This window comes from Cupressus sempervirens, chromosome 5, assembly GCF_028749045.1.
Source record: "Cupressus sempervirens isolate cs-2001-9-10 chromosome 5, ASM2874904v1, whole genome shotgun sequence".
Classification (NCBI taxonomy): domain Eukaryota; kingdom Viridiplantae; phylum Streptophyta; class Pinopsida; order Cupressales; family Cupressaceae; genus Cupressus; species Cupressus sempervirens.
In genome coordinates this window covers 634,065,471-634,137,559 of record NC_143122.1, presented here as the reverse complement: position 1 = coordinate 634,137,559, position 72,089 = coordinate 634,065,471, and the positions used below count along the sequence as shown (strand labels likewise).

The following is a 72,089-nucleotide window of genomic DNA, read 5'->3' as shown; positions in this document are numbered from 1 at the left end:
CCTAAATCGACTATAACCTTGCAAACTTTGCCTTGAATCTTGCACCTGACTCTAAAAAGAGCCCTCCTCTACTTAGGTTCACTCGGATTGGGCTGCCTTATGAGTACCTTTCTAATCATCAAGTTCTCACCCATTTCTAATTCTAGTTTGTTGATTTCATTAGTGCTTGAGCTACCACCATCTTCTTGAATATAAGCCACTCTCTTCTCATTACTAGGGGTTGATGATTTATTAGGACACCTATAGGAAGGATGCCCAAGCTGTCCACATTGGTAACACTTCATGGTGGAAAAGTAGGAGCTGCTCCTTCCTACTCCTCTTCCTCTATTTCCTTGAGATCCTCTTCCTCCACCAAACAATCCCCTTGTGCTGATTTCAGAACTTTGTTCCAAGAGTCTACTTTCCCCTTGATTTCTTGATTCACCACCTCTACTAGAACCACCTCTTTGACCACCTCTAGAACCTCTACCTCTTCCTTTGTTCTTGGAAGTACGATCTTGCTTTCTTTTTACTTTCTCTTCCACCTTTAGGGACATTTGATAACACTGATGAGATGTTCTAGAAGTTACAAGGCTCATTTCTTCTTGAATAGACCATTTGAGTACATTTAAATATCTTGCCAACTTGATACTTTCATCTTCCACCACTTTAGACCTCAAGCATGGCTTTTGGAATTCTTCAGTATATGAATACACATCCATGTCTTTTTGCCTCAGATTTTGTCTCCTCTTATGCAGCTGTATTTCATAGTCTTCAAGAATGTAGGCTTGTTTGATTTTAGCCACCATTCCTTTCCAGGAAATGCTAGGACCTTTTGCTTCTTTTTCCCTCTTTGTTTGCACAAATTTCCACCAGGTGAGAGTAGTGCCTCTCAACCTTGACTTTGCCACCTTAACCTTTCATGCATTAGAGACACCATCACATTCAATATGGTTCTCCATTCCTTCAATCCATTCCATGATGAGAGTAGGATCCATCTTACCACTAAATAGAGGAATGCCTTCCAAGGCTTTATTGTTTATTGCTTTGATTGCCTTTAAAATCAATGTCTTTCTCTTTAGCCTCCTCTTCTTTTTTCTTCATCTTGTCCTTGACTTTATCTGTAGTGTCGTAGACCTCACTCAAAAACTATTCCATGTTGGGCCCATTTACCGTTGCACCAAAAGCCATGACTATTAGTGAACATGGAACACCACATAATTAACCACCTGTGGGTAGGGAAGCACATTGCATCACCCAACAATCTCCCCCTCGACGTGCATACCAGGTGCTTACGCGGGTCAGGAAGGCACCGGGGAGATTTGAACCCATGACTAGGCTAAAACTAGGCTTTAATACCAATTTTTGGGCCCATTTACCATTGCACCAAAAGCCATGACTATTAGTGAACATGGAACACCACATAATTAACCACCTGTGGTTAGGGGAGCGCATCACATCACCCAACATTCCAGTTGTGCCAATCTTTCTCTCAAAGACTTGTTGTCTTCTTCTTGCTCTTCTACCTTCTTAGCCAATTCAACATTGGTTACCATTGTGTTACAATCACTAGATTCACTAGGTGATTACATTCACCTTTCTTTGCACTTGCTTTGTCCCACACCTTTGTAGGCTCTGATACCAATCTGATGGGGAGAGTTTAGGGTAGACTACCCAATCTATGCCACTAATCCACACTAGGATCTTGGTGTTCTCCTAACACCTAACTTGGTCTATAGGATTTCCTACAACTAAGAACATCCCCTGACCTGCCCTAACCTTCCCAATAGGTGAAATGATCAAATCTTGTTCCATGACCCACTTATCCTCCTAGGAGTGCAATTCTTCCAAAATGCTTATGTGGGTCTACCAGGGTTCCAAAATAATCCCTAGTTCAACCAAGGTTTTTATGAATTTTAAGGTTCCATTAGAACACTTTTAGTATTCTTGAGTGGATGGTAACAATGGGTTCATACCCAATTTCTTGGTTTCTTCACAAAAGGGCTACTAGAAGAGCCCCTAATTAGGCCTCCACCCAGATTTATAGGGATAATAATTGATTACCCTTAGAGATTCATCAGACCTAGCCTTACTAAATTTTTTTCACACAGTCCATACTCAAATATTCTTGAGGTTTTAGGCCATCAAAAGGTCATACAACAATAATGAAAAAAATGAGGGTTTTGGAAGGTATTGAGGGCTGCCTGCTATCTTCAACTTTCAAAAATCTTATTTAACTCACAAAAAATTATCCTCTTCAAAAAATACCTTCTTATATCCTTCTTGAATCTCTCCAAAGGGCAAGTCTTCAATCCTCATATTTTTCTCTTGAGAACTACTTCTTTGTTGATTGTTCCTAGTCGGGCATTGCCTAGCTTGTCTAGGGCTTTGTCAAAAAAATGCTTGCACACAGTTTCTAGGACCTTTCTTGCAATATGTTACACATTAGGGTCCATAGTATTAGAATCCAAAAATCCATGGAAATCCTGCAGTGGAAACAAGAGCTATAGCCTGTTCATTGTTGAGAACTCAAAACTGGACAACAAACTGTTACTTTTAAAGAAACTTACAAGAACTTTCTAAAATGTGATTATAGATCTAATATAATGCATGGACAATGGATAATATACAAGATAAAAACTACAACATGCAAAAAAATGACAGTAACAACATGATTTTCTTCCAAACAACACCAAAAACCAGTAAAAATGTATAAAATTCAATCACAATCTGTTGTAGCAGTACAATGTCATACAAAACAATGACTTCGAACCCTTGGTTCAGGTTCTTCCAACCTTAAATAGGCTATCCCATGGTATTAAGATATGTTTTAGGGCTTTTTCAAAGTCACATTACAAAAATAGGTCTTTTAGCAACAAAATGGAAGAAGTTGAAAATTTGCTAGGAATTTTAAAGCAATTTTTCTTTTCTTGGGTAGAATTACTTGTTTCCACCTTCTAAGACCATGCGAGACCTTCCCAAAAAATCCTTGGGAGTATTAACTTGCTTTACTCAAGACCTCCAAACTCTTGAAAACAACTATTCCATATGGTGACAAGTATTACATAAAATTGCATTGTTTAAGCATTAAGGTCTTCCAAGCTAATAGTCCACCTTGGAAGCTTTTCTAGAGCACACATATGATCAAAATGAAATAAAGACTCATAACTTAACCTTTCACCAACATGAGAAGACAAAGAAATCAAAATGATGCCAACCCCAAGATACCATTCTCAACAAAGACCAAAGATGAAACTTTTAAAACCTATCTGAGCTTAGATACACAAGCATGAGCTATATGCTCTTATTGTGTTCACATGCTTCTTAAAAGAAGTTCATCACACCAAAAATGAAATGGTGGGAGCCTTAAAAGGGTGCTCCTACACCAAACCTTGTGTAGAGGAGTGGTATGTTGTTAGTTCCCAGATGGGATTTGGAGCAAGCATTTATGTTTGATCAGATAAAGAGATAGGAGAATTCCATCTCATATGAGGCATTTGGTGCTGATGGACTGCAAAGAGGAACATGATTCAATGTAGATACCAAATCTCTAGTAGTTTGGAGCATAGCTCCATCATCAAATAAACCAAATTTGATGGATTTGTAGAGCATAGAACAAGGTAACATGATTGTGTGGACTTTGGAGGGCACCTCTAGTACAAAAATCTCAAAGGCCATGAAGCATTTCTCATTTATGAATGAGGCCAAGGTAGAGGAGATTGAGACCAAAACTTTTAAGTCCATACATGATTAGATTGATGTAAGAAAGCTCTATGAGGATGAGATTAGAAAAATCCATGTATATAAGGAGAAGATTATAGAGCTTGAGGCTAAGGTCCAAGAATTAGAGGTTGAGATTGCATCTCTCAGAAATAAACTTGTAAATGTAGAGTAGGTAGTTGTCACAGAACATAGACAAGAGAAGAAAGACCAGGAGCAACCAGCTAGGGATACAATTGGAACCCATTATTAACATATAATTTGGGGATAGAGGATACAAAAAAACCAAAGAGAATGAGCATTGATGCTTCACCTACTCATCAAGGAGATGAGATAAGGACAGTTGTAAGAGCTTGATGAGCCATAGGTTTGAAACTCTGAAGAGTATATCACAATAGGCTCACAATTTTTATCTTACTTTACAAAGCGTTGAGAAATTTTTCAATGAGGCACTTTCATGGCTATCACCCACATTCAATCTATGGGGGCCATATGCATAGTTCTTAGAGAGACTCATTGTATTGATGGCTAAAGAGCCAAATTTGCCTGATAAGATAATCATAATAAAAGAGGGCCTAGAGGTAGTCAAAGAATTAATTGGCTTCTTCATTGGTAAATTTAAATTTATGCAAGATAAGTTGAAATTTTTATCTTAGGGAATACAACCCTTCATACCATCTATTTTGGATGCCACTAGTACAGTGAGAGATTGGCAGGAATGGTCTAATTCTTTTGCTGCCATTTTGACTCAAGAGGCCACTATGACAATTTTTGAAGACACCTGTGACGTCCCTTATAATAAATTAACTAATTCCCTATTCAAACAAAAAATAGACTTGAACAATTTTTTTATTGAGTCTAAAGCCATTACAGATGCCAGGTGGACTAAAGCTACATAGGACCTAGAAGATGTTAGAACTACAGAGTGACCCACCAAAAGGGAGATTTACATTTGGGAAGAGGTGGGAGAGGTCAAGGACGTACCGGTAGGAGGTAGCTAAGATATTACTTGATGAGGATAGTAAAAGACAAAGGGGGGTAAAGTCAAAGAGAATGACATAAATTTTTACTTGCTGACTTAACTACTTCCTCTTTCTAATCAAACATTGAAGAATGTTTTATATATCTTTTTGTCTCTATCTTTCCACCTTTTGTATCCATTCTTGTTTTGACATGTGTCATCCTCCCATCTGTAGCTTGTTGCAATCCTATATATAGATTTCCAAGATGTTGAGTTGAGGTCAGCTTTCTATAGAATTTTCTTATTCTTGTGTCTTTTTTATAGCCCATCCATTGTTTTTTTAAGCTATATGAATGTAATCAATTTTTGTATACTTGAATATATATAGTGAACACCTAGTATCAGTGGCCAATTTTTGAGTTATTTTTTGAGTCTCTATTAGTATTGTGAGAATTTTCAAAGGAAATCAATACAAGAAGGAAATTCTCTATATATCTTTGTCTTTGAGTTATGTCTCCTTTCTTATATATCTATAATCTTGAGATTGAAATGAACAAGTTTCATTTACTTTAATGCAATTCACACAAATCGTATATATTTTACTAATTGTTGTTGATTCAAAGAATTAGATAATCACTCTCTATAAATGATAGGGTTTAGGGTTTATAAGAAGGATATGGTAAAAATGAAATTTAGAGCTCACTGTTGACAAATTTAATTACAAGTTGATTAAATAGGTCTAGGTTTTCTAGTTTTGACTCTATGTATCAATGGATAATACACTGGTCAATTAAAGTTCAAGAACAAGTTGATGATTTACCTAATTGTAGAAAATACATAACAAACAAACAAATGAATTTACCATTTTATGTAATGATGAACTAGAAGTGCTACTCGTTACTTATTTGGTTTTACCCTCTATGTGGTTATAGTTAGCTACTATGATAAGGAAGTTTATCAACAAATTATAGAAGAACATTGACCATTTCTACTATAGGGGATAGTCTTGAAAAGAAGAATACCAATTTGATAAGATCAATCCCTAAGGTTTGCCCACCTTGGCCCTATAGAGCCTAAAGTGAAGTGAGTCCTCATGACTCTGTTAATGTTGGCTCATAACCAAGATTTAGCCCTATTGAATATAAGATTTAACTCATCCTTAGGCTTGTTCATGTCTTATTCTTCTTGGTATTAGGTTTATACATACTTGGTATGTTCCTGTAGACACTTAAAATTGTCCTAAACACTATATTAATTGATTTAATATTTCCTTTGACACTATAATTGATTATTTATTAATTAATTATATTTGTTGTATTCTTCTACTTATTTAATTAAATTTATTTATTTAAATAGGTTCATTTCCCTAATGTATTTAAATTTAATTTAAATACTTCCCCTCTAATGTATTAAATTCATTTAATGCATAGTGATCCATAAATCCCCTTTTAAATAATTATAATTTATTTAATTCTCTCCACTTTATTAAATTTTGTAATCCTATCAATAAGTTAAATCCTATTTAATTTAATCCTAATCTCATCCTAAAACCTAGTCTACACCCATCACTCTCATCCTTCTAAGCCTATCCATTAATTAATCCCACTTTATTATCCTAAACCTCTCTTAAATCACCTCTTTAGCAACTAAATGGTTGCTCACACATATGTGAGCAACACAAGGCTCAAGGAGCCTCCTCTCATTAAACTCTCCAAAAAGTTACTCTTACACCTTTGTCCCCCACTCCTTTCCCAAGGTTGCTCACACATGTGTGAGCTTACTTTGAGCCTCTCAACCATAAAGGCTCCTTTTGACTTTTGCATGGCTTTTCCTTTAGCCCATGTGTCTCCCTTGTGGCACCTATGCGGATGCCACATAGATGCCACCTCTTCAAGCCCTCTCTCAAACCTATAAATAGAGCCCTTGTCTCAAGCATTTTACATCTTCGTCATTTGCATTGTTATCATGCTAGTTTAGAGTTAGAGATTTCTTAGAAGTTTTCATATTGCTACTAACCCTTTGGTAGTTGTTTACTTCTTGTATTTCTTTGCTTACTCATGAGAGTATTACACACTTAAATTTGTTTTATACATCCACTTCCATTATCTATTGAGTGCTCTTAAGAATGGTTGCTTCCATAGCCATCTCTTGAAGCATTCTTCATCATTTACCTTAGTTACATGATTCATTATTGCATCTTTTATATCATTGGGATTCATAGTTGTATTTGGGAGAGCACATCTACATCCCTCACACTTACGCACACCAACAAGGCCTCTTATGGGTGCCCTTGTTGAGCTTCTTTGAGGTTGTGTGGGGACAATTTCTTATCGGTTGCATTAGTATTAAAACACAACACTAGTTAGTAGTTTTCTTAGTTTCAATATAGTTTTATGCACATGCTACTAATTTTTTATTATTTACGTGTTCTTCCGACAGGTTAGGTTTTCATGCACACATTTTGGCATGCCTTGTGGGACCCACATCCCTTTTCCATATTTAAAATTGATCAAAAACTCAGATTTTTTCATAGAAACTACACACTGTCATCTCCATTAGGATGCAATTTCATCTATGATGATGCTTCATATCTCTGCAAATCCACATCTCTATGGTTTGGCATCTCCACTTGTAACAATTTTTTTTTTAAAAATTGCTTCATACTGCAAATTTTCTAATCAATATAACACCCTTTTAGTTGCAGGATTGGACATCCCTTACCACCAAAGTACTATACTGATTTTCATTAAATGTCAATCCAGGAGCGTGAACTTGAGATGATGTCTACAAAGTATATGCTCTAGTTTTCACTAAAAGTCACTACTACTTTGAATGCAATAACCATTGAGGAGATCTATTTTATCCAAAGGCAAGACGACTATCAAATACTTGGAAGGAAATTCTAATTATTTAGCCATACATCTATGCACCTATTGCTGTAGGAACAATGACTGGTTCTGTTTCCAGTGGTTGTAGGAACAACATTTCTAACTCTAACTTAGAAAACTGAGTCTAACTCCTACTTACTAAAGTAAAACTCCACTTCCATGTGGGCCTCCATAGAAGAATGAAGGAAAGACAAACTCAGATAAAAGTGTAGAAACTCAACAAAGGCATGTATTCATCAAATGTGCAGTATTACAACAACTTAGGAAAAATAGTAAGATGTCTATCAACTTCGTCTGTCTATTCACTACTTAACCTCATAGATACAGATGGGGTCTTATTTATAGGGAAGAACAACAAACTCCTAGAACTATGACTTCCTCATGAAGGAAAGTCAGTTACAACTTTAAGACTGCAAACATGCAATTGGAAAGACATTAATTCTCCCTTGAATTCCCCACAAATATAGAGATCATAGCAAATGCTAGATTTGCTCATTTATCTTTCTTCAAACAGCTTTCCAGGAATCCAGGTATCATGCTTTGCATGTTTAACTGATTGCTTTGATGCTTACTTCCCTGCTCGGTCGCTTTATCAGGTCTTGCTTGGTTATTCATCAAAACAGGTCCCCTCTAACTTTGCCGCCAAGTCTTCTAGCTGCAACAGTGTCATAACGCTTCTTCTTAATTGTCATTAATGCCTTAGTGCTATTCCTTTGTAGTTTGTTTAACTCCCGCTCAGCTTGTATCCTACGATCAACATTTAATACACACAAGACTTCTCGCAAACATTTATTTTCATTTATTAGTTTATAAAGAAAAGGCATTAATTATTCAACTAACAGTTTTTGCAATCTCTTCAGCTGCAGGAAGATCTACCCATATCAAACATTCATGAATAGAGATTTTTACCACAAAATGAACCCCTTTTTAAATATAATTTTGATTATCATTTTATGCCCTCTGTCCATACTTTATACATCAAAAGTTCAAAACATTTATACTAAAGGATGATAAAGTTTAGTATATTATAGACAAATGTTCACAAAAAGGGCTAATAAAACTTTTATTTCTTCATGTCATCATTTTTCCCCCCAACTGTCCTGAGGCTGGTCTCTTCAACATCTATAGGTTTCTGATCCTCATCCGCAGTCTGAGGTCATTGGTGATTTTCTCCCCTGATTCATGAGCTCTGTAATTGAAATATCCATGATTTTGTTTCAATCTTTCCGATTTTTGTTCTTCAGCAGTCATGTTATATTCAGCAAACAAATCATATTTTCCAACCATAGGATGCAAAAGTATTGGCGGTTGGAAATGAAGAGGTACCCAATAATTTTTCTAATTTCTTCCCAACGTCAGATACTTGGGCATCCTGCTGATGGCTAATTCCAAATTATGGGGAGAGTGCAACTCCCTGGTTTTCAGGTTTTCTGGCAATCGAATCCATCTTTGAAGAGAAGCTTGTATAGCATCAGGGGCATTTTCAGAACAATGTTGCTCCCAATCCAGAAATGCCTATTCGTAAACAGGGTGGATTTTGGCAGCAGCGCTTTGATTATTGCTAACAGAAAGCCAATCGAAGAATACTCTGTAACTGTCATGTATTTCTAGCTAAATGTACAATGGTTCAAACATTTCCTTTTCCCTGTAAGGAGCAGCTTGGTTCTCTCGACTAATCTCATTTTGCATCCATGACATAACAGCCATAAACTATACATCTCCCACATATAACAATGAATTCCAATCTTTATCATCTAGTACATCAAGATTATGAACATATAATTCACAGAGGAGATTCTTCAGAGTCATTGGAACTAAATTGAATGTTGCATAAAATTCTTGAGGATTATGTAAAGAAGGGTTCAACCTCTGAGTAATTCGAGACAACTGAAAATTAATCATTTGCTGCTTTAGGAATAGTGTATAAACTGGAGATGGGGACCTACAATTTATAAGCTCTGGAATGAGTTCTGTGATCTTTGTGACACGTTTCTGCAGGATCTTAATTTCATTATCCTTTTCTTCAATTTGTTGTGCTTGTTCCCTGATAGTTTTGAGCATTTGTTTCTTCTTTAAAACCTAATTTTCTTTCTCCCATTGAAATTGTTGGTACAAATTAAAGCTGGTTGTTAACAGAGTGGAAATGTCCATTGGTGTATGATGACAGACAATAGGTCTATAATCTTCAAGGCAGTACTCAAGATGATGGTGGTTAGCAGCTCTATCATTCTAAGAATTTTGACTTTTAACTTTATTTGGACAGGCAACAATGTTATCAACTTTTTCTAAAGGGCCAATGGCTGTAGGATGGGGTGCAATAGTCATTTGATCTTGAAATTTCTCAACAATTTCTTGAGCCATTTCTTGTGCAACAGATGGATATTCTTCTAATGGTAGATTATCAGTTTCCCCCATTGATTGTTCAAATCCTGACACTATTTCCTCTGAGGACTCAATGTCACTATCAACATTAATAGGACTATTCGGTTTTGCGAAAATTTCCTTAGGATTATTTTTATGTTCAGGAGTAGGTGTTGTATGCTCTGGTGATTGTGTAGGTGTAGGTATTGGAGTTTCAATATCAATAGGTGGTATAAGAGGCTCAGCAGGTGGTGCAGGAGGTTCAGTTCTTATATTTACCCTAGACATTATGGTGACTCGCCATGGGGTAGAAATTGGTTTCTTGCCCTTATCAACAGATTTCCCTTTATTCAGGTTAAGTGCAAGTTCTTGTGATACTGGAGGTACTTCTTCTGAACCTTCCTCTACAGCAACTGTGCGTGATTTTCTTTTCCTAGGAGTTGAGGCTTCTATGGTTGAAATTTTCCTTTTTGTAGTTTTAGACATATAAGCAAAAGCCGAAGCTCCTTGAGCCATTCTATATACCACTTTCTTGACTCCTACAACAATTTTCTCTCTTGTCCCTACTCCTTGCCCTTTAGGTCCACCCCTTCTAGGTCCCTCTGATCTTAGCTTTACAAAATCATCCCATGTTCCCAAGTGTTGCCTAGTCAACTCCTTTTCAATTATAGCCCTGATCAAGCAATGGTGGGATATCAATTGGGTTTTGCCTTGCTATACATAGGTAGCTTGCCTTTTGATGATATTATAAAGGAAACTTGGAAGATTTATAGGACAATCCCCATGCCACAAACCACTCAAAATTTTGAAATGAATAGCATGCAAATAGTAATATCTTCCTTCACAAGTAAAATATCTTATGATAAATTCAGTAGGGTGGATGAATTGTAGAGGGAGAGATAACCGTAATGTACCTTGCTTTTTGTTTTCCTCTAGCCAAGGATCTCCTGGTACTGAGAATTGCTCTTTTGCTTGTCGTGCATCCATATCCTCTGTCCAATGTTCTCCAATTGTGGGTAACCAAGAAACTTTTGCCACTATTTCTTTGGTGAATTCTACCCGAATGCCCTTAACAGTTGCATATCCATCCCTCAATGTATTATGAAATTGGAGCGCAATTTCTTGATCAAACTGCTTCAAACTGAGACAATAAGCCAACCATCCTCGTTGCTAAAACAAACTACATGTTGTTGGATTCACCAGTAAGACTCTATGATCTGCTAGTTCATGCCACTAAGGTTCTCCACCCATATTTTTGAAAAAAAATGCTAGTACAGGAGATTTCACTGCAAGTGATTTTGAAATTATGGGTGGTGATAGCTACAGGGGTTTCAATAAAGGGAAATTGCAATACTTCAATATTTTTCAAACATCACATCCTTCAGTACTTCATGACGACATTTTAATCACCAAAGCATAAGGGGAATAAAGATCGTACTCAAAAACATATGCCATATTAATGAGGAGTTATACAAAATCATGATTTAATATTATTTCACACATTTTGGAAGTACAAAGGGTTTCCAACTCATTACTAAAATCAGCCTTCCCCGTACATCCTATATGCTAACTTAAGATTTCCTTGATTTTGTATTCATGATTTCGATTTCCCCTCCCCCTAACCTAGCAGAGACTGGGTCCCACCAGACCGTAAAGATTGCAAATTCTGAAAATTGAAATATCATGCTTTCCTAAATAAATAATAAAGTAAATAAATGCAATGGGGGTCGAGTGTGACTGACTTGAGGTGCGATAGGAAGGATGAACCGAGAAGTGCCTTATTAGAGAAAGAAAGTGAGATGAAATGATGATGGAAAGACAAGAAGATGGGATGGAATGAGGTGGAAAAGGAATGAATTTTTGCATGAGCGCAAAATTTTTATTATGAAGGCCTTGAAAATAAATTCAAGGGGTTGCAGGCATCTGAGTGGAAACCTCCGACAAAGTGGCTGCAGGAAGAGATGTTTCTATTGTTGTGAACTATTGAAGAAATTCTTCTCTAGTTCCTGATTTATGATATAACTTTAGGTGGTGCCCATTAACCAGGAGTTGAATTTAATTGGATCAATTGTTCACAGTTGAACTGCTCCATTGTTAAAAATTTTAATGATTTCATAGGGACCAAGCCATCGAGTTTGAAATTTGCCTTAGTGATGCTGATATCGTGAATCATACAGGAGTGCCCAATCACCAACAGAGAATTCTTTGTCTTTAATGAATTTGTCATGCCATTGCTTCCTTTGACTTTGAATTAATTCTGTGCTATGAAGAGTTGATTTTTTCCATTCATCCAACTCATTCAGATGTAGAATGCGATCCTGTTGTGCTGCAAGAAGGGTAATATTGAGTTCCAAAGCTGTCCGCAGAGTTTTATGTTCAAATTCAATAGGCATAACATCTGTCTTCCCATATAGGAGTTGGAAAGGTGTAAACCTAGTAGTGGATTTCCATGTTGTTCTGTATGCCCATAAGGCTTCAGGGAGTTTAGTTGCCCAATCTCTATGATGCAAAGATACTGTTTTAGTGAGAATATGTTCCAGCTCTCTATTTGTTACTTCTACTTGTCCATTGGCTTGTGGATGATATAGAGATGATTTGTCATGCCGAATTTTATATTCCTCCATGAGTGCTGCTATCAGGTTAGATGTGAACTAAGGCCCTTGATCTAATTGTAATTCTCTTGGAACACAAACTCTGGTAAAGATACATTCATACAAAAACTTTGCAACATTATTGTCAGGGGGATGCTCCATGGGTTTTTCTTTAGCCCACTTAGTAACATAATCAGTACAAACCAATATGTAACTTTTCCCTTCTGATGGTGGTTCAATAGGGCCAACAAAATCAATTCCCCATTTATCAAATGGTTCTACTACGATCTATGGTTGCAGGGGCATTTCACCTGTTTTTGTCGGTCTACCCATTCTTTGACATTTATCACATTTTTTTGTATACTGAGCCGCATCTTTGTGAAGTGTAGGCCAATAATAACCTGTATTCAGAATCTTTAATGCAGTCCATTTATTAGCAAAGTGTCCATCACAAGGCTCGTCATGACAAGCACGAAGAACATCATATGTTTCATCTTCTCTGAGACACCGACGTGTTACCTGATCTGGTCCAGTATAAAACATGAATCCTGAGATCCATGAGAAATTAAAACTCTTTTCTGCTAGCAATCATTTTTCTTTTGCAGAAAAATGTGAAGGAGTTTTGCCAGTAGTTAGATAGTTGGCAATGTCAGCATACCAAGGATTTTGCATTGACAAAAGGAAGAGATGTTCATCAGGAAAGCTATCTTCTATGGCTGTAGGATCATCAAGTGTTTGAAGATGAGACAAGAAATCAGCCACAACATTTGCTTTACCTAGCTTGTCAATAATGGTGATGTCAAATTCTTGCATTAGTAACAACCATCGAGCCAATCATCCAGAGATTGCTGGCTTATTCATCAGATATTTGATAGTAGAGTGATCTGTATGTATAAATATTTGGTATCCTATAATGTAATGTCTGAATTTATTTAGAGCATAAATTATAGAAAGCAGTTCTTTCTCTATTACTGTGTAGTTATACTCGGCTCCTTGAAGATTTTTGTTAATATAGTAAATTGCATGTTCTACTAAATCTGTCTTTTGGCCAAGTACCGCTCCAATGGCATGATCTGAAACATCTGTGTGTATATGAAAAGGTAACTCCCAATTTGGTCCTCAAAGCACTGGTGCTATTGAGAGGACTTCCTTAAGCTACAGGAAAGCTTTTGTACACTCTAAATCCCATACAAACTCTGCATCTTTTCGAAGCAATTTGTATAAGGGTGTTGCAATTTGACTAAAATCTTTGATAAAACACCGATAATATCCTACATGTCCTAAAAAACTCCTTACTTCTTTCAATTTGGCTAGTATAGCTAATGTATGTATGACTTCTATTTTTGCTGGATCTACTTCAATTCCTTTAGGAGAAATAAAGTGTCCCAAGACTACTCCTTCTTGCATCATCATAAAGCACTTTTCACTGTTTAATGACAAATTGTAGTCTTTGCATCTTTGTAAAACCTTGTCCAAGTTATCCTTGGCTTCTTCAAATGTTTGCCCATATGTGGTGAAGTCATCCATATATACTTCCAAACAATCTATAGATATGTCAGAAAAAATGCTAATAACAACTCTTTGGAAGGTTGCGGGTGCATTGCACAAACCAAATGGTAGGACAAAATAAGAAAATGTTCCCCATGGACATGTGAATGTTGTCTTGTCCTGATATTTTGGTGCTATCTGGATTTGATTGTAACCACTGAACCCATCTAAGAATGAAAAGTATTTCTTTCCTGCAAGATTGTCAAGCACTTGATCGACAAAAGGTAATGGAAAATGATCCTTCTTGGTAGCCAAATTAAGTTCTCTATAATCGATGTAGACTCACCATTTTCCCCCCTTTTTGGGAACAATAACTAATGGTGACACCCATTGGCTATCGGAAATAAGATATATGAAGCTAGCATTGAGTAACTTTTGTAATTCATTTTTGACAACATCCCTTAATGCTGGGTTTATCCTCGCTAAGGTTGTCTCACAGGTTTATAATCTGGACTGATATAAATTCTATGGGTACAGAGTGCAGGATCCAAACCTTTCATATCTGTATACTCCCAAGCAAAAGCATCCTGATGCTTTTGTAACAGCTGTAGGGTATCATGATGTTTTGCCTAAGATAAGGACTTGCTTATACTTAATTCTCTTCCTGGAATGATTGTTGTTTTGACTACTTTTTCAGCCATTGAAATTTGCACAATTGGTTGTGAATCTATCTCATGTGGTAGGAGTGAATGTAGTTCATCAGATAAAGGCAGAATGCTTTCTAAGACATACTCTTGTGTAGAAGATGTCTCAAGTTGTGTTCCATACTCATTTAGTATAATAGAAGAAATGACATCATCTTCTTCTTTAATGTTTACAAATGAGTCCCATGAGATCATCATCAATTGTTGAATGGAATCTATGTCCATATCAGAGTCATCCATATTTGGCCAAACAACTTGATTATCCTACAGCAAAGGCTGAGTAGGAGAATACAAGGTCAAATTTTTAGTGTTTGTTCCATCTAAAATAGTCATTTTCCTAATTGGCATGCAATATAAGCATCTTCTATTGCTAACCATGGTCATCCTAAAATGATAGGGTAGCCTCCAGTACTTATTTTTGGACAGAGTACAACAAAATCAATTGGATACTCCCATGAATGTAATATGACAGTGACATCTTCTAGCATACCATCAGGAATGATGGTAGAACTATTTGCTAATTGCAAGATTGTTGGGGTCTGCCTAAGACCAATGATGCTTAATTTGGACACTAGTTCCTTGGTCATTACATTGATGGATGCTCCTAGGTCTATTAAGACATTTTACACTTGTACCCCTTGAATGGTAAGGGTTACTACTGGGCTGCCAGGGTCAACATACTTAGACATTTTGCAGTTATCAAGCATAAGATTAGAAAGCTATCCAAGGACATGGATAGTCTTTGGGTCTTTCTTTTTCCTTCCTGGTTTTTTAACACAGGCTTCTCTAATGGCTTTTGAATATATAGGTACTTCCTTGATTGCATCAAGTAAGGGAATCTTTACCGTCATTTTCTTAAGTTGCTCAAGCAAACCTAGTGCAGCTTGATTTTCACTTGGCAATATTTGCTCTGTTAACCTACTAGGAAATGGTGGTTTTTTGGCTGCAGAAGAAACATTGGTGGCAGGTTCTTGAACCGACTCAACATTTGTATCATCTATTTCTATTTTAATGGGCTGCTGAGGTGAGGTAAGCATTATTCTAGATCTTAGATGGATATCATTCAGGGTGCTGGAATAACTTTGTTGCTGGGCTGAAGGTTTTGCACTATTGGGGTTAGGTGCAGGTTGTGTAGGTAACTATGGCTATTTTGGAAGGGTTGTATTGGCTACAAGAGGCATTAAGGCTTGCTATTGAGGAGGTTGAGTCAAAGCCGGCTACTGCTAATGCTGCTGCCAATTCTGGGTTTGTTGCCAACTCTGCTGAGGTTGATGCCAACCTTGGTTAGGTTGCTGCCACCCTTGGTTGGTCTACAGCCAACCTTTGTTAGGTTGCTGCCACCCTTGGTTAGTCTGCGGCCACCCTTGGTTAGGTTGCTACCAACCTTGGTAAGGTTGCTACCAATGATTTTAATTACCATGCTGTTGTTGCCATTGACTATTACTACCGTAATTATGGAGTGGGTCTTGAGGAATACCTGATCTTGGAGCCCATGGCCTTCGTTGAGCAACATAAAAGACTTCCCCGTCTTCATCAATTGCCTTGAACTTAGTAGGCATATGCTGTGATTCCATGCTAGCAATAGGCTTACATCAGCAGTTGCATTTCTTTTCTCTGCAATGGGGGCAATATTCTGCCAACATACTATCAGCATCTTCCTTCTTCCTGCGTGCTTGCATGGTATCCAATTGTGTAGCAACATCATTAATGATGTCTTGCTTGAAATCTGACAAAAGGTTTGACAATTATGTCTTAGATACTCCTGTCCCAGGAGTCTTTTGGAGTAAATCCCTCAAACCTCATCCTTTTTTTGTTGTTGCTCTGGAATAGTTTAAACAAATATTCTAGATTTCAGCCCACGTCTTCTGTGTAATGTCACCTCCAGCCATTAAGTCTAAAGCTTCCATACTCCTGTCATGTACTCCTTTCAGAAAGAGATGCTTTTGAGACTCCTCATTTAGCTGATGTTATGGGTTGCACTGTAGGTTAAACATGAATTGGGCAACATAGTCCTCCAAAGTCTCATCCTCCTTTTGTGTCATTTTAAAAATGTCATCTCCTTTCAAATCATGGCCTCTGCAATATTCCTTATATTTATTAAGGAATAGATTACTCATAGTTGGCCAATCTATCATAGCATTGGAACCTAAACTCATGAACCATCTCAAAGCGGCTTCTTTGAGAGTTGATGGAAATAATTTCAGCTTATGGGCATTAGTTGTGTAGTCATAACTTCAAAAAAGGATGTCGAACTCAAAGAGAAAAGTTTCTAGATCTTCAGTAATAAGGCCATAGAATTTAGGCAAGGCAACTGAGGGTATATTTTTCAAAATTTGATTACCCTGTTGAGGAGGAATTGGAAAGGGAAAGGTAGGTTGAGCTGCTGCCATTTGTAGATGTCCTAGTGGTGGCTGATAAATGACTAGAGCTAATGGATTATCTTGATATTCTGGCTCAGCAAAAAGATTATTTAAATGAAAAGATTCTTCAAATGTGGTTGGTGATTGTACTTGTTCTGGTACTTCTGCAAATACATTCTCAAACAATTCTTCTTCTCTCTCTTCTCTTTCTTCAGAGTCAGGATAAAAAGGATCTTCTTGATTGAAGTTGGGAAGAAATCTTCCAAGGTGATCTCTTCTTCTATGCATGCAAGAATGCTAAAAATGAAACTAAATGACTCAATAGTAAATAATAGACTGACACCATCCCCGAAAACGGCACAAAAAATATGTCTAATCATTATAACACCCTTTTAGTTGTAGGATTGGACATCCCTTACCCCCAAAGTACTATGTTGATTTTCATTAAATGTCAATCCGAGAGCATGAACTTGAGATGAGGTCTGCAAAGTATATGGTCTAGTTTTCACTAAAAGTCACTACTACTTTGAATGCAATAACCATTGAGGAAATCTATTTTATCCAAAGGAAAGATGACTATCAAATACTTGGAAGGAAATTCTAATTATTTAGCCATTCATCTATGCACCTACTACTGCAGGAACAGTGACTGGTTCTATTTCTAGTGGCTGTAGGAACAACAGTTCTAACTGTAACTTAGAAAACTGAGTCTAACTCCTACTTACTAAAGTAAAACTCCACCTTCTGCATGGGCCTCCACAAAAGAATGAAGGAAAGACAAAATCAGATAAAAGTGTAGAAACTCAACAAAGGCATGTATTCATCAAATGTGCAGTATTACAATAAATTAGGAAAAATAATAAAATGTCTATCAACTCTATCTGTCTATTCACTACTTAACCTCATAGATATAGATGAGGTCTTATTTATAGGGAAGAACAACAGACTCCTAAAACTATGACTTCCTCATGAAGGAAAGTCAGTTACAACTTTAAGACTGCAAACATGCAATTGGAAAGACATTAATTCTCCCTTAAATTTCCCACAAATATAGAGATCATAGCAAATGCTAGATTTGCTCATTTATCTGTCTTCAAATAGCTTTCCAAGAATCTAGGTATCGTGCTTTGCATGTTTAACTGATTGCTTTGATGCTTACTTCCTTGCTCAGCCGCTTTATCAAGTCCTGCTTGGTATTCATTAAAACAAGTCCCCTCTAACTTTGCCACCAAGTCTTCTAGCTGCAACGATGTCATAACGCTTCTCCTTAATTTTCATTAATGCCTTAGCACTAGTCCTTCATAGTTTGTTTAACTCCTACTCAGATTGTATCCTGTGATCAACATTTAATACACACAAGACTTCCCGCAAACTTTTATTTTCATTTCTTAGTTTATAAAGAAAAGGCATTAATTATTCAACTAACAGTTTTTGCAATCTCTTCAGCTATAGGAAGATCTACCCATATCAAACATTCATGAAGAAATATTTTTACCACAAAATGAACCCCTTTTTAAATATAATTTTGATTATCATTTTATGCCCTATGTCCATACTTTATACATCAAAAGTTCAAAACATTTATACTAAAGGATGATAAAGTTCAGTATGTTATAGACAAATGTTCACAAAAAGGGCTAATAAAACTTCTATTTCTTCATGTCATCACAAATCATAGCTCTTTTGTTGTCTCCGTTCTGCTCCATCATCTCTGTTCCATTCTATCGTCTTCATATTTTATATTGTCATCTGTGCTATTTAACCTGTTCTATTGTCTGCATTGTGGGCGGCAAAAAATATATAATATTTGTTAACTTTCATCTCTGAGATTTGACGTTCTGTTGTATGCATAGTTTGGTGTCTTTGATCTATATTTTATCATCTACAATCTAAAAGTGTAAGTATCAGGTATATTATTATTGGTGTAAATAATTATTTACTATTTACACTTACTTAAGTTTACTTAGGTTAGTGCATTATTTTAATATTTATTTATTAGTCACCTAGGAGTATGCATACTCTTGTGAGTTGTCCTGTTGACAACATAGGATTTAGAACACTAATTAAGCACATGGTGTCTACAAAATCTCCACGTGAGATTCAACTCATCATCCTTATCCCATCATCTAGAATGATGGATAAGATGTGTGCTTAGTTGTCATGCTTATCTTAGCTTCTAGAATTTTCTAGAGACATTCTAGGTGTTTCCTAAGAGGCCTTTATATATAGGCACTCCTAGTGTGTACATTCATCTGAACATAGTGATGTATTAGGACATGCTATGATATATTGATCATACTCTTTTGATCTAAAATTGTGCTTGTGTTCGAGTTCTACAATCTTTGGTGAATCTTGCCCTAAGGAAAATTCTTACATGGTATCAAAGCTATACCAAATTCTTACATGGTACCAGATCTCTTGGAGAATTTCTCTTCACATAGTTGTTTGAGACCATTGTTGCTTCAACACCTCGACTCAAATCCAAAGTACCACATAAATTGGGAGCATCTAGAGCCAGAATAGACCTCGCCATTGCATCCAAAATATTGATTCGGTGAAAGTCAATTATAAAGTTGCCTACACTAGGCCAAAGTAAATTGTGAGACAATTTTTTTTTGGAAACCAACACCTAAAGGACCAATTTGCAAAATTATTATGATCATTTTAGATCTGTACATTTAATTTTTAGATTTGCATTTTTTTCATTTGCATCTCTGCTATTTTTTTTCAGATTTGCATTATTTTCCTTATCTTTATTCATTGCCACCACATTTTAATTGGACACATCTAGTGCACCTTTGTCACTTTCTGTATAATAGTATGAGTAAGGAATCTTTTGCTTCTCTTAGAATGGAAGGTTTTCCTTATGATATTTGGATGTCTATTTGGGAAGCATATGGAGATCCGTGTGTTCCTCCATCTCTAGAGGATATTCTACATCTAGTCACTCTAGCTATGGTTTCTTCAACTCCAGATAAGATCACACCTCTAGATGCTTTTTGTGCTCCTACTAATCTAGTTTTAGCCATAGATGCTTTAAATTCAGTGCAGCAAGATCCTTTATGCCTTCCTACTTTACCTTCATGTGATGACTTCCTTCCTAACATTGTAGGCCTATTCATGGACTCTCACATTGAAGATGTGGGATACATCTTGGATGATATTCATCTTCTCTTTGAGGAAAATTCTTCATCTATTTCCATAGTGATCGATTCATGTACTTCAGCACAACAGGGTACATTTTGTCTTCTAGTTCCAGCCTCAGGTGATGACTTCTCGATTGACTATTTAGGTTTGTTCATGAAATCACACATAGCAGACTTGGGAGACCTCTTTGATGATATACCACTTCTCTTTGATGAGGACGATCCTTCTATAGCTATTGTGAGGGTCCACTCTGACCCTCATGTCCATTCTCTACATGATCAGTCTTTACAAGATAAAGTGATTTTGGATTCTTATGTACAACAAGTGTAGGAGGTCTCTCTATCATTTGAGGAGATAGATGGTTCTTTGAAAGATATTCTACATCAATCCTTGCTAGATTTTCACTTCTTCTTAGTTATTTTCGAAGGAGCCACCATTAGTATTGACATAGGGACAATTGAAAAAGTTTCAAAGACACCTTTTATCATCGAGATTCTTTCCACACTTAGGGGAAGCATCTCACTAGTACCACTGCCATTGTTTCTTCCAAAGGGGAGGAACATTATTCAACGGTCATGGATCAACTTCTACATTGGAGCATTTTTACTAATCGACACCTTACTTTTTTGGGTGGGGGGTGACTACCTTGTCTCCTTCTTCTTCTCTTTTATAGGGGGGACTTTTTCCTCTTAGGGGGTTTTTTCCTTCTTCCATTTCTCTTTTGTATATACTTGATGTATGTCATAATGGGGGGTCTTGATTAATCCATCCATCCATGCATCCCTTTTCATCTCTCTTTTTGGAGGAGGATTTTTCCCATGAGGTTTTTTGTCTTTCTCAGCTTTATGAGAGATTGCATTTTCATTATGTACATGGGTACCTAACATGGCCTAGTAGCCAGGACCCATTATGCATTTCATCCTAGTTCTTGTGAACTTAAGTACATTCCCCTAAGTTGCACTTAAGGGGGGGGGGGGGGTGTTGGTGTAAATAATTATTTTCTATTTACACTTACTTAAGTTTACTTATGTTAATACATTATTTTAATATTTATTTATTAGTCACCTAGGAGCATGTGTACTCTTGTGAGTTGTCATGTTGACAACACTGGAGTTCACACCTCTTTTATGCACATGATGTCTATGACACATGAGTTAGCACACTAATTAAGCACATGGTGTCTAAAACATCTCCACTTGAGATGCACCTCATCATCCTTATCCTATCATCTAGAATGATGGATAAGATGTGTTGTTAGTTGTCATGCTTATCTTATCTCTTGGCTCTTTCTAGAGACAGTATAGGTGCTTCCTAAGAGGCCTTTATATATAGGCACTCCTAGTGTGTACATTCATCTGAACATAGTGATGTATCAAGACATGATATGATAGATTGATCATACTCTTTTGGTCTACAGTCGTGCTTGTGTTTGAGTTCTACGATCTTGGGTGAATCTTTCCCTAAGGAAAATTCTTACATGGTATCAGAGCTATACCAATTTTTTGCAATTATACTTCATTTTATGCTGTCATCTATGTTTTTTGTCATCTTTGTTCAAATTTTTTTTTTTAAAAGTCAAAAAAAGTTCAAAAGCAACAAAAACAAGTCTTTTTTTAAGTCCTCTTAGTCAAGTTGTCCACATCAATCAAAATCACTTCTTCTATCCATCAAATTCATCACTATCATCCATCTCTTGTCTTAATCATTCAAATCATTACTCAAAATCTTAATCAATCTTAATCAATCTTAATCCTCTTAACCATTTCCTTATTTTCTTAATCATTTAATCAAATCCCTAATTATCATCCTAATCATGGTTCATAATCCACATCAAGATCCAATTCCCTCATTCAATGATTCATCCTCATGATTCTTAATCCAATCCCTTGTCAAATTCATTTCTTTCTAATCAATTCCTAATTCAATCCATTTACATCTTCATCACAAATCAATCAATCTTCCTTCATCTATCGAAATATTTTTCTAATTCAATTTTCATAAAATCCTCTACTTTGAACTTAGGAACACCATCATAATCCTAGTTATCTTGAATGACCCAAATCTCATCAAGGTTATCTCAAACGTTCATCCAATATCAAATCAAATCAAAACATATCTAATCAATATCAAGTCAAAAAAGCAATATGGATTCACACCTCTAGCACAAACCCCACATCAAATCAATCCTCAAAATTGTATGTCCAATCCTAATCCATCTCACATTCCTTATTTTTCTACCTTTGACAATGGAAATCTTCCTCATTATCCTTCAACCACACATCATTCTAGTCATAGCCCAAATAATTCCTCAAACAAAAATGTTATTGCCAAAGAAACTGAGTAACTCAAGAATTCTATCTTGAGCCTATAAAATGAAAAGAAAAAATCTACCTTTGATGACATATGTCCTCTTCCCCCATGTTTCAAAGACAATAGTCCTCATGTCCCATCCAACCCAAATCCTCCATGTAATTCCCCATACTTTGAGCTCAATGTCCAAAACCATCATCCCAATCCCCTATCCATGCCTCAACCTCCACACAATCCTAATCCTCCAAAATCAACATCATTTGCACCTTGTAATAGGTTTATCTCATTATAAACCTTGTCTAAATCCAAAAATAAAGATAACGTGATTCAATCACCCAAAGACATACACCAAAATCCATCTCAAGACCTTCCTCCAAAGCATGCCATTATGGATTCCTTTTCTCCTCTAGATCTGAGCATTTCCCCCTCCCATCATTCTCTTATCCTTCAAGATCCATGTATCCCTCTTAGTCCATCTCATGATCCCATTCCTAATCAAGATCAAGACAGTCCATGTACCGCACACATTACTAATTCCATTTTGTCTGAAGAGTTAGCATCCATAGATCCTTCACTTCATGAAGAGGTTCCTTCCACTTCATCCAATACATTTCCTCCATGTCAAGATCAAAATGTTCCATCTCATAATTCCATTTCATCCACTCCATTATATGATCTTATCCCACTAAATGATTCTATAATTCCTTCCATCCCACTACATGATCCTCTTTTAAGTCAAGATCAAAGTACCCCTTTCATTTTTATTTAATGATCTAAATCCATTTCATGATCCTATTATCCCTTATAATTCCCCTCATGATCCTAATCCTCCACATGACCCTATCACACCTATCTAACCCATTCATGAACCCCCTAGATATGGACTCACATCTTGTATTGAAAATGATAAGTATCCCATTGAATAAATATTATCTCAAGATGTTGGTACACGTTCCATTCCTTCCAAACCTAAATATTCCCATCACCCATATTCCAAGTCCATTTTGGGCCCTTATATCCATATTCATGTTCCTTTCTCACTTCCATCCCTTTTGAATCCTTATGTTCCAAAACCAAACCCTTCATCCCTTCTATCCATTTTAGGCCCTTACATAAATCCATCCACCATATCCATGTACTTCATCACCTCATGCTCCTAATCAAGATCAACAAAGGAACACATCCTTGAATTCCTTCCAATTTTCACCCACTATAATTTCATCCATAAGCTCTCCATACCTTTTATCCTCATGCACCCATACCATGGCCAATAGAAGCCAATTGGATGCCAAAGATAAAGTGAATAAAGCCAAAGATCTGCAAAAATCCAAGGATCAACATGTCCACTCTAAACGACATGTTCAAGAAAAGAAAAATGTGATCCAAAGGAAAGAAAAAATCAAAAGGCCACAAAGGCTCAAAATAAAAGATGCAAAAATCATGTGGATTCCAAAGCTACTTAATGAAGCAATGAATCTCAAAGAAAACTTCAAAATGGCATCCAATTTTTATAATATAAAGGCTTCCCTCATTCATAAATCCTCAAAGCTTCCATTTTCCAAATCCATTTTGGTCCTTATGTACCCAAATCCACCATCCTAAATCCACCATCTCCTTCATCAATTTTGGGTCCTTAAATCCCAAAGTTTCCACCTTTCCATCACCCTTCAAGGTGTGTGTCAATGGCGATCTTTCCACTACCTTCATCCACTCATTCACAAGTCTTCCAACCTAGAATCCATCAACCATTCCACCCCCTTCATCCAAACCTTTTCAAAAGTCCATGACCTCCATTTCCCAACCCATTCCACCCTTGTTTTCACTATCCTACACACATCTATGAGAAAATAGTAAAAATTCCTTAAAAATAACAAAGAAAGAGAATAAAAAGGGATACCATCTATGTATTTAGATAATTGAGTCCTCCATTTGTTTTCCTATCATTTATTCATTATCTTCCAATTCCAATTGTCCAGCCATTAACTAATCCTTCTACTCGCACTCTACATTGGAGGCAAGATCCATCCATCCCACACTATCTTATATATCTTCCATATTTCCAACTATCATTCATCATCCTTTTCCATCTTTGATCTTGACTATCATTTTCCTTCCATCCATCCATGCTCACTCAACATATCCCTTACACATTATCCACACACTATCCTACATACTCCCACCATTTGTTCACATATTTGATCTTGACATCCTATCAATATCTTGCATCCCATAGTCCTTGGCCTTTTCCTTTCCGCTATGCTCCATCCATACACCTACATACTTCCATCCCCCTTTCATATGTCCTTGATCTTGGTTATCCCATCCATTTCCTCAATTTCATGTCCCACATTTCATCCATACTCTTCATATCATTATCTGTATTTCATACCCTCCCTCCCATATCCCTTATTCATTCCACTTTCAAGCCTATGCTCATGATCAATACTAGAGGCACAAAAACACAATGTTCATATGTGCTTTTCAAATATACATGCCTTCACTTCCTCCATACAGTAACCTTCACACCATCTTTCCATTTCCATGCATCCTTTCCCACCATATTTCCTTCCATTTTCATATCCTTGGTATGGGGCATTTTAATTCCTTTGAAACATGTTCCTTGGCTCCCCATTGCCCTATACTTGATCCTTTGGTCCCCCTTATTATTTCTCCATTCAGATATCCCCACCCTTTTCATCCATTTGCCATTCCTTGGATCTCCCTCGTTAGTGGTCCCAATCTAGTCATTTTCATCAATTCAATCAATTTATTTCTCCTCTAATCTAATCATATTCCCTTCTTCTAATCATTTCATTCAAATCAATTCCATAATCATTTCCTTCATTCATCAAATTTCTAGTCTTCCATTAAACAAACTTTCCTCTAGAGAACATTTATCACTTGCTCTCTTGCATTCCCCTTCCATTCCATTCCAATTCATCCATTATCTTATCATATCTTATCCAAATTCTTCTATTTATCTCATGAAACTAAGCTTCACACCATCAAACCAAGCTTATCAAAATAGTGATTGAAAACAATCTTACACAAATTCACACTGAGACCAATGATTTGAGATCCTTGTTCCTTTCACATGATTGCCAACAAAAAATCACAAACATTTCAATACAATTCAATGAAACAATCAATTTTTGCCTTGCAAGATGCATCCTTCCTACACAGGCTTAACAAATTTCACTATCAAAATAAAGTTCATGGCAATAACTATGGCCTTGAATGACTACTTGGCCATAAATTATTTTGTTGATTTTGTCTTTGTGTATCAGTGATAGTCTCTCCAAGTGTGTCTTGACCTTCAATGTCTTAGTATCATTTGAATGGCTTAACTTGATTACATGGGTCATTTTGTGACATGATCTATTTTCGTGATTCTTTAGTACATCTCTATCTATTTTTGAGTTATGGTTATGTATTGCTCACTGGGAGCAACAAGTTAGCACACTTTTCACCAAGATCCTTGAAAAGAGTTTGGATCTACCTAGACCTCTCCACTATGAAACCTACACCTATGTTCCTAAAGTCTCTATTGCATTTGAGTCTAGTCCACACAAAGGAATCTTGTCATCTATGCTACTATAATCTTTAATGGATAACTCCTCTTGCAATATCAAACTAGGGTGTACTCTCCCATATGAACACAATGTTATCTCATGCATTCATGTAGGTAAAATGCATTTAGATTAATCATTATCCAATTCACCTCGCTTCATTTCGGTCTTACCAACAAGTCATGAAAGGCCTTCTTTTAAACCTTTTTTTTCTTCCCTTTTTCTTCCTATGTCCATTTTTGAGAAAATGGGGCAAAATATATTCCTTTTTCACCCCATTTCCTTGAGGGGGCACCCTCCTCCCTTTTTGTTGCTATGACACAACTCCTAAGACTCCTATCCTCTCTGGGGTAACCTATATTTTCTTTTCTTTGATATAATGTCATCTTGACATCACATCAAAGAGGGGCAAAATGTAGACACTTAAAATTGTAAACACTATATTAATTGATTTAATATTTTCTTTGACACTATTATTGATTATTTATTAATGAATTATATTTGTCATATTCTTCTACTTATTTAATTAAATAGGTTCTTTTCCCTAATTTATTTAAATTTAATTTAAATACTTCCCTTCTAATGTATTAATTCACTTAATGCATAGTGATCCATAGATCCCCTTTTAAATAAATTATACTTTATTTAATTCCCTCCACTCTATTAAATTTTCTAATCCTATGATTAAGTTAAAATCCTATTTAATTTAATCCTAATCCCATCCTAAAACCTAGTCTACACCCATCACTCTCATGTCTTTTTTTGAATTTTACATGGCTTTTTCTTTAGCCCATGTGTCTCCCTTGTGGCCTCTATGTGGATGCCACATAAATGCTACCTCTCCAAGGCCTCTCTCAAACCTATAAAAAGAGCCCTTATCTCAAGAATTTTACATCTCCCTCATTTGCATTGTTATCATGCTAGTTTAGAGCTAGAGCTTTCTTAGAAGTTTGCATATTGCTACTAACCCTTTGGTAGTTGTTTTATTCTTGCATTTCTTTTCTTATTCATGATAGTATTGCACTCTTAGATTTTTTTTATAAATCCACTTCCATTATCCATTGAGTGCTCTCAAGAATGGTTGCTTCCATAGCCATCTCTTGAAGCATTCTTCATCATTGAGCTTAGTTACATGATTCATTATTGCATCTTTCATATCATTGGGATTCATAGTTGTACTTGGGAGAGCACATCTACATCCCTCATACTTAAGCACAACAACAAGGCCTTTTATAGGCACCCTTGTTGAGTTTCTTTGAGGTTGTGTGCGGACAATTTCTTCTCAGTTGCATTATTATTAAAACACAATATTAGTTAGTAATTTTCTTGCTTTCAATATGGTTTTATGCACATGCTACTAATGTTTTATTATTAATGTGTGCTCCAGACAGGTTAGGTTTTCATGCATACAGTTCCTTACCCAAAAAGAACTCCAAAAAAGTGAACCTAAGAAGAATATCATCAAGGTTGGGAAAGGCTCGATAGGTAAAAATATTAAAACTAATGTTAATTTTGTAGATGACCACAATGGGGAGGATAAGGGAATGGACATGAAGGAGGATATCAATGTCAAAAAGGAGGTTACAAGCAATATCCCAATTTGTAGGAAGGTGGATAGCCCAACCAACAATAGAACAAGAAATGACATAGATGCTGGTCAAGATTCTAGTAAAGGGTAGGATCTCTCCCTTTACATCCAAGAAGAGAAAAATAAGGAATATGGCATGGATAAAACAACATGTATTATCTGCTCCAAGGGTAGAAAAGAGGTTTGGAGAAACTTTGAGACTAGGATAACTAAAATGGGCATTATAATGATGGAAAAATTCATATGGATGAGCTCATTGATCTAGTGATGGTGATTCTTGGTGACAATGTTAGGGAAGTGGAGATGAGTCTCCTCAATAATTCCAGGAATAGCATGATGGACATCTTTTGGTCAATCAAGTGGATTTTTCACGAGATTGAGGAGACTAAAAATAGGTTGCAAGGGTTTGAAAGGATGGGGGGGATGTTGAGAATGATAAAATCAACAATCTAGATAATAGGGTTATCGAGGTGGAAAAAATGATGGACAGAATGGAGAACTCTCCCCACAAAAATGCTAGCTAGAGCTTCCAAATTATCAAAACTTTAAATGATAATATCAATCAGCTACATAATATAATGGAGTTTAGCATAGGGGTCAAATATGACAAGGGAAATGAGCACAACAGGGTTAGAAAAGAGGAAGTCTACCCCCAAGAAGAGGGCCTTGGAAACAAAACTAGATCGAGCATCAAGAAGAGGGATAGGGAAGATTCTCCTAATGAAATTCAACTAATCAGTGATATGACTGAGACTATGGAAATACTAGAGCTCAAGGTTGCTGAGCTGGTCAAGAATACTACTTCCTAATTGGGACCCCTAGATTTTTAGTTTTACCTTTGGTTTCTACTTTGAAAGGCTAGCCTACTCTTTTAGAAGCTATTTTTTTGTGCTTCATGCTCTCTTGGCCTTCTATAGCCTGTTGTTTATTTTGTGTTCCATACTTAATGTTGGTATCTTTTTCTAACTCTTGGGTTTCAAGCACTCGTTAAAACCTATTTTACTTAATAAAAGGAAAATCATTTTTGAGTTAGTGTCTACTGAGCTAGGTCAGCTAATGAAGGATTTTTTTTATTTTGGCATATTGAGTTTAATTGATTTGTTTGTTGGTTCTAGCTGGCCTAAGAAATTAATATTAATCATTCTAAGGTGTATTCAAGTTGACTTGACAATGCATATGATATAAGTATAAGGTCAAGTTGAGGATTGAAAGTGTGTGAGAAAGATAAGAAGATGCTTAGAAGAAGTGAATTGGAAGGATAAGTATAATATCCTTGAGGAGCTGCAAAGATACATTTGATCAAGAAGGATCAAGTACTAAAGCCATAATTCATATCTAAAATTAGAAAAGATAAGTTTGCATCAAAAATCTAGTCATATCATTGTTACTCTCTAACCATTGTAGCAGTGTATCAAATCTCCTAATAGAGTTGGCTTAAAAACTATTTGTAAATCCTCTAACAAGGTGACATTTATAGATTGAAGTGTCTAAAGACCTCTAACAAGGCCACTCCTAATAGGGTGATTAAATCCTCTAATAGGGTCACACCTAATAGTGTGTTTTGTAACCTTTAACAAGGTTGGCTCCTAACAGGGCTCACTTCAAAAGAGTGAAAAATAGTAACTAGTAGCAATTGGTGGTTTTTCTCAAATTGAGTTTCCACATTAAATCTTGGTGTCACTTGTGTTCATGCTATTTATTTTATGTGTATGCAAGTAAGTTAAATAAGGTTAATCATACTAAAATCCTTAAGTTTTACATGTTTAGTATTTGTCAAGTGTCTATGTGTTAACCAAGTGACAACAGTTTCAATAGAGTTTATGTTTTGTTTTGATATCTAAGGGATCTAGAATTTATTTTTGTGGTAACTGATTCATCCCTCTCCTCTTAGTTATTCCTCTTATATTTCCAAAAATTGGTATCAAAGCGCTTTTGGTGCTTGCAGTAAAGTTTCAAGGACCTAAGCTAAAGATCAAGATATCTTACAGAAGAGAGATTCCCAAGTTAAACAAAGATAACTTTGAGGCATGATAGGAACTTATGAAGATAAATCTAGCTACCATCACTGATTTAGGTATGAAATATTTGAATACCCAATATAAATCTCCTACTCGAACTATGATTGTGGAGGAGATTGTTGAAAAGAAGAATCATAACATTATGATGATTGACATTGCATCCACTCTAAACTATGCTAAACTTGATGAGGTCAAAGGTTGTGCTACTACTCATGAGATGTGGACCAAAATGAAAGATATCTATGGAGGTGATGATAATGTGAGAAAATCCAAGGCAAAAATCTTGAGAAGTTAGTTTGATCAGATGAAGATGAGTGATAATGAAAACATTGCAAAAATATGTTGAGAGAATAAAAGCTAGTGTAAGTGTAACCAAAGCCTCTAGAGGGAAAATCAATGATGTCACAGTTGTAAGAAAGGTACTCAAAACCCTTCTACCTATCTATGCAATCAAAGTGTTAGCTATTCAAGAGATGAGATGTGATCCAAATAATAAGATAACCTTGGATGTTCTAGTGGGAAGATTGACAATATTTGAGCTAGATAACTATGATAATTATGTTCCTAGTTCTAGCAATCTTGAATATGCATTTCAAGCTAAGTTGTCACTCAAGAAGAAAGCTTAAAAGTCTAAAGGAAAAAAAATTGAAAGTAATCTTGAAGACATGGAATCCCTACTTGCAAGAAGGTATCCCAAAAGCAAGGGAAAGTATAAAGGTAAAATTCCTCTAATCTATTTTTCTCATGAAGAAGTTGGTTACATTGTTGCAAGGTGTCCAAATAGAGAAGGCAAAGATGAAAAGAAGAAAAACAAGTATAAAGGAAAGAAGGATTTCAAAAGCTACAAGGGCTATAAAGAAAAAGGTAAGAAGTCTTGTTTCATGGCTAAAGATTCAGATAGTAGTGATGATGCTCAAATGGTTAATATTGTTGTAAAAGATTATTCTGATGATGAAAAAGATAAAATGGCACTTATCTCTCATGTTAGGAAAAATGATACAAGGATTATTAATAATGGTTGTTCTCATCATATGACTAGTGATAAAACAAAGTTTGAACATATGGAACACTATGATGGTGGAAGTGTAAGATTTGGAAACAATGAACCATATTGCATAAAGGGAAAAGGTTGTATCTCACTATACAATGAACTTAGATGTGATAATACTTATTGGGTTGAAGGACTAAAGCATAATCTACTGAGTGTGTCAAATTTGAATAAAATTGGATTCAAGGTAGAATTCATGAATGGGAAGACCAAGATGCTAGATAGAAAAGGAAATCTAGTTGGGTCTAGTAATCAAACAAAAGGTAACTTATTCTACCTAGATCTTAGTGAAAGTTCATGTTTCATTGCTCAAGTAGAAGAAAGATGGTTACCATAAAAGGTTGTGTCATGTGAACTTTGATAACCAGATCAAGATAATTAAAAATAAAAGAGTGAGAGGTATTCCTAGTTTGAAGAAACCTGATTTGGGCCTATGAAAAAATTGTCAAATTGGTAAGATAATTACCAATTTTTTTGAAATATTTAACATTGAGAGCATAGCCATACCATAGTTCAAAAGGTGTAGCATTTGTACCTTTCTTGAATTAAACTCTATTTAGGGTATAAATAGTAGTACTAACTGCTGCTCTCTAATATTTCTATGACACTTTCTTCTCCATCATTAGTGTCCTTTTATAGTCCATTATTGATCTATTTCTCCTTTCAACTATTCCATTTTGAGGAGGGGTCCTTGGTGCTAACATTTGTCTTTTGATTCCTCTGTCATTACATAATGTATTGAATTCATGTGAGATGAATTCACCACCTTTTTAAGATCTCAAACACTTTAGACTCTTCCCTATTTCTTTTTCAACTCTGGCTAAATACCACTTGAATAACTAAAAAACATCAGTTTTAGCTTTAAGAAACATTATAGTCATCATTCTAGAATAGTCATCTATAAATAGAATGAAATATTGATCTTTGCAGTAACATTTAACACTAATGGGTCCACATACATTAGGATGAACCAATTCCAAAATATCACTAGCTATATATATAACTCTTGAAACTAGACTTTGTCATCTTTCCTAAGAAAGAACTATCATTTAGAAGAAGCCTTGGAGCTCGTTCCTGCAGACTTTTGTCAACCTATTGGCACAGAAAGCTATAGTGGAGATAAGTACTTTATTTTTTTTGTTGATGATTACTCTATAACGATGACTATTATGTACCTAAAGGATAAGTCTGAAGCTTTTCAAAAGTTTAAATGGTATATGCCTAGAGTTGAGAAAGAAATATGAAAGAAACTGAAGTGTTTAAGATTAGATAGAGGAGGTGAATTCATTTTTGATGAATTTAATAAATTTTGCATTGAGAAAGGAATCACAAGACAAATATCAACCCTTGGTACACCAAAAAAAAAGGTATAGCAAAAAGAAGAAAAAAATCAATCATGGACTACACAAGAACCCTAATGATAGAAAAAATGTTGTAATCAAATACTGGAAGGAAGTAATCAATACAATAGTTCATAACTTAAACAATGTACATATGAAGAAAGACTCAAATTAGACTCCTTATGAACTATGGTATGGCTACAAACCTAATGTGAGTTAAAGTATGTGGTAGAAAATGTTATATCTTGAAGGAGACTAGGAAAGGTAAATTTGATGTCAAAAGTGATAAAGGTATATTCCTAGGATACTCTAGCAGAAGTAAAGCATAAAAATGTTTGAATCTAACAACTCATAAGATCATAGAGAGTGCACATGTGAAGATTGATGAGTTTGTAGAAAAGAGTGAAGAAGAGAGTAGCAAAGAACCTAAGGATTACAAAAAGTTTATTTACATTGAACCTGATACATTGCCTAATCCAATTGGAAGTTAGCAAACTTCACCTCCCGAGTCCCCAAAATATCTAGAAGAACCCAAGTTTCAACTAGTTCAACCTGAATCACAGTCTCAAGGACCCAAATCATAGTTAGAATCTACTGAGTTGCAAGTAGTGCAACCCGAGTCTGAGTCTAAAGGACTCGACTCACAAATAGTGGGACTTGAGCATGATGCAAAAGATCATGGTGAGGCAAGTGGAACAAGTTGTAAATTCAAAGTGCCTATATTAGCAAGATATGTCAAAAGGAACCATGCACCTAAGAAGATTATTGGAGACAAGTCAGATGGTACAATGACAAGGAACAAATTGAAAGGTACATGTTTTCTTACTGAATTTGAACCTAGAATAGTTAAAGATGCTTTGGATAATGAAAGTTGGATTGAAGCAATGAATGAAGAGACAAAACAGATCGAAAGAAATAAGACCTGAACTCTTGTTCCTAGACCCAAGGATAATAATGTAATTGGCACAAAGTGGGTTTTTAAAAATAAGATGAATGAAGATGGAGAAGTTTCAAGAAACAAAGAAAGGTTAGTATGAAAAGGTTATTCTCAAGAGGAAGGTATTGATTATGGTGAAACTTTTGCTCCTGTTGCAAGATTAGAAGGTCTTAGGACCTTACTTTCTTATTCTACACATAAATCATTTAAAATGTATTAGATGGAATTTGCATTCTTGAATGGGATTCTAGAAGAGGAAGTCTACATAGAACAACCTGAAGGTTTTGTAGATCCAAGAAAAAAGGATATGGCTTGCAAACTGTACAAAGCATTCCATAGTCTCAAGAAAGCTTTCAGAGCTTGGTATGAAAGACTTCATAATTTTTTGATAAAGATTGGGTTTCAGAGGACAAATGGTAACAACAACCTATACATAAAAGGACCAAACATGAAGATTGTGTGGGTAGAAATCTTTGTGGATGATACATTTTTTACCAGAAATGATGATTTGTGCAAATCTTTTTTAGAGGAAATGAGTAAGGAATTTGAAATGTCAATGTTTGGAGAAATCAAATTCTTCGTTGGCTTGTAGATTCAATAGAAGAAAGATGGTATCTACATTACTCAATCTAAGTATATCAAGGAGATACTGAAGAAGTTTGGAATGGTTATGTCTACTGGACATAAGCTTTCCAAAAATGATGATTCCAAGGAGGTAGATCAGACCACATACAAATCAATGATTGGAAAAATATAGTATGTAGTACATATTAGGTTTGATATTTCTCTTGCAGTTGGTATGGTGGCAAGATTTTAAGCTAATCCTAAATAAAATCATATGATGGAAATAAAGAGAGTCATGAGGTATCTGAAGGGCACTAAAGATTATGGATTATGGTACAAGAAAGGAAGAAATTTATATTTGAAAGCCTTTACTGATACAAATTGGGAAGGAAGTGTTGATGATAGGAAGAGCACCAATGGTGGAGTGTTCTTTCTTGGTAAGAGACCAGTGTCTTGGACAAGTAAGAAGCAAAATTTTATTTCTTAATCTACAGCAGAGACAGAGTATGTTGCAGTAACAGTTAATTGTTCCAATGTTGTTTGGTTCAAACAACTGTTGGCAGGTATAAAGGTAGAAATCAAGGATCCAGTGGTTATATTCTGTGATAACACAAATGTAATTAATATATCAAAGAGTCTTGTGATGCATACCAAGACCAAGCACACTGCAATAAAATGTCATTTTTAAAGAGAATTGGTGCAAGACAAAGAGACGAGATTGGAATATGTGAATACGAAAGAACAAATTATAGACATATGCACCAAGCCATTACCTAAGGATGCATTTTTGCATCTAAGAGGTAAGCTAGGGGTTATTCCCCTATAAGAAGCACACAAAATGAAGTTTAGTGATGCATCAACCAGAGCATGTTGAAGATTAGTCAAGTTAATGCAGTAATGAAAGGGAAGATTGCATATGAATCTATACATTAGGTACATTAAAATTCATTGAATATTGTCTTTGGCATAAGATGGTAAAGAGGGAGAGTTTGTTGTCATATCACATAAATTTTGTTTGAATACGTGAAGAAGAACTTGGTCTAATATCAAAGAGGGAGAGTATTCTATCAAAAGAAGATGTTGAAGATAGGGTAAGAGTTTGCTGATAGAGGGAGAAACTGAAGTCAGAGGGAGTTCACACTAATAGAGGGAGTTCTCATGGACGAGAACCAGAATAAAACTAAGGATATTTTCCTTACTTTTATTTTGACTAAAATTTCATTGTATTATGACATGCTTATGTTCCCATTAATGCCAAAGAGGGAGATTGTTGAAAATAATTAATTAGTTGTATATTGTCTTTGATATTACACAAAATGTCATATCTTTGCTAGTCATTGTATGCTGAGTTCACTCGAGAAATGAAGATAGTTTCCTATGTTTGTCAAGCATTCCAATGTTTTCCAACTTTAGATGACAATGTCTATCGAGTTCACTCAAGTGTTGAAGAGAAGTTCATAGAAGTTGAGTGTTAATCGAGCTCACTTGGTTAATAAAGGAAAGTTGGATGGAACTAGTGCTAACTAGGATCACTCGGTTACCAAAGGAAGTTTGCAAAGATGCAATATTAACCAAGTTCACTTGGTTAACACAAGAAAATCATTTTTGAGTTAGTTTTTACCGAGCTGGTTCGACTAGCAAAGGATTTTCTTGTTTTGGCATATTGATTTTAATGGATTTGTTTGTTGGTTCTAGTCGATTGAAGAAATGAATATTAATTATTCTAAGGTGTATTCAAGCTGACTTGACAATGCATATGATATAATATAAGGTCAAGTTGAGGATTGAAAGTATGTCAAAACATATGGAAGATAAAAAGATGTTTAGAAGAAGAAAATTGGAAGGATAAGCAAAATATCCTTGAGGAGCTGCAATGATACATTAAATCAAGAAGGATCAAGTACTGAAGCCAGAATTGAGATATGAAGTCAGCAAAGATAAGTTTGCATCAAAAATTTGGTCATATCATTGTTACTCTCTAACCATTATAGTAATGTACCAAAAATCCTAACAAACTTGGCTTAACAACTATTTGTAAATCCTCTAACAAGGTGGCATTTCTAGATTGAAGTGTCTAAAGGCCTCTAACAAGGCCACTCCTAATAGGGTGATTAAATCCTCTAACACGGTCACACCTAATAGTGTGTTTTGTAACCTTTAATAGGATTGGCTCCTAATAGAGCTCACTTCATAAGTGTGATAATAGTAACTAGTTGCAATTGGTGGTTTTTCCCAAATTGGATTTCCACATTAAATATTGGTGTCACTTGTGTTCATGTTAGTTCTTTTATGTGTATTCAACTAAGTTAAATAAGGTTAATCACACTAAACATCTTAAGTTTTGTATGTTCAGTATTTGTTGAGTTCCTATGTGTTGATGGAGTGACAACAATTTCAATGGAGTTTATGTTTTGTTTTGACATCTAAGGGCTATGGGATTTATTTTTGTGGTAACTTATTCACTCCTCCCCTCTTAGTTACTCCTCTTATATTTCCAACATATTCAATGTATCTATACATCTTCATGATCATCCTTTAGAAACTTCTCTAGAATCCTTTTGTTAGGTCTTTACGTAATCATCACCTTGAATTAAATGATCCAACTCATCATTTAAATTTTTAACATATTTTACATCTCCCAAGAAATAAATTGAGTCAGCTTGATCTCATGATTCCTTTGAATTTTATCTTTTACTATCACTCGACAATCACTAAATTCTGACACTTGATCATCACTAAAATGCCTGGTCGATGTTTAAGCTTTCTGGCTTAGCATCACTATCTTGCTTGGTCAATGCTAATGCTTGATCAACATTAGATTTTATTAGCACTAACTATGGCTTGTTTGACACTAGCATTACTCGACACTCCTTAGTATTTAACTCTTTTGCTCAATTTAGCTTAGCTCTCTTGATGTAAATGATTAATTTTATTTATCAAAGTCTATCTAATCAAATATCCATTGTAACTTCATTTCATAACTTCAACCTTTCCTCTAGGTACTATAGTTATGAGAAATTTCTCAAATCCTCTTCATCAATCAAATAGATATGACATTTAGATTAGTTAGCAATATGTCTCTTCAATAGATTTGACATCAATGAATTTATTTTTTGTTCCAATTGTAAGTTTTCAATCATCTCCCTCTTTGGTAATGATGGAAACATCTCAAATAGCCAGAATAATAACTTAGTTACCATATAATCCAAAAGATTTGACTTTCATGAGTGACCACTATCTTTGGTTTCATTCTAATTCTCATCCTTCGAAACTTTCAAACTCCCTTTGTCAGTTTTCTCTCTTTCATAATATTCTCCCTCAAAGGTTCATCTTTCTTTTCTCAGTAATCTAGTAACTTCTTAGTAGTTCCCCTCTCTCTCTCTCTCTCTCTCTCTCTCTCTCTCTCTCTCTCTCTCTCTCTCTCTCTCTCTCCCTCTCCCTCTCCCTCTCCCTCTCCCTCTCCCCCTCCCTCTCCCTCCTACAACTAATGTCTTTCAGTTAATCTCCCCCTCTTTGAAAATAATGCCAAAGAAAGGTAGCTATCTCAGCTTCAAATTCTTCATACATCTGAATTATGTAAATTTTGCATGTCTAGATGATACTTGTCATCTTTTAATGATTGATATTTTATGTTGTACTAAATAATTCCACCTTAGGCATATCCCAAATTAGAAATATATTGCACCACTCTGTAGAATGTTCTATTTAGCACATGTGATGCAATGCACCTTAGCTTCTTAAGTAGCTTTAATTAGGGGAATAATCCCTAGTTTACCTCTAAGATATTCATGAGCATCTTTGGGTAATGGTTTTGCGAATATGTGAGCAATTTTAAATTATTGTGAAGAAAAAAATAAATAAATGTATTTTAAAATGATATGATAATTAGGTTTTAAGTAAAATTTTAAATAAATTTAAACTCACAAGATGTTAAAAATAATAGATTGATATATTTACAATCTTTGGTAAGAAAAATGATTTAGTTATTATTGTTGATTAGACATGCATTTATGTCTTAGGCAGTGAGGTGGAAGATAAAATAATTACTTTTTGGAAACTCTAATTAATTTGTCACAATTGTGAAAAAGATAAAGCTATCATTAATGCATGACATCATTGTTGTTGGAAAAATATGTGAATATTTATTAAGGAAATTTGATTTTTCTCCCTACCAAAAATAGTATGGACCAATAGAATGAGTACAAAATGTCTTTTATAAAACAAGGAAAAAAATAAAAATAGATATACACATTGTAAGTTCCATATAAACTTGTAAATTCTTTGATTTGATTGGTCAAGTTAATGTTATATTAGCACTAACATGAAAGCATAAGTATTCCTGTCATTGGCAAATAACAACTTTATAGGTTTCTTTGTGTGAACTCTTGCTTGATTCTAGGAAAGAAAATAAGAAATTAAACTTTGAACTGTCTGGGCTTGATGAACATTTATTTAGCCTCTTCAGGTCATGATTTCTTTTTATCATGTACATTTGATGAGATGCTTTTCTGGGTTTATTTGTATTATGCCATTTAGAGAAATGAAATTTTGAAATCAATTTTGAAACAAATTCTGAGTTCAAAATACCAAGGACATAAATTAAAAATAATTTATATTAATTTTTGAAATATAATAAATATTTTTTTAATAAAGAAGTGTAAATAATCTTAAAATTATGTCATTATACATGTAAATTAAAAAAAAAACTTCTAATTGATAATAAACAATATAGAAACATGTACACATCTCAAATTTATAAGATTAATATATCTTATTTTAAAAATAAAAATAAGTATATAATAGATTATATATATATATATATATATACACATATATATATACATATACATATATATATACATATATATACTATATACAATATTAATAATTGTTAATCAATCATATATATATATATACATATATATACATGTATATATGTATACATGTATATACATATATATGTATATATATACATATATATCTATATATGTATATATACACACACACACACATATATATATGTGTGTGTATATACATATATACATATATATATATATATATACATATATATGATTGATTAACAATTATTAATATTGTCAAGTTTCTAGATGCTACCACTTCTTTCTTCCCATCTTCACAATTCTTATTTTTCCTCCAAAGCCTTGATGCTGCACAAAATGTAAAAAAGAGGGATTCTATATATTTGAAAAACAAATTTTCATACCTACATTATTCAAACATTGTCTACAACATCCCATTATAATACACATTTTCACAAAGTTTTGATATCATAATGTCTAATTTGACATATATTCAATTCAATGCAATACAAAATTTCACTAACATTTATACTTATTACATAATTTTGTACCTAGGTGCAATTCTACAAACCTATATTTCCATAAAAATGCATTGAAAATGTTTCAATATTCATTTTAAACCTAGCACGTGTTTTCATACTAAACTAAAAGATCTAATTGTAATAAAAATGTTCTCAAGTTACAATAAATATATTTGGCTTGACATTAGACAATAATGAACAATGCCATGTCAAAATAGTATATTTGTAAAATTCTATTCCGATTACTATGACAAATGCATTGATGATACATTAATGTTTACTAATTTGAAATGCCAACAAAACATAAACACTTTTAATTAAAAAGGATAAACAACCACAAATATTAGTACCTAAAAAGTACACTAACTTCATATTCACAAATGTTACTTATCATTCATAAATTTCCTAAACAAACTCATTGTAAAAATAAAATTGCATGATTATTATATAATTACTTTCCTTCTAAACTGTATAATAGAAAATTTAAACAATTTTAGTTCAAATCAATATAAAAAAAAACTCCAACACATACTTTATTTCATAATATTATACATTTGATATCAATTAATGTTGATTATTATTCTCATTTAACAATTCTATATTGAGTGCATTTGATAACAAGAGACGCATTATGTCAAAGTTCCTACCAATGGTTAGGAAAGAAGAAAATTAGAGTAAAATATATGAAGACAGAGTTAAAAAAAATATATTCGTCCTAATAGTTAGAAAAGAAGGAAAATGGAGATTTATATATATGAAGACAAATTGAAAAGAGAGATAATGATAATAGAGATTTATAAATAGAAATGAAGGATACGAAGGATATGAAGAGATCTATAAGAGAGAGAATGACATGTTATTATACAAACACTAAATAGAGATAGTTGGAAGAGAATTTAAAAAAAAGATTAAGGATTCTATTATTTTAAGAAATATTTAAATAAGAATTATAAATTTGAGTTAAATTAATGAAGTATTCGTTTCTACCTTTTCTAATATAAATTCAAATATTAAATTAAAAAAAATAAATGGTTGACTACTTGATCCAAACCAACAAAAAGTTAGTAAGTTTGAAGAACAATATTAGTTTTACAAATTTTAAAATTCAAAAAAGAATTAAAACAAGATTGGAAAAAATAGCTAGTTAAACATAGTGTGAAAAAAGTTAGCATTTTACGATTGACAAAAGTAAGGGATAGTGTAAAACTAATAAATATATTTAAAATAGAAAATATAAAACATTAAAAACTAAACTTAAATTTTTTATAAGAAAATTTATAAATATTTTTAGTAGAAATTTATCAAATAATTATATTCTTAAAAATATATTTTTATTATTTATTAATTAAATTATAATTTAGAATAAAAAATAAATTTTAAAATTAGAATAAAATAATTTTAAATTATTGCGAAAATAAATTAAATAAATGTATTTTAAAATGATACGATAATTAGTTTTTAAGTCAGATTTTAAATAAACTTAAACTCACAAAAAGCAACCAAAACAAGGGGGTCAACCCTTACAACCAAAAAGTTGACAACTAGCACACTACCAACAAAAACAAGAAGAGAGCAACCACTGCTATAGAGAACAACAACTAGTAACCAAAAAACAACACACGATCATTCACAGCTAACAGAGTAACATCTATACTAATTCTAATAACTATAGTACTAAATATACTATGATTGTTTAAAACATAATAACTGTTGGCATAAACAAGCCAACCCAATCGAAAAACAACACACAATCATTCACAATTACTAGAGTATCATCTATACTAATTCTAAAAACTATAGTACTAAACATACTATGACTGTTCAGAACATAATAATTGTTGGCATAAACAAGCCAACCCAAGTCTGAGAATAAGCTGTAAACCAGCAAACAAGACAACTATATAAAAAAACAAAAAAAAACTAGGCCTAAAAACTCCTAGAGACCAACATTATTTCTCATCCTTATCTTTTTCTTTCCCAACCAGAAGTACCCTAGCCCAATCCTCAAATAGAAACTTATACAGGAGTTTGTTGTCCTCCATGTCCAGCCTTGCCTCATACTTATCCTATGCTAGTAATTAGAGGGTAGTTGCAACAACATGGGTAACCTTCAAGGAAAATTTAGAGGAGTAAAACCCATCCTCTAAAAATTTGACCCTTTTCTCCATCTATGTATTCTTCTCATTCTATTTCTCCTCCTTTTTGTTTCCTATTTCCACATTCTTAAGCGCCTCCTTAACCTTTGTCAATGGTTGGTTCTCATCCTGCAAAAACCTGGGGGTTAGCAGAAACATTGGTTTTTTCCTTTTTCGAAGAGGAGATGGTGATAGGGGAGGTATCCACTTTATTGTTGTCCTCATAGAAGGTAATAGGTTGCAAGGTAAAACTAGCCGACACATGAGTAGTCTTAGTGGTATTGACATTGCCAGTAGAGACCCGAGTGTTATCAACAAAGTTTTCACTTTTTTCTTTCTCCTCAATCACCTTTTCTCTCTTGGAGTCAGAATGTTTCTCCTCCTCTAACTCTCTCCCACTGTTCTTAGAATTCTCCTCCTCTGCCTCCTTGACCCTAAATCTATTCGCCTTTTGTTTATACCTTACTCATGACTTGGTTAACCTCCCAGATCTTCTCTTATCATTTCCTCCCTCCTTCTCCTCCAAATCCCCAATGTCCACCTCCACTGGCTTTTCAAGTTTTATTTTTTACTACCCTTTTGTTCAATTACCTGGTCTAAGTTTTTCTTTTTCTTATTATCCTTACTAGGGGAAGGGTGCAGCAAGTGGATTCTAGTTCCACTACTGGTACTCGTAGGGGAATTCTATTGGTGGCATTGATTATCAACAACAATGACCCTAGGTGGATAGAGGGCAAGATGAAACTAGTAAAGTCTAAAAATCATACCCTAGTGAATGATAGTGAAATTATTACCCTTACTTCTCTTCTCCCTAACATCGCTAATCATGTCCTCAAGGGAATGTAACAAAAATAACATAATAGAAATAAAGTCTCTATTTCTAAAATGGTTCAGGAGAGGGAAGTGATAATAATAATAGACTCCAAACCTACCTTCGACCATGAGGTACTTCATGCTCACCAAACATACATCATCCCAAGGAACCGGTAGCTTATCTCTCCGAAAGCCTCCCCTATAGTGAATAGGTTCTTCATCCTCAACGAAAAAGTTATTCATGCTGACCTCGTTTGCCATTTTCGTAACCTTCTTCCATTTTTCCCCTTCACGGACAACAAACTAGTGGCCATAGCAATAACCTCCTCATTTACTTGGAACATGATACCATTTATGGTAACTCTGCAGTGATTCCACCCATTGACAAACTAAAGAGCACAATTTTCATCCTAACTTGCCATTGCTTGCATGTAAGGAATAAAACCCCCTTCTTTTAGTAGGAACTAGGTCGCCATCCTCTCCTTAAAATTTTCCATCTTTGTTGGCTCTAATCGATTCAAATTGCCATCCATTTCTTCTCTGTTGATTCCTGACCCCCCAACCTCAGTTATTTTCATTTGAGCCTTCTTACCCTCAAGCTTGTTTACAACAGGGATATTTTTAATCAATATCAACATTGCGGTGTTGAAAATAACATCTCTAGGACCTTTAAATATCATACAAGCATGGTTTTGAGGTGCTTCGAAATCCCATACCTTTTCATTATGGGATTCGTGCATACTTTGCATCATAACTCTAACATCCCTAAAATCTCTGATTGTATCCGTGATGATTTTTTTTGTACTTCCAAAAAGAAAATGTTTTAAATTTTGTATTATGTTACCATAATTGCAAAACAACTCTTGCCTCAAATTGCATCTATATCGATATATTTACAAGAGGTTAAAAATAATAGATTGATATATTTACAACCTTTAGTAAGAAAAATGATTTAGTTATTATTGTTGATTAGACATGCATTTATGTCTTAGTTAGTGAGGTGCAAGATAAAATAATTACATTTTGGAAACTCTAATTAATTTGTCACAATTGTGAAAAAGATAAAGCTATCATTAATGCATGACATCATTATTGTTGGAAAAAATATGTGAATTTTTATTAAGAAAAATTGATTTTTCTCCCTACCAAAAATAGTATGAACCAATAGAATTAGCACAAAATGTCATTTATAAAATAAGGAAAAATGAAAAATAGATATACACATTGTAAGTTCCATATAAACTATTAAATTCTTTGATTTGATTGGTCAAGTTAATGTCATATTAGCACTAGCATGAATGCATAAGTAAACAAGAGATGCAATGCATCATAGTTCCTACCTAACATATAATGGTTGTAGAGGTGTAGATGAGTGAGAATAAGATTAAATAGTTCTAAATTAACATTGTGAATGCATTAATTTTTGCCTAGAAATGCACTTGTGATCTGATAGGATGATTCATATTTTGTTGTTAAGTTCTCATGCTATATTATTATATCTTTGGGCATTTAAGCCTACGAATAAGAGGCCAAAGTCCCCAATATGGCACTAAGTACTTAATATCATACTACAATCAATACATATGCTTTAGACAAATTTGCACCTTCTACATTGACAACTTAAAATATGTGCAATGTGAAAAGATATCCATACCAATATTTGAATTATAGAACTTGAAGAAGTGATGAAGCATTTGGAGTATCACATTATATGTTTAAGGATACCATGTATGCTACTAGAGAACCATAAGTAGTTGGAAAAACTCCCCCAACTATGTATTATTCTCATCTTGATTATCAAATGGAACTCACACTATTTCTAACCATTAGCACTAGACAAAAACTAGGACAAAGATATAGATAGAGATAAATAACAGTATAGAATAATAACAACATAAACATATATGCAGAGGAAAAAAGGATAGATAATATAGAGGAGGAAGAGGAAGAGAGATAAAATAGTAAGATAGAGTGATACCAACATAAGTTGTGTGTGTGTGTGTGTGTGTGCGTGAGTGAGAGAGAGAGAGAGAGAGAGAGAGAGAGAGAATTAAATATAATTATTTTTCTTAATAAAACAAATAGTCAAAATAAAATCATGGTTATAATAAAAAATTAAAATATATAATATTTTAATTAATGAAACTAAGAATTTAATTTTTATATTAAAACTCACATTTCTATAAGAAAAAATGAAATGTATTGAAATATACAAATATTTTATAAGTAAAACTAATTATTTAATTTTAACAATTAGAGAAGGTTTACTATTTAATGTTTTTTATTTCTCAATTTTACATAAAATTAAGTAATTTTTAATTATGAAATAATATCTATATAATTTAATAAGTACATTTGTAAATAATAAATAAATGTAATACATATAAATTTGATGTCAATGAATAAATATGATGTAATAAAGAAGAAATAGAATATAACTATTTAATTTTAATACATAGTTTATAAAAACTTAATAATAATTTATATATATTTTAGAATTGAATTATTTCTTTTTTGTAGTTTTTTAAGTATGTTTTTTAATATAAAATATAATTATTAAAATATATATTTAAGTTTTAAATATATTTAAACTAAATCATATATTTTTAAATAAAAAATATTAATAATAATAAATGATATAATTTATAAATTGTAACCTTTATCAATTATATATATTACAAACACTATTATAAAATATAATTAAAAAATAATATTGTTTAATTTGTTTTTATAAAAGTAAAATAATAGTAATAATTTAACTACTTTTATTAAAAAAACAAAGTTTTACAAAAATTAGAAATTCAAATACAAAAATATAACATATTGAAATTATATTAAAAATATATATATATATAATTTGAACTTATGCATTACATGAAATTTTAGGAATAAGTCATATTAAATAGTAAAAAATAAACATCAATGTAAAACTAATAATAAATATATTTAAAATAAAAAATAAAAAATATTTAATAGATTGATAATTAATATTGATTAGACATGTTGTGTGAGGTGGAAGATAAAATGTTTGAAAAAAATCTTTTAAACTTGTCACAAATGTGGAAAAGATAAAGTTGTAATAAATGAATGCATTAAATTAGAATATATTTGTATTTTTTGTTAAGAAAATTAATTTTCTCCCAATAGAATGAAAGGAAAATGTGAATTATATAATAATGAAAAATTAGAAAAAGATATAAACATTTGATTTGATTTGGTGAGTGTTAATGTCATATTAGCACGATGCATAGGTATTCCGCACGAACAAAAATAAATAAATAATAAAAATACAAATAATAAAAATAAAAAGAAAAACTAAAAAACAAACTACACCCAACCCCAATCGCTAGTAGTTGTTCCGCTTGCTCCTGACTTCAGCTCATCTAGTTTGAAAATATATTAATGGTGAACTCTGTGTTGCAGAGGGCGAGCTGATAAACTAAATTCCTGCTGTGAAATTAACAGATCTTCCTTCGTCTCTGCAAGACAGGGATGCATCAACGTTGATGCACAAAAGTATATGCTAAGTATTTCAGTCTGCACGTACCGCAGATTGGATTGTTTCCAACATAGTCGAGGAGGTGGAGAAGCAAACAATTGAAGAACTGTTAATTCAGTCGGGAATCCCATTTCTTTCAGTGGTTTCGTTGCTTCATCCCAAGGGCGATGTGGGGAAAACCGTGCGGGCCGAGTCTGACTGCGAGCCAGATAAATCAGTTCTGTACATCACCTTTGGAACTTATGTTTATCTAACAAACTGTTTAAGCAATGGTGGAAAAATTCACACACTTAAACTTTAAAACATATAATCATTTGTTGCAGAAACCTACCACTTCCAAATCTTTTCGAAGTCGTGCTCATTTCAATGCCAACAATAATGTTGTCGACTTGAACCGTTGGTTCCACTACAATGGTTATTCTACAGATGCGTGTAATTTGTTCGACAAAATTCCCGAACCAGACGAAATATCTTACTGGAATCGATTGATAAAATCATGTGCCAAAATTGGAAATTTAAAGACTGCGCGTGAATTGTTTGACAAAATGCCCACTCGAAATGTGGTATCTTGGAATGCTATGATATCTGGGTATGATCAATATGGTTTAAAGGAGGTTGTCCTGAATTTATTTTACGAGATGGTAAATTCTGGTGTTAAGCCGGATCAGTTCACATTTCCTAGTACTCTTCGCTCTTGCGGCTTTTTCTCTGCCTTGAATCCAGGGAAACAGTTGCATGCTTACATTATTAGAACTGGCTTTGAACTTAATAACTTTGTTGGAAGTGCACTTATAGATTTATATGCAAAATGTGGAAATTCAGGGGATGCACGCCAAGTGTTTGACAATATGTCTGAACGAGATGCAGTCTTGTGGACTACAATGATTGGAGTATATGCGCAAAGTCAATTTGCCGAGGAGTCTCTGAAACTGTTTTGTCAAATGCAGAAAGAAGATAGGAAGCCAGATAGCATTGTCCTATTGACAGTCTTGATTGCTTGTGGGAGTTTGGCAGCTTTGGAACAGGGTAAAATGGTTCATTCTCAAGTTATCAAGGCTGGATTTCATACAAATTCCATTATTGGGAATGCCATCGTAGATATGTACGCCAAATGTGCAGCCATGGACGATGCTCATCGCAAGTTTGACAGAATGTTTGAAAGGGATGTTGTGTCATGGACTGCTATGATTGTGGGATATATTCAGAATGGTTATTGTGAGGAAGCTCTAAAATTGTTCCAGAAATTGCAGTGGACAGACGTTAAGCCCAATAGGTTCACTTTTGCAAGCACCCTAAGTGCTTGCGCCAACTTAGCAATGTTAGAACTGGGAAAGCAGCTGCATGCCCATATAGTTGGAGTTGGATCTGAGTCAGTTTTGAGTGTCCAATGTTCTCTCATCACAATGTATGCCAAATGTGGGAGTATAGATGATGCAGCTCTTGTTTTCGATCAAATAGCTTCTAAGGATTTGATCTCATGGAATGCTATGATTTCTGGTTACGCCATTAATGGAAATGGCAGGGAGGCTCTCCAACTCTTTAAATTGATGATAGAGGCCGACATCATTCCGGACCGAATCACCTTCTTAAATGTTCTCTCTGCATGCAGTCATGCAGGACTAGTGAATGAAGGGTGCTTTTATTTTGAGTTGATGAGAAAGGAATATATTAATTTAGTAACAACCAATCACTATGCCTGTATGATTGACCTTCTGGGCCGTGCTGGACAAATATGTGAAGCTGAAAACATTGTCAACAGCATGCATATTAAACCTGATGCTTTGGTGTGGAAAGCATTGCTTCATGCCTGCAGAGTTCATGGGAATGTGGAGCTGGGAGAACGTGCAGCGGAGCACCTTCTTCACTGTGAACCGGAGGAACCTTCAAATTATGTGCTGTTGTCAAATGTATATGCTGCAGCCAATAGGTGGCCGGATGCAGCAAAGGCAAGGAAAATGATGAAGGACAGGGGCCTCAAAACACAGCGAGGGTGCAGTTGGATTCATGTAAAAAACAGGCTCTATGCATTTGTTGCAGAAAACTCATCGCATCCATTGTCAGAGGAAACCTATGCAATGGTATAGTTAGTGGCTAGCCTGCTGGATGAAGAAGGCTTTGTGCCTGGCACGTGATTTGTCACACGATGTTGAGGAAGAAGTCGACGACTAGAGATTTTGCCTTTGCAGCGAGAGTTTAGCCACTGCATTTGGGCTTATCAGAACACTTTCTGAAATGCTCTTAAATTTCTCATAAGCCTGAGTGATTATGTGGAGATTGTCACTCGGCTATCATTTCTACCTTCAGAATTAGTTGTAGACATAGTAAGGGATGGCAAACATACTCATTGGTTTATTCACAGGTTTTCTTCCTTTACGAATCATTGGTAGATTCCAAATAAAAGAGAAGTCTAGCCAATTCATTGTTTGGCCTTTTTGATATAGAAAGGATTTGATTATTTTCTCAACCAAATCATGTTTTATATCACGGAGGCCATGTTCTCGAGTATAAAATAGAACAAATACTACGGTAAAGTTCTGCAGGAATATAAAAAAGAACTATTGCTATGTTAAAATAGGTTTGTTCCAAATGCTGAAATCTCAATAGTTGTGTGAGAGTGAAGCTGCAGAAAATAGATATGAAATCAATAGCAGTTAAGTGGCCCGATAGGGAAATAAAAAGCGTAGGCCTTCTTACTGTAAAAATGTTTCAAATGATAGAATTCTAAGGTTCATGCTCCATATTCATTTCATCATGTTAATCCATGACAACTTGTGAACACATTGATTCCTTATCAACTGGATGTGTAGAGAAAGAAAATAAAATGTTGCTTTAGTAGTAAGTGGAATGGTCCCCGTCTTTCCTCCCCTTCATGGCCATCCTCTCTCATCTAGTCTAGCCATTTGTTTTCTGTGCGACAGAGCTAAGATTTGATAAACTTCAAAGGCTTATCTGAGCAGTACAATAACATGAAGTTTGATCAGGGATCATAGATGAAAATTTTAAAGGTAGCCCTTACTTGGACTTCTTGGACAACTACATGAATTGCTGGGAGAGTTCAGAACCATTACTTGCAGATGATTTTCCCAAAGAATCTTAAGTCTTTTGGTCAAAACCCTTCTTCCAGAGATGGTCACTGATGCCGAGTCTTTCTTGTTCCCTTTTTATGGATAAAATAATTAAAGTTACTATTTTACAACTTCAATAAATTTATGAGGTTTTTTCAGTCCTAAATATTATTATTTTTTACTACTTTTGGACGGAAAATAATTTGAAAGTAAAAAATTAAAATAAATACAGGGCCAGAAACACAAATATAGGAGCAGCTCTTTTCTTCATTGCATGATCGTTTATACTTTATCCTTTTGCATCCAATTCCAGATTTGAGCAATTTGTTCAAATTAGGTCATTCAAGGATGAAAACCCATGGTTTTCTTGGGGTTTGAGAGGATGAGAGCCCTTTTGAATTTCACAGTTGAGTTCATGGATGAAAACCTTTGCCTACAATCGTGGGAGATCCTAGTGGATCATTGCTGTGCGGATGTGTGAAGGATTTGAAGATATATTCAGTTTGCTACAGTTTCCTTACATTCTTTGTCGCTGAATTTGGAGATCCACGTAAGATTCCAGTAATAGGGTGATTTTGTTTACAAATGAAAGTTTGCTATTTTGTCGACACATTACTTTGGGAGGTTTCCACAACAATCTCAAAAATTTTGATTAGCAGATTTGCATCATTATATCTTGAACCTGAGGAGTACATACCATTTTGAGAAATCCTAGCTGCTGCTCCATCAATCTTTGGAGAATTTAGATTAGATTTGGTACTATATGCAGGTTTCCAGCCCCAGCCATGAAGAAAATGTTTGCTATACAAACATCACAAGTCTAATTTTCAGTCACATAGTTGAGTGTCACCTTTAGGAGAGAAAAATCTATCATTCCCAACCTTTTGACAGTCATATTGGCTACTATTTGCATCATTCCAACCATTGTACATCACTGACCAACATAGCGCCATTACTTGGAGGATAAATAGGGACCAAATATTGCTGTTCCAGCTTCCAAACATTGTTATCAGCTTTCTTTACCAGCAGTGCCACATTAATTGCAGATTGTACGAGTCATATTTGCAGATACTGGAAGCAGTACAGGTTTGCAACAGTCAATAAGGGAGCTGTACTGTCATTTTGGGAGGGTGATTTACATTTCTTTATCCATATAGGTGCCAACATTGGAGAAGACCCTACACTATTTTATTTGGCTGTTTGAAGGTATGTAGCGGCCAATTGTCTTCATTTTGCTGCTGCACCAGGTCAGACAGGTCTACAAATTGTATTACATTTCACCATTCAGACATGATATTCAAGAGAAGGTTTATGAGTAAAATTATCATTTCCAGATCTATGTTTGTCTCAGCACTTGTTTCCAGCCCTGTCATATTTGGTTTCTATATTCATATTTAGTTCAGATCATAGTATTTGGTCTGAAATAGAGTATGTACCAGCAGTTATAATTGATAATAATTGGCTCAGATTTTCTGTGACATGTTTGAGGGTTTGATCAAACGTTTCTAGTTATTTGTCTTCAAGTTTACTTCGCAGTTTTCTTGTTTATTTTGAGTTCCAGAATACAGAAAAGTACATAAAAATAGTAAGAAATCTCATTACAGATTGATTAAGTATTGATAACTGCTGATCACTTTTACAGCCTTCTAAGTTCGAGGATGTAAAATCTCATTGGATTATTTGCATGTGTGGGTTATTTGCACATGCAATTGGAAGAAGACATTGAGAGAAAAATTGAGGGTAAGGAATCAGGCAATTTGCCAAGCCAAATAGACACTGGACGAGTTTCTGGTCTGGGGATGATTTTTAGGATTGGGTTCAGTTTCTTGTGTGGATATTGCAGAGTACGTGTATAGTTCCTTTTTATACACTTCACTTTGTCTTTATAGTATTCAATATGCATTGAATCACCAAATACATCAAACAGATATCAAACCAAATCAGTTTGCCTCCATTGTTGTCCCTGCCTAGCTTGGAAAATGTGGAAGTATAGTCAACATGAATACTAATGAAGGTATAGTCAAGGCAAGGAAACAAATGCAATTATGGCTCAATATACACAAACATATGCTTGTTGAAAAACCTTGAACTGTTTAGCCAAGTTTAACGAACAGGCATAATGCCAAAACAAGCTTTCCTAAACCCCCCAAAATACCACCTCCCTTCTCTCTGAATGTCTTCTAGATCTATCAAACATAGTTGAAAGAAAGCTGCTATGACTGGATGGAGTTGTGACTGCCCTGAAAGATGTAAAGACAAGTATGGAAGGATATGGGAGGAGGTATCCAAATCGTTTGACAAATTGTTTCAATACAATATGGTCTCCAGAAATGCCATGATTGTAGGATGCATGGAATTGACTTGCAGAAAAAGTGCTAAAATACTCCAAGCTAATGTAATTGCAGAATATAGAGCCAGAACTCAACAACCTTGGTTGCTGGAAACATATGGTGCTCACTTTTTTTTTCAGAAGTTGAGTGCATTAGTCAATACAAATATAGCAGAAAAAAATGTGGCTGCATTCAGAAGCCTCACAATATTCTTCACAAATTGCCTCTTCAGTTTGTAGCTTCATATATTACTCAAACTTCACAATGAGCTTTTTGAAATTTCATTATTATAGCCAGTCTTGCACTTTCTGCCAGAAGACTCCCAGATTCTGGCAAACTTAGTATAATAAGCGATTAAAAATATAAGAAAATTATTTTGTTGTCTGTTGAGCTTGGGAATGCTTTGATAAACATGTATTAAAATGTGACAGCTTCTCTTAGCAGTGCAGGAGCACCTGGGGTTAGCCTATAACCCTTATCCAATTTTGGCTTGTAATGACCCTTGCCAGGGCATTGATGGAATAAGGACTCCAAGAGGGTGTAAGGGGTGTGTTTAGATAGGTTTGAGTGTCAATGTGTGAATTTGGCATAAGTTGCCAATAGTTGTCAAGAAATTGCCAAGTTTGGCCAAATTGGGCACACTATGGCAAATGATCCCATAATGCTTGTAAGGGGTGGAAATAGTGTTAGATGTGTTGTAGGATAACTAGGAAGTCATTTTGCATCAAGGTGAAGTCATGTTGAAGTGATATAAGCAAAATTGTGCAAAAGTTGAAAAGTTGTAATTGACAACATTGCAATGTTATCATGTCAACATTTGTGCAAGGAATTGAAGAAAACACAAGAACAATTGTAGGTAGGTTCCAACATTTGGAACATGTCATTTGGAGGTATTTGAGGCAATCTAAAGCATTATGTATGTGTTGGTTGGTGTTTAGGTTGAAATCCAAAATCAAATAGAGTGTAGTTGCATACAAAATTATCACAGTATGTTTTACAACATGAACATCTACCATTTCATGGATTGAAATTGCCTTTGCCTCGTTGTAAATGGTTAGAGTATTGTGTTTTCTTTCTTATTGTGTTTTGGTTGGAGTTTGTGAAGAGTTTTGCTTAGTGAAATCAAAATTTGAACCCACTAGCTTGTTCACTGCCAGTTCTAGGGTTTGGGCAATAAAAATGGCCTTTTCTTGAATTTCCAGAGTGAGCTCTTCACGGCCTTTGGGGGTCTAAAAGTTCCATCAATGAACAATTTAATATATCAATTTGGAAGAAAACACTGCAATTTGCTATTTCCCCCACCTTGCCTTAGGCAAGTTTGTCAGCAATCCGACTAGGAGCAAGAGTGTAACAGTGGGTTACAATATGCAAGGATGGATTGGTAAGGATGCTCAAGGGGCATCAATGAGTTGATTGAGGTCCTAAGAGGCCTTGGAAGCAATGACAAGAGTTAATGAATCCATTGGACCAAGTTTTGGTCAAAGAAATCAAGAATTACTTCAAACCCTTGTAATTAGGCCTAAATTGGGAAAGAGGCTATATAGACACTTTGGAGACCCCTAATCCTAAAAATCCTTGAGCTCTCCCAATAGGGCATTAGGATCATTGATTCAATTCAGGGTTCATTTGAGGGGTTTCTAAGTCATTTGCAGGAAACTGAGTTTGAACACCTAATAGGGCTACTAGCCCTTAAACAAGAGAATTTTGAAATCAATAAGAAATTGACATCAAGAACATCCAAAATGGAGTCAAGAATATTTAGGATAAGTGAGTTGTTCTAAGTATTGGTCATGGCAATGGTGAGTGATTGAGTGAACTTACCATGTGAGTTCAATAGCAAGAAATAGTAGTTCTCATTGGTAGAGAACTTTTTAGGGAAAAGAGAAGTGTGTGAATTCCCCAAGGGGTGAGGCGTTGAAGACAGAACCCTAGAAGGTCTAAAGAGAGAGACCTACTGTCGAGTCTAAGTGATTCAAGGTAAGACCTCCATATCACTTATAGGCTTGCCATTGTTTGATAAAATGCATCATGTAGGCATCATATCTTGAAATGTAATAGTGTAATGCCCTGCCCAGAGATTCTTAGAACAAGGATAGATAAAAGCCAATACATTTCTTTTAAAGAACAAGCATGGAATCAAACATATCAACATGCAATCAATCAAAAGATCGCAATAAAAGACTTAACAAAATGATCCATACATCCAACGATCTCTGAACGTCACTACTTACTGATGTGATCAACCAACCATGAAAGTTTAACAGTTACAAAACCTAGACTTTCCAATTTATCAGAACCTAGAAAAGTGTACAACCTTAAAGGGTACTCAAAACACCAAATCATGCTTTCCGGAAGTAGGCGAAAATACCCCATGTTTTTCGAGTGAGGAAACACAAACTTGCAGGCTTGCGCGTGAGAGAATACCTCCTTGCGTGAGGAAGTACTGAGCTGGGCATGAGAGAACACAAAGAGGGGCCTGCTAAAACCTTGTCAGTAAGGTAGATGCTCGCATGAACATCTACCTCGTTGCGCGCGAGGAAATACCCTCTCGTGCAAGCATTCAATATGCTTTGCGCGAGAGAATACATTTCTTGCATGAGAGAATGTATTCTCACATGAGGAATCTCCTCTTTGGTGTGAGGTTCGACAACAATACATGGAAAAACAACATGTAGGGAAAAATTAGGATAATTTCCTCCACATTGGGGAGTACTGGATCCACAAAAATCGAGGCTTGAATACTTGAATGAATGTAAAACAACTAAGCCTGGTAGAAGGGATGAACCAACCATCTAATCACCTAATCCATAGCATCTAGTAACAATGCAGAAAAGTAACATCACAATAACACACACGAGCATAAATCAACTATCTCTAAAAACTTAAATAACATAAATCAAATGGAAACATACTCCGGAAGAAATGAAGAAGCATGTAAGCATCCACCTCCAGAACTGAACATGGAAAAAGGCCAACTTTGTATGCCAGTCCCCAGTAGTGGTAATGGTAGCTACGCCTCCGAACCACATGCAACTTGTAGGCCCACTCCTGTGGTGCTAATGGGGATAGTGATCCAACCTCAAACACACATAAGGCAATCATCCATAGCTAACGCTCACGCCAAATAGTATAGAGGACTGAAACCAAGATCATGAGACAATGTAATATAATAGGTCTTGGCCAGACACTTTATGGGTCTACTATGTAGGGACTCTGGTGGATAGTAGGTTGCTTGGGATTCCCAAGCTCAACATTGTTATGAACCTTTCCTCCCAAGACTCCCTTGGGAGGCCAAAGTGCTCCATCCTCGGATGAGCCGTGCGGACAATGTATTTTCTTATCTTAGTTAATTACCCATGAATTTATTTAATTATAACTTAATTAGAAACTTCTTCACGTATACCTCGCCGGGAACACAACCCAGGGTTACAAGAGAAGCCCCTCGACACTGACCTTCCCTACATACCCATGCCCATCACATGATGAGTGCCTGTCGGCAATGTAGTTTTCCAACCCAACCCCAATGAACATAACTCAACCGACAAGCAACCGAGAGCTCGGGTCTCACGAGAACCTGTCAAGTGCACGCCCATGTGCTCATGCATGGGCATACCAACTGCACAATGATCATGAATAACAAGCATAAAGACACAAGTACACATATCACTCAAACGACTTATATCCTGGAGTACGGATTTGACACGAATCCTAATGAAATAAAAATACAAGAAGGTTCAAAAAGATATCCCTATGGATAATCTGGATCCACGATCAACTATAGTGCCAAGAAAACTTGAGAAAGCAAGGTGGCACACAAATCAAGGCAAAAACCAAAAGTGTCAAAAACCTCAAAAATAAAACGCATTATGTCATTGAGTACAGAAGCCACAAATATCAAATAAAATTTGGGTTCGGAGTCCGTAAGAAAAAATGACCAGCATAACAACATGAAACCCCAAACCCTCAAGTCAAAAAATAATCAAATGCTCATACCTACCCAATCGGATAGAGCTATCATACAGGAACGGAGGGGAACACTAGTTCTCTGTCTCCTAGCAATTGCTATCCAAAATAGACTTTAAAACATAGCGATAACATAAAAACTAGAGAGCCCTACCTGGTAGCCAAAAGGGGCAAAACAGGAACACACACAATAAAATAATCGCTCTGTGGAGGTCTCCCAAAAGCTTGGCAAACCAAAGTCTCCTAGAGTTAGATCCAATGAGACCAACCTCGTGATAATCCCACGCCTGTAGTTCCCGCAATGAATCAAATAGTAATTCCACCTGAAGAGGATTTGGATTTTGCTCTCAAAGTTTCTAATTCAAAAGTGAGAAGTGAGGGAATAGTTTCCTTTTGGGATATATATTCACTTTTTAAAAGTGGAATATAAAATTAGGAAATTAATTGGCTCACTAAAATAGCCCTTTTACATCCAGAAAAAATTGGGCAATTCCAATTAAATGGAATTCAATTACGAAAAATCTGTCAGGAATTAAAATAAATAAATCAAATATAAAATTTCCTTAAACTATTAAATCACGATATTTCAATATAACTTTCATGACAATTGCAAACCTCTAAATGCACAAACACGCTTATTAGTCTAATCACATAATGCAAATGAGTCTAGATTTATTAAATCACTGGAGGGTTTAATTAATCAATTAAATAGGATACATCGACCATAAAGGAACGACATTGGCTAGGTGAGAACAACCAAATCACTAACTCCATGTGCCACTGTCAGAGATATAAATCTTGTAAATTGAATAGCACAATCAAGTGCAATTGCATACAATAATATAGTTGAAGCGATAAATGCATTGAATCACATTAAATAACCTTTTATTTAATCACATTAAAATCATCTATTTAAATCACTCATTGCATTGCAAAAAACATCTCAAAGCAAGAATGAAGTAAATAGCCCTAGCAAAAGATCAAAGTATCCAGAATCCAATAAGTCCATCATATAATCATAAACAGAGTATATGTCTGAATACAAAACAACCAGATATCATCATAAAACATCATGTCACATCAATAAACATCATCATGCATATATGATCAAATTGAACAACATAGCATGTAACATCAATGATACTAGTAAATCAAAATAAAGTATCTGACCATCAAGTCATCTCGAATGTCGTCAAACATGAGTATCAAAGTATCTCTTGAAACCAAAATATAACAAGGTACATAATGCAAACATAGAAGACACTACATCCTCCCTCACTAGGCATAGGCTTACTCCTAGAAGCTTGCAAATAATTAGGGTACAAATCTCTCAACCGTGTAACATCTTCCCAAGTATTAGAAGTCTCATCGCTCGGGTCCCATTGGACCGTTACCTGCTCTATGTCCTGACCTTTGAGGTTCAACCTTCGATATTGAAGAATGGAGATGGGCTCCAAAGAAAGTTGCTCATCCTCCACCTGCAAAGCATCCCAATAAAGTACATGGGTCACATCATAAATATATTGCCTCAAAATAGAAACATGGAAAACATCATGGATGCGTGATAGGCTAGGTGGCAATGCTAGTCGATAAGCAACAAGACTGATCCTCTTGAGGATCTCAAACGGTCTGACAAAACATGGTGCTAGCTTAGAGACTTTCCCATAACAAATAGGACTCTTCCTCGTGCGCACTCTCAAAAATGCCCTGTCACCAATTGAAAAGTGACGATCCAACCTATGGGCATCTGCGCATTTCTTCTGTCTATCTTGAGTAGTAACCAAATGCTATCTAATATGAACAACTTGCTACTCCATATCCTGAAGCATCTTTAGACCTAAAATTAATTAGTCATTAAACGATCCCAACTCAAAGGGGTACAACATGGTCTATTGTACAAGGCCTAAAAAGGTGAAATGCCAAGAGAACTATGGTACCCATTATTATAAGAAAACTCAACAAGGTACAAATAGTCCTCCCACTTCACCTGCCTAACTATCACATACATGTGAAACATGTCTTCCAGAACCTGGTTCACTCTCTCTGTTTGACCATCAATCTTTGGGTGGTATGTTGAATTGAAATTGAATTGTCTGCCCAAAACATGCTAGAGAGATGTCCATAATGATGAAGTAAACACTAGATCTCATCCTATATAATTCGTTGAGAGATTCCATGCAAACAAACAATGTCTTCCAAGAAAACATGCACTATAGAAGAAGTGGTGTAGGATGCTCTTATGGGTGAAAAATGCTCTGCCTTGGATAACTTGTCCACTGTCACCATGATACAATTGTGTCATCATGACAACATAGGCAACTGCGTGATAAAATCAATGGATATAGTATCCCACTTCCACTCTAGAATGGTATGCAGTTGCAAAAGGCCCACCAGATGTTGATGCTCTGCCTTTACTCTTTGACACTCAAGACATCAAACAACAAAATAAAAAACATCGCACCTCATCGTTGCTCAAAAGTACAACCGTCTAAGGTTGGCATGCATCTTCTTGATGCTGAGATGTGCAGAATATGGTGCACGATGTTCTTTCAAAAAAATCTAGGTACGAAGATCATCAGACGCTACATAAATGCGTCATAAGTGTCGCAGTAACCCATCAAACTCTAGTGAATATCTCGAAAACTTCCCCTCAAGAGCACATCTAGACTCAATCTCCACCCTCACTACTTGATACCATGTGTCACTAGGCAAGGACTCCAAGATACAACCTCACAAATCCACTTCCAATGACAAAACTGATATCTAATCATGCTACCTTTGGCATCCCTGATGTTATTTTCTTTCCCTTTGATGTAGTGAACATCAAAATCATATTCACATAGGAACTCCATCTAGTGATATTGTCGTGCATTCAGGTTTGGCTAAGTAAAGATATGTTGCAAGCTACGATGATCACTATGTAGCTCAAACCCGTGTCCCAAGAGGAAATATCTCTAGCCCACAAGTGCATGCACAACTACTGCAAGTTCCAAATCAAAAGTGGGGTAGTTAAGCTCATGGTTATTGAGTTTTCTAGACTCATATGCAATCACATGACCATCTTGCATCAACACTGCCCTCACACCTTCCAATGAAGCATCTATGCAAGCCATAAAATCACCTACAAGGTTAGGCAACTAGCAAGGACTAGCACACTGGTTAATTTCTCTTTCAAAGCCTCAAACAGTGACTCACACTAGTCTGACCAAACATACTTCTTCCCTTTCCTCTGTAGAGAAGTGATAGGATGAGCCACTTGTGAGAAGTCCTTCACGAATCAATGGTAGCAACTTGCCAATCCTATGAAGCTACGAACCTCAAAAACATTAGTGGGCATCGACCAATCCATGATAGCTCAAATTTTCTCTGGGTCCATTGCAGTACCATCCCCTGTAATGATATGCCCCAACTACTTTACTTCAGACTGGAAGAATCCACATTTACCCAGGTTGCTATACAACTGATGGTCTCATAAGCACTGCAACACCTAGTGCAAATGGACCTCATGCTCCTCAATAGTCTTAGAATAGATCAATATGTCATCCAAGAAAAAAAGGACACATCGATCAAGGTACGTGAAAAATACTCCATTCATCAAACTCATAAACACTAATGGCACATTGGTTAACCCAAAGGGTACAACTATAAACTCATAATGCCCATGGCAGGTACAAAAAGTTGCCTGATTGACTGTTAGCCTCATGAATCTGAAGTTGATGGTATCCCGATTTAAGATCAATCTTCAAAAACACTCTCACTCCCTTCATTTGATCAAACATGTCATCTATTCTTGGCAAAGGATATCGGTTCTTCACCATCACCTTGTTCAATTGCCAGTAGTCAATGCACAATTGCAATGATCCATCTTTCTTCTTGATAAAGATGACTATTGCACCCCACGGGTGTAGGGCCCATTTGCCGTTGCACCAAAAGCCATGACTGTTAGTGAACATGGAACACCACATAATTAACCACCTGTGGGCAGGGGAGCGCGTCGCATCACCCAACAATCTCCCCCTCGACACACATACCAGGCACTTACGCGGGTCAAGAAGGCACCGGGGAGATTTGAACCCATGACCAGGCCAAAACCAAGCTTTGATACCATAGGGCCCATTTGCCGTTGCACCAAAAGCCATGACTGTTAGTGAACATGGAACACCACATAATTAACCACCTGTGGGCAGGGGAGCGCATCGCATCACCCAACAATGGGGACATACAATCAAGAGTTCGTGAAACAGGCTTTGCTCCTAGAATGAGGTCTATACGAAAGTCAATGTCCCGTTTTGGCAGAATTCTTGGTATCTCATAAGGGAATACATCCATGTACTCACGAAGGAGTGGGTGATCATCTAGCGTCACCTCATGGCTCTCAGCCTCCTTAAGGTCACTGACTGAGACCAAAAACATTTGACATCCATGTTGCACACTCTACTTCACCCATTGAAATCATCCGAAGTGAGACTGGCCTTTGGACCCCTACAAGTTCCACCTACTCACCTGTGTCATCCACACACTGTACCAACTTACTTCGACAGTCTATATTCGCCTAATGGGAGGCTAACCAATCCATACCCAACATAATGTCATAAGACCCTAAGGAAAGGATGTGAAGATCAACTGTGGTGGTGAAGGTGCCCAAGCCCAACACACAACCACTAACAATTGAATCCATAGTCTCCTTGAAACCTACTTGTAGCTAACACAACCTTCCACCTATTAACCTATCATGAAGCCACTAGCCCACATTGCTGAACAAGAGATGGTGAAATAAAATAATCTGATGCATCTGAATCTATTAAAACAATAAAATAATTACTATTAGCAAACCTGTAGCCTTGACTATGGTACCCTAGTGCTCATCTTGACGGTTTTCAATCGCTACAAATACCCTATGGGATATGCCTGCATCAGCTATGGTAGGTTTTGACATTGCTACACCTTTGCTAGAACCTGAATACGTCTTTATAAGACACTCCACTAATCTATGGCCATGCTGACCACAAGAAAAACATGCTCCTCCAAAACTGGAACCAGATCCACGTCCACCTTGAGAAGCACTAGAATATGGTGCAGTCCCTTTGCTAGAGTCATGTTGATTACTCTGAGATGGATGACTCTGCTGGGACTATTGACCTCGACTCTGGTCATGACCCTTTCCTCCTATGGTACTTGAACTCTGCCCACCCTTTTGCAAATAACATTGGTGTCATCACTCTTGATGACTGTGACCACTTTGTGAGGGTGTTGACTGGGCTTGAGCCTTCCTTGTGAACTGTGTCTAAGGGGTGGTACAATCTATCCTATGGATTGTGTACTGCAGCTCTAAGAGCCTAATCTAACATTGAATTGCTCTCAACAATCCTTGCCTTCTCACTGGCGAGTGCAAGTGTCCTAGGATGATGAAGACAAATATCCTCAATGATGGAGTCCTTAAGACCCCTAACAAAATGTTGTGTGAGGGGCACCTCATTGTAATGATAACTAGATTATTGTCTCAGCCCATAACTGCCTCTCATACTAATCCACTATCATGTTCCCTTGTTTGAGCTCATGGAACTCATGAACACGAGCCTCTTAGTACTGTGGAGATATGAATTTCTCCCTAAATCTCTCCTCAAAGATCTCCTAGGTGAGATCCACTATACTAATCTGGAGCTTCTCACTCTCCATATCCCACCACACGGATCTGTGTTCTCTCAGCTGTGTAATGACACATTGGGCCTTCGTGTTGCTTTCATATAGATGCAAGGAGAAGTAACACCCCATATCTAGTAACCATGTCTCAACCTTGAGACCTCCTCCTAGGCCATCAAAAAATGGTGGTTTAGACTTATTAAGGTCTCTCATCATGTCCATTCAGATGAAATATCCATCATCCCGACCACAGCCTCTCCTACAATCACCTCTACCACTAGGTGGTGTATGAGAGCACTCATGTTCATGCCCATGCTCTTCTTCACCTCCATGCTGACATGTGAGTCTCTATGGTGACATTCTTCTCCTTGGCCATAGTCTTGTCAGTTTTCCTCAACTCGAGGTCCTAACCAAGCTATAATCTCTTGTAACAAAGGAAATAGTGTCCTAACATCACCCTGATTGTTATCACCTTTTCCTCCCTCAACTCCTCCATGTTCTTCCTCATGGTGTTCTTCTTCATTGTTATTCCATCAGTTGTTACCCTGACCACCAGGTCTATGTGCATGAGGCATCACTAAATGAGCAACAAGATAAGGGTCAGAGTCATATGTAACAATCATAAGTATCATAAGCATAAGCTAAAATACGATACCATAATACATAATCAAAATAATATCATAGTGGGAGCATAACACAAAGATCCCAAAGTTGCAACATGGGTAATGATACCAAATGTAATGCCCTACTCCGAAATCCTTGGAACAAGGATAGATAAAAGCCAAATTTTTTTTTAAAGAACAAGCATGGAATCAAACACATCAACATGCAATTGATCAAAAATTGCAATGAAAGACTTAACCAGACAATCTGTGCATCCAACAATCTCCAAGCATCACTACTTACTGACACAATTGACTGACCATGAAATTTTAATAGTTACAAAACCTAAACTCTCTAGTCTGTTGAGACCTAGAGAAGTGTACAACCTTAAAGGGTACTCATAAAACCAAATCACACTTTTCCTAAAGCAGGCAGAAATACCCCCTATTTTTCGTGCAAGGAAACATAAACCTACAAGCTCATGTGAGAGAATACCTCCTCGCACGAGGAAGTACCAAGTTGTGCATGAGAGAATGCCCTCTCGCATGAGAGAAAGCAAAGAGGGGCCCACTAAAACCCTGCAAGTAAGGTAGATGTTCGTGTGAACATCTACCTAGCCGCACACGAGGAAATACCCTCTTGCATGAGCATTCAGCATGCTCTACATGAGAGAAGGATTTTATGCGTGAGAGAATGCATTTTTCGCATGAGAGAATGTATTGTTGCATGAGGAATCTCCTCTCTAGCATGAGGTTTGACAACAACAAATGGAAAAACAATATTCATAGCAAAATTAGGATAATTTCCTCCACACTAGGAGTACCAAATCCACAAAAATTGAGGCTTGAACACTCAAATGAATGTAATATGCATGCTAGAAGGGATGAATCAACCATCTAATCACCTAATCCATAGCATCTAGTAAAAATGCATAAAAGTAACATCGCAATAACACAAATGAGCATAAATCAACATTGACCATATAGGGACGATATTGGCTAGGTAAGAACAACCAAATCACTAACTCCATGTGTCACTGCCAGGGATATAAATCATGCAGACTGAACAAAACAATCAAGTGCAATTGCATATAATAATACAGTCGAAGTGATAAATGTATTAAATCACATTAAATAACCATTTATTTAATCACATTAAAATCATCTATTTAAATCACTCACTACATCACAAAAACATCTCAAAGAAAGAATGAGTAAATAGTCATAGTAACAAATCAAAGTATCCAGAATCCAATAAGTCCATCATATAATCATAAACAGGGTATATTTTCAAAAACAAAATAACTAGATATCATCATAAAGCATCATGTTACATCAATAAGCATCATCATGCATATATGATCAAACTGAACAACATAGCATCTAAAATCTATGATACTGGTATATCAAAATTAAGTATCTAACCATTAAGTCATCCCGAATGTCCTCAAATGTGAGTATCAAAGTATCTCTTGAAACCAAAATATAACAAGGTACATAATGCAAACACGAGAGGCACTACACATAGGATGGGGTATATCCATAATAGTTGAATCAAGGCTATGGGTTTGGGCACAAGGGGTCTAGAGGGATACATGCATAGACATATTTGGTTTTCTTTTCATTCTCTAGAGAGAGGGATTTTTGTATGAACTTGCAATATCAAAATTTTGGTTTTTTTTCAATGACATTGTGGAGTCGGTGTGATCCTCACAGGCTTTTCTTTGGAACACCCTAAAACCTAAAGGGCTTAAATATTCCCTCTAAGAGGGCATAATATCTTTTATTTAAGGCCTCAGGTACCAATCATAGTTGGCATAATTGCCGAAAAAATGGTGAATTTTTGGGATCGACGAGTTTTTTCTAGATTTAATCACAAATTCGCTAGACAAAGAATCGCCGAGTTTTTGTGAAAAATAGCAAATTAATCACCAAGATTTTACAAAAAATCAGAGAGTTTTTTCAAAAAAGATATTTTTTGAGAAGAAAACAAAAAGTCTTTTCATTTATTTTTGGGTAAAAACAAAAGACAACAAGCCTATATATATTATATAACATATAAAATTATAATATTATAGTAGAGCTGGAAGGAGGAAGATGTGATTGTAATGATGTATTTACTTCTAGTTTGACACAAACTATTTACTATTATGCTTCCCACTATCCGCATTCTGCATGCGGATCCGATTTTGTACCCACTCTGCATTTATATATATGTAAACTTTGCTTGTATCTTTTGTGTTCTCTTTAATTAACTCATTACATGCATTTTCTCTTTGAATTTAAGTGATTTTTTAGGTTCCTTATTTTTTTTGAAAAACGATTTGATTTTTTATCGAGTAAAGTTTTTGGGGGCTTGGTGAGTTTTTCTCGAGTGGGAGTTTTCCAACTATGGTACCAATGCTCTTTCTGATATAATGTATGCCCAAAAATCTTCATATTAAATGGGAGAATTATTTGCTAGTAAATACCAACACCTTCTACATTATATGGCCATTTTTATTTCCATTTATTCTACTCAACAATTTTTATTTTTTAAAAGAAGGAAATTGCAACTTTAACTTTTAATTGTTAAGGTTGTAGTTGAAGTCAGGTTGATTCAATCATGAGATGCATTATTGATGGTAAATCATCATTACATATATGTATGTATGTATGCATGTATGTATGTATGTGTGTGTGTATATATATATATATATATATATGTATGTATGTATGCATATATATGGTTATTTATATTATTAATATAACTAATGATGATTAACTATAGAGACATGTCTTTTCATGAGTAATGTCTCCTCTCATATTTATGAGGCTTTAAATTTGCATTTGAAATACATCAATTATATTGACAATGTTAGTACATTTGCAAAAAATGATCCATGTTACTCAACATGGTATCTGAGCTAGATTGCAAATGAAATCAAACAATCAAATACATGTTAGAAAGATTTTGTGTCTATAATGATTGATATAGATTTAGCATACAAAAGAATTAACAATAGAAGAATATAATGAGGTTTCTCACAATCATTGCTATCAATCATGGTATGTGATTTTTGTATAGAAGTAGGCATACATAAATAAGCATTTGGATGGTGGTGATCCATGTGACTAAGTTCTTAAGCCACGGAAACAAAACTTAGTTTCAATTCTCTCTGAGAAAATCTAAAATTATTGTACCTAAAAAATTCATATCCAATGGAGAGACATTTCTATTCATTCGACATCTATAGTTACTAGTGATATTCATATTAAAAGGAACCAAACAATAATCACAACAAATTACCTCCTGCATTTGTTGATAGAAATCGTGCATGGACTAAGGCCAATCTTTATGAAGGTCTAAAAAAGATCAGCTCGTATGATATGCTAGATGAGTTATAGAATAAGGAAAATAAACCCTTTCCCTAATAATGGAAGCCATTACATATGGCATTAACTATAGATAGTGCATGCTCATTAGCATTAAAGAGAATGAAGATGGGGAAAGGAGAATAATAAGAGGACACAAACATTTAATACACATTGGATTATGAAGTGGTGACATCAAGGTTTTATATTGAAATTATGTCGAAGAGAATGGAGATCAATCCAAATAAGGGACACCAGACACAATTCTCAAAGGTTTATATTTGACATCATATGGGAAATTTTGATCAAAGGATATGCTAGGAAATGATGTGGAACTATTCACCTTAGCAGTTGTTACCCATTTTTATCACCATGCACAAAATGGATAGGTTGACCAAGTCATATTTCCTAGGGTGGTGAAGATAAGTATTTAATTCATTTCAATTCCCATGCATTAGGGAGATAAATAAAATATTTGACCAAGTCATCATTTATATCCCTAAGTTCTAAAGCTTTTAATTTTCCACATGTCCCATGTTCAATTTTAAAATTTCGCAAGTGGCCATGTGTCCACAAGGGCCCTATTTGACTTTCAAGGAAATGAGATTGCAATTTTCTTAGCCCTCAAATTTTTCCTAGATCTATAGTTGGCGCTTCCCCACATTCCCAAAGTGTGAGGAAATTACATAATGAGGGAAAGTGCTTGAGAACCACATGGAGGTGTGGGGCCAGTTCCCAATTTGATGGGCCGCAAACAAACATGTCAGATTGGGACACTTGGTAGTTTCTGGTTGGGCAAAGGCTATCTGAACATGCACATGAATCAATTGAATCTTGGCCACATGATATCACCAAATTGAGGGATATTGCTTGCCCTCTTTTTAAAGTTGCAAGATCTTTAGAGAAAGTGGGGATATGCCTTCTTGATGCATGACATTGGCAGGGTCTCATTCTGAGCCCAAGCCACAAAAATAGGATGTCAGATGAGCTGGCGTACATAAGGCATCTGATTGGTCGATCAAACTGACATGTTGAGGGATACTACAAGTTTAATGGGAAAGCCAGATCTTGCAAGATCGATGGTAGACACATGGACTAGAGGGTCAACTTCAAGTTTACGGGCCATAGTGGGTTGTAATGTTGTGTTAGAGTCCAATAGGTGGCAGATGTTCATTCACTCTGGAGTCATTGAAATGAGGTGGGACCTAAGCTTCACTATGAATGTCATATCTTGAAGATCTATGGTAGGAATGTCCCCAAAAAGGGAACTTGAAAGAACTTTAAGAAATGTGGGGAAGCACCTATTCGATGCATGGCAAAGTGGGTCCAGTTACCAAAGGGGTCATGCTTCAAGTGGATCTCCAATTGGTAGTTTTTGGTTGGATGGAGAAGGGGGACCTAGAAAGAGGAAAGGGACCTTTTTCTAGCCATCAGATCTTTTAGGATTGATGGCCAACTCATGCTCGCATTTTAAGATATTAGAATTTTAAGGGAATGTGGGGAAGTGCCTGTAGGCCATGTGTCCTTGCAAGCCCAGTTGGTAAAACATTAGAGAAGAAGCCAATCAATGATTGACATGTGGCACATCTTCGAAGGTTTCAAAGGGTCAATAAGGAGATGTCTCCCCATCGTGGTATAATATCATGGGTCAATTGGGGTAAACATGGTAATATAACGAAAAGGTGGTAGAGCCAGCCTATATAATGTGGAAATGTGGTAATATTTGATGGTTAAATAATATTTGACCCCAAGGTGGCAATAATTTTTTGATACATGAACGAAGTGCTGCAACCATAGGATTGGAATTGATTAAAGGAATGAGTTGGTAGTCAATGTAGCCTATTTTTTATGAGTATCTGATTTGCAGTTGAGTATGAGGGTGGTGGAGATTAAATCTGATTGATTCCATGGGATAATCACCAAGAAAAATATGATACATTCTAGAGGTAGTTGTAATTGTTAATGCTATGCTAGTTGGGGTGGTTCTAGATTTGATCTTTGGATGCCACAAGAAGCATAAAAGGCAGTTAAGGTACTCCTACAACATGTAGCACCTAGCTTTTTCATGATTATTCACCTAGCCTTACCCATGATGAGGAGAGTATAGAACATAAATATGAATGTAATTCTCTAAAATATCTATACTCTTCCACCAAATTTTTGAGATGTGCCCCTCCCACCTAAAGCTTGTTGCAATCCTAATCTATTTAAGGATTCCCAAGATGTGGAGAGAGGGATGACATTTCTAAAGTCTTATGTAAGATAACATTGTCAAGATCTCTTAGGAGTTCTTCACGCTTTTCTCAGAAAATCACTTTGGTTTAGGAGCGCCTCAAACATTCAAGCCAAAGTTGAAGATTAGGGAGACCTCAAAGACCCTTAACACAAACCAAAAGGGTGAAATGTATAAACAGGGTCTTCAGATCAATTGGAAGATTTTAGAAACTATAATGATACTAAAATAATACAATTCCTCAATCTTTTTTGCAAGGTCCTTAAAAAGGACTAATTGCTAATGATGTCCAAATTTCAATAATGCTTTCAATAAGGTTTGTAGGAGTCTAAGATAGGTTGGGGATGAGTCTAGGAAACAATTAGAAAAGATTTATACATTCTAATAAAACCTTTTTTTATTTAAAGTTCAACTATTTAAATGGCAACGACTAGTTTAGGGATTGAGAGGGAAGTTTTAGTTTATTATGGTTTTAGACTCAACTATTCAACTCAGTGATGAAGTTGGTTGAATTAGATATATTTAGAGAGTCTTATATATGATAAAGAGTCTTTGTTATGATAGAGAGGGGGATTGAGTTATGTATTGGTGAACAAAAAAATAGCAAATACAAACCTCTTTATTTTCTACAAATCAATTCCAATTTGAATCTCAATTTGATTGGTTTGTTCTCCATATGCATTGATAGGGTCTTCTTAGCCAACTGATTTGCCATTGGATGAAGTTTATAACATTTTAGTGAATTTGTTGTTCTGAGTTGTAAACCAGTAATTTCATTTAACCGGTATTGTTATTGCAATAGGAACCTAGAATAGTGGGAATCACTCCATGAATATAAAGGCCTAATATTCATGGAATGTTAATTCTAACTTGTATTATAGATTACTAACTATGCATATGCAGATCCAAGTGGGATTTAGATGATCATAGTTCAAGAATAGTGAAGGAAGTATTGAAATTGGATACCCAAGTATAGCAGTGGCTAATTTGGCCAAAAAAGGGGCATATTTTGTGGTTGGGAATATTGTACAATGTTCATTTGATGGTGAATCCAACATCAATTTGGTTCATAAGTGTGTAGAAGGAGGTGATTGAGAAAGCCCTAGATAATAAGGGTTTGGAGCCACAATTTAGGGGTTTTGATGTTGCAGAGCACCGAGGTCTAATTCCTTTTGGAATTGAGTAATTGGAGGCATAAATAGACACGGTCTAGGTGTTGGTGTTGATAAGAGGTCATTGTTTGATAGTTCCTTTAAAAATTTGGTCATTTTTATGCATTGAAAATAGAACATTAGTCATGGTTAGGTGTGTTGATCCAAAACAAGCATATGAAATTTTTTGATATGTCATAGAACTATAAAAAGGGTGTCTAGAAATGTTATCATCTTGTCAAGTGTTTTGTAGGAAGATGAAGTTATTACCATCCTAAGTCTATGATAGGGTTATTGAACAACCTATAAGGCCTTTGGAACAATTTGAAAGAACTTTGTGTATTGGAAGCATGGGAATCAAAACATAGTCTTTGAATCCCTTGGCTCTAAGTGATTTGAAGCCTAGGAAACCAAATCCATCATTGTCTAGTATTGTGGAAGCCTTGACAAGTCAGATTCTTTAAACATTAAAGGTTGTTGATAGGCTAAAGTGCCTAAACCTTTGAAATTGCAAAATCTCATTGTGTTTTGAAGACCACCACTCTTCCCTCTAGATCAAATGGTATTAGAGCAGGGAAAGGTCTTGTGGAAGTTGCAGTGGTCTTGTGAAGTTCGTCCTTCAATCCTTTAGTTAAACCTTTGTAGTTGAACTATCCTAGGAGGAGTATCCCTATAGTTGATTCTTGTACAAGGATGATCAAGAAATGATGGCCGATGAAGAACATGGAGAGTTGCTAGTCAGGATGACCAACATGGAGTTGGAAAATATTGTAAAGGAGCAAATGGTTGATAATAGAAAGCATAAAGTAGCCCTAGATCAAAGAAACAAGGAGAGCTATGGGAAGAAGAGATTAATGAGAACCATGATGGAGAGGATAACAACATTGGAGAATAGGGATAAGAGTACGAGGCATGGTGAAGAAGTAGTAGTGGAAGAAGAAGGAGGAGGAGAAACCCAAGTATAGGAACCAATAGACCTTAAAGATGCAAGGATGGCTAAACTAGTGTAGGCCATAAAGAGTGGAGATGTAAGGGTAAGGACAGACTTACCTATGTATGGAGGGAAGATGCATGATCAAGAACTAATAGATTGGTTAGGTGTAATTGAAAATTGCTTTGAGTGTGAAGGGATAGAAGAGAAGGACAAAGTGAAGATAACAAAGTCCAGGTTGAAGGGACATGCTTTGTTGTGGTGGGATTGTATCCAAGAAGATAGATGGAAGAATGGAAGACCCAAGCTCACATCTTGGTATACTATGGTGGACAAAATGAAGGCAAAATTTTTGCCAAGGCATTATAGAGTACAGTTGTACAAAAAGATGAGGGATTTTAGGCAAAAGGAGTTGGATGTACAGAAGTACACTGAGGAATTCCACAAGCTTGATATTAGAGTGGATCATGAGGAAGAGATGGAAGAAAATATTGCAAGATATATGGGGGGGGGGTTGAGGTTCAATATCTAGGATAAACTTAGTCTTTCTACCCCAAGGTCGATTAATGAGTGCTATTAGTTAGCCTTGAAGGTTGAAGAGAAGATAAAAGGAGACAAGAGAATGAAAGTAACTCAAGAGGAGGATCTTCTACAAGGGGACGAGGTGGAAGAAAAAACTCTAATTTTCAGAGTAGCAATGACAAGGATAAGGACAAAACATTTTCAGAATCAAGAGGGGGCTATAGAGGTGGAAGAAGTGGAGGAAGAGGAAGTGGAGTATCCATAGGACAATGCTTCAATTACAAGGAAGTGGGCCATCAGTCCTTAGGTGTCCTAAATGGCCGAAAGACAAAGGGAGAGATAGAAGAGTGAACTTGGTTGATGAAGAATCAAGAAAAGATGAGAAAAAAGAATCCATTGAAATTCATCCAGAAGAAGGTGGATATTTGTTGGTAGGAGGGGGACAACCAGTGCAAGGAACCAACATTCTCAAAACCAAATGTATAATCCAAGGTAAGATTTGTAGTCTTCTTATTGATTCAATGCCTTCACATAATTTGGTATCAAAGGAGGTCATCAATAAGTTGCATCTACAAAATTTTCCATATCCCAATCCATACTATGCCACTTGGGTGAGTAAGGATAACAATCTACTTGTAAATGAGCAAGTTATACTACATTTTTCAATTGGGTGATATTCTGATAATATTTTATGTGATGTGTTGGATATGAGTTGTGGGCATGTCATCTTGGGTAGGCCTTGGCAATGGTCTAGGAGGACTATACATGATGGTTTTACAAACACTTATATAGTGCATAAGGGCAGGGCCACCTATAAGTTGGCTCCACTTATTGATAATAAAATGAAGACTATATTTATGTGCTTTGGTATAGATCTATTAGTGTAGGGTTAGAGTAACTTCCATCATGACACTGGTTGGTGTTTAAAATAATGGAATACTAAAGGGCGGGACAGTCCAGGGAAGACAATTTTGATTGGGGAGTCTTTTGTATTGATTGGGATAGTTAAGTCTCCTCTGAGAGGTTAGACAGATGAAGGCATAGTAGATGCATGACAAACAACAGTTCAAAGGCCTAAAGTGTAGCAGTCACACTATTCTAAAGTAGGATAGTCCCCCACACATGAGTTTTTATCTAACTCTTTGTGTATGAATGCAAGGAGTCTGGGATAGTAGAAGGTCACTTTTGGGGAGTGTGTTATCCCTAAACACCAGACTTCTATGAGAAAATATAGTAGGTATAAGCACAATAACTCTTGGGGCAAGAGTTCTTTTCATGGTGGGGAGTATGGTGTAGGATCACCTCAAACATTCAAGCCAAAATTGAAGATTAGGGAGACCTCAAAGACCCTCAACACAAACTAGAAGGATGGAATGTATAAACAAGGTCTTCAAATCAATTGGAAGATTTTAGAACCTGTAATGATACTAAAATAATAAAATTGCTCAATTTTTTTGAAGGTCCTAAAAAAGGACTAATAGTTGTTTGTAATGGACTAATGATGTCCAAATTTCAATAATGTTTTCAATAAGGTTTCTAGCAGTCTAAGATAGGTTGGGGATGAGTCTAGGAAACAATTAGAAAAGAATTATACATTCTAATCAAACCTTTTGTTATTTAAAGTTCAAATATTTAAATGGCAACGACTAGATTAGGGATTGAGAGGGAAGTTTTAGTTTATTATGGTTTTAGACTCAACTATTCAACTCAACAATGAAGTTGGTTGAATTAGTTATATTTAAGAGTCTTATTTATGAGATGGAGTCTCTGTTACGATAGAGAGGAGGATCAGGTTATATACTGGTGAACAAAAAAATAGCAAATACAAACCTCTTTATTTTCTGCAAATCGATTCCACTTTGAATCTCAATTTGATTGGTTTGTTCTCCATATGCATTGACAGGGTCTTCTCAACCAACTGATTTGTCATTGGATGAAGTTTCTAACATTTTAGTGAATTTGTTGTTCTAAGTTGTAAACCAGTAATTTCATTTGAATGCTATTGTTATTGCAGTAGGAACCTAGAATAATGGGAATCATTCCATGAATATAAAGGCCTAATATTCATGGAATGTTAATTCTAACTTGTATTATAGATTACTAACCATGCATATGTAGATCCAAGTGGGATTTAGGTGATCACAGTTTGAGAACAGTGAAGGAAGCATTGAAATTGGATACCCAAGTATTGTAGTGGCTAATTTGGCCAAAAAAGGGGGTATATTTTGAGGTTGGGAATGTTATAAAATGTTAATTTGATGGTTAATCCATCATAAATTTGGTTCAGAAGTGTGTAAAAGTGGGTGATTGAGAAAGCCCTAGATAACAAGGGTTTGGAGCCACAATTTAGGGGTTTTGATGTTGCAAAGCAACGTGGTCTAATTCCTTTTGGAATTGAGTAATTGGAGGGATAACTAGACACTATCTAGAAGTTAAGGTTGATAGGAGGTCATTGGTTGATACTTCCTTTGAAAATTTGGTCATTTTTATGCATTGAAAACAGAGCATCAGTCATGGTTAGGTGTGTTGATCCAAAACAAGCATATGAAAGTTTTTGATATGTCATAGAACTTTGAAAAGGGTGTCTAGAAATGTTATCATCTTGTCAAGTGTTTTGTGGGAAGATGAAGTTATTACCATTCTAAGTCTGTTGCAAGGTTATTGGATAGCCTATTAGTCCTTTGGAATAGTTTGAAAGAAGTGTGTGTATTGGAAGCATGGGAATCAAAATAGAATCTTAGAATCCCTTGGATCTAAGTGGTTTGAAGCCTAGGAAACCAAATCCATCATTGTGTAGTACTGTGGAAGCCTTGACAAGTCAGGTTCTTTAAACATTAAAGGTTATTGATAGGCTAGAGTGCCTAAACCTCTAAAATTGAAAACTCTCATTGTGTTTTGAAGACCACCACTCTTCCCTCTACATCACACTATTTTTAC

The 72,089-nt window shown here is 35.5% G+C and overlaps 1 pseudogene across 1 annotated transcript; it reads left to right on the top strand.

The window, feature by feature from the left end:
• The first annotated feature begins 15,833 nt into the window (after window positions 1-15,833).
• On the top strand, window positions 15,834-49,776 carry LOC149557494 (pentatricopeptide repeat-containing protein At2g13600-like; annotated as a pseudogene). Its single transcript, XR_016364642.1, has 2 exons — window positions 15,834-15,959; window positions 45,399-49,776. The product of XR_016364642.1 is annotated as a pentatricopeptide repeat-containing protein At2g13600-like (transcript).
• Window positions 49,777-72,089: the final 22,313 nt, after the last annotated feature.